The sequence below is a fragment of the Eleutherodactylus coqui genome, chromosome 8 (assembly GCF_035609145.1).
Source record: "Eleutherodactylus coqui strain aEleCoq1 chromosome 8, aEleCoq1.hap1, whole genome shotgun sequence".
In the NCBI taxonomy this organism is placed as follows: Eukaryota; Metazoa; Chordata; class Amphibia; order Anura; family Eleutherodactylidae; genus Eleutherodactylus; species Eleutherodactylus coqui.
Genome location: NC_089844.1, coordinates 116878777 through 116944365, shown reverse-complemented (window position 1 = coordinate 116944365; position 65589 = coordinate 116878777). Strand labels below are relative to the sequence as shown.

The following is a 65589-nucleotide window of genomic DNA, read 5'->3' as shown; positions in this document are numbered from 1 at the left end:
TTCTAGTAGGAGGGACAGAAGGTAAATGGGTGGCAGGTGTCCACGACCATGTGGAGGCGGCCAAATTATCTTTTTTCATCCGCATACAGTGCGATTCTTTCCTCATTAGTTTCCCTTTTGAGTCGCACTATATCTGAGTTTAACCTTATTTTCCTTGCAAGGGAAACAGAGAAATAGGGTATCCTTGTTGTGTTCCTCTACGTAATGCGAATGTACAGAAGCTGTACCCATCTCATAAACGTGGGATCAAATCCCATCTTCTTCATCACCTCCCACAATATATTCTTTAACATTTCTTGGATAAGATGTATATTTGTCCAATGGTTGTGCTACAGCTACTAAAGTTTTATTAGGTGAAATAACTGTATGTAGACTAACAGTATCACAGGAAATCCATCTGTACTGTTCTCACCATTATAAGCCATTCATAATTCTAAGAACTTCATTAGTGTCTTTAATATAGTTCAGTTATTGCTGAACCATGGGCTATAAGAGTGTATCCAGCCATTTACCAAATTTCTCTGTTAATGACCCTATCCCCGAAATCAGGGGTGTAACTATAGGGGATGCAGGAGAAGCGGCTGCACCCGCGCCCAGGAGCCTTGGGGGGTCAATAAGGCCTCTCTTCTCCATATAGGAAGCCCAGTACTATGAGTAAAGCATTATAGTTGTGGGCTCCGTTACAGATTTGGCATTGGGGCCCCGAAGCTTCAAGTTACACCTCTGCATGCAATGATAGGTCTAAGGGGCAGTGGAGACACATTTTTATGTGTTTTTGGTAACCCATATAATATTGGAGACACTGGATGCTTCACATCAAAATACCTAATTTGTTTATGAGTAAGGGCTCCAAGCGTTAAACTATTCTGTAAAACTTGTCAGAAGGACCTCTGAAACTCGATTATGAGGCCAGACTTAAAGGGGAATTCCGGGGACTAGAAAAAAAATTCCTAACATTTCCACTTACTGACATTATTCCATATGTCTATCTAAATGGTCAAACTGAACTCAATTATCTCTTTTTGCCATCCTGCACCACCACTGCTTTTCAACCAGCTTCAGATTTCCACATTGTTATTTAAAATGCTTTCTGGGAACTGCAAAAACTACATCTCCCATAATGCCCCATTGCCAGTTACTGACCATTCATGACTGTATAAACTGTCTTCATTACATAAATTGAAGAGCCAACCGGTCATAACCATTGGATAGCAATGGAGAACTAAGCAGGGGAGGAGACTGCAGGTAAAGTGATATCTCTGCAGATTTGTAACATTATATTGCAAAATTACACGTTATTGCCTTGTGAAGCATGTAACCTTCAGGGTGCATTCCCACGAACGTATATCGGCTCGGTTTTCATGCCGAGCCGATATACGTTGTCCTCATCTGCAGGGGGAGGAAGGATGGAAGAGCCAGGAGCAGGAACTGAGCTCCCGCCCCCTCTCTGCCTCCTCTTCCCCTCTGCACTATTTGCAATGGGGAGAGGCGGGGCGGGGGCGGGGCTAATTCTTGCAGCTTAGCCCCACCCCCTGTCCGCCTCTCCCCATTGCAAATAGTGCAGAGGGGTGGAGAGGAGGCAGAGAGGGGGCGGGAGCTCAGTTCCTGCTCCTGGCTCTTCCATCCTCCCCCCTTCCTGCACACGAGGACAACGTATATCGGCTCGGCGTGAAAACCGAGCCGATATACGTTCGTCTGAATGCAGCCTCACTTTGAATCTCTGGAATACCCTTTAAAATTTTCTATAAGTACCATCATTAATAACATTTATTTGAGAGAGAGCTACTCTCTCTCGTATAAACCTTTGTCTAGAATTGTAATGCAACCCCCTTGTCTGATGCCCTGATGATAATATGACTATTGTCTCTGAGATCCTCTCATGCACAGTGTTCTAATTTACTTAAATTGGGTTTCCTGAAAGATTGATCTTCATGTTTTGTTCTTAATCATCCTCCATCAGAGGTTGAAAGTTGTCCATAGGCTCAGATCTCATCTGTTTGGGATGTAAACTTGGAGCAATAACGTACTTATAAAGTTGCAAAGTTGTGACTTGCAAGAAAATCGCATTGCTGAATATGCGATTTTCTTGTGCATTTTTTACTCCGGCAAGTGTGATTTTATTTCTCACCCATTGGAGACAATAGGAGAGATTTCTGCAGAGTCATAGTAAAATAGAACATGCTGCGATTTTGCTCTCTTGCAGCATCGCTGCGAGAGAAAAATAGCACATGGGAATAGACCCATTGAAAACAATGGAGTCTATTTTAGTGGAAGTTTTGTGTGTCTCACAATGCACAAAATTTGCGCGAGAAACACCCACGTGTAAATGCACCTGTAGGCCGAATGCCAACGGCTGGGTCTAGCACTGTTAACCATACTTCATTGCAGTTGCTTAGATTGCTCAATTTTTCCATTGTAGGATGCGTTCACATGTCACCGATTTGATGCAGATTTTGGTGCTGATCTGCAGCAGATTTTACCCCTTCAATTAAATTCAAATTAAAGGGGGGAAATTTTTGGCAGATCTGCAACACAATCTGCAGCAAATCAGTTGTGTGTGAACGCATCGCTAATGTGGATTGACGCTGAAACTGATCCACAGAAAACTTGCTCCCTTGATTTTATGCTGCACTCCGGGGTCACGGGTCTACTTTCCAGTGGCGTAACTATAGAGGATGCAGGGGATGTGGTTGCACCCGGGCCCACGAGCCTTAGAGGGCCCAGAAGGCCTCTCTTCTCCATATAGGGAGCCCAGCACTATGAATAAAGCATTATAGTTGGGCGCCCTGTTATAGGTTTTGCATTGGGGCCCAGGAGCTTTAAGTTACGCCTCTGCTACTTTCCATACAGGGAAGATTTAATCGTGAAAGGGCGAGTGGCCATTCAGTGTACAATGGTCAGAGCCAGGGGCATATCTATAGAGGGTGCAGAGAGTCCAGTTGCAACCGGGCCCTGGACTTTAGGGTGCCCATAAGTGCCCTCTTCCACATAAGAGGATACAGTACAATAAATGAAGCATTATAGTTGGGGGCCCGATTACAGATTTTGCATTGGGGCCGGGGAGCTTCACGTTACACCTCTGGACTGAGCAGTTTTTCTGTTACAGATTTCCAAGTTAACTGTATAGCCATAGAGATAAATGAGACTGGGGGCGGGGGTTACTACATAGTTACCTGCTTAATGTATTTGTGTTCTCTTGTAGGATGCACATAGGACTGAAGCTTTGCTTCTTTGTGATGATTTATAGTCAGAAAAGAATTGTAGCTTCACGGAGTTCTCCATTTTCAGGTACGAAAATGAATTTTCTACAGTATTAGGGGTCTACTTTACCAGATCTATAACTGATAGCTTAGTTATTGACATTGTAAGGTACTGTGGTCCCATATGATTAGCATATCTATGGTACCAAGGAATGACAATGTATCAGACATGATAACTGCAGATAATTCTTATTGTTGTTCATTATGTATAATGGTTATTAGGTTATTAACCCATAACCATCACATTAAAATGTCACTCTTATTTTTGTAGATTTTGAATTTATGTCTCATGTAAATATATTTGGCACAGAACTCAGTCACTTTGAGTCAATTTTTAACCCCTTAGTAACATAACTAATTTTAGCCTTAATAACCAGTAAATTGTTTTCCCTTTTGTGTTCCAGCGGACACAAGTTTTTAATTTTTTCATCATTATAGCTTTATGACACCTTGTATTTTGGGGGACGAGATCTAGTTTTTATAGGAACCAATTTCAGGTACATATAAGGCATTAAATAACTTTTATTAATTCTATGCTGCGGGACAATGGTTAAAAAAAGATTTTCACAATTGTTTTTGGGATTTATTTTTAAGGCATTCCCCATGTGGTATAAATACTGTATTTTCTTTCTTCTACTAGACATTACGATTCTGACAACACCAAATTTAAATGATTTTTATATCCCTAACTACTTTTGCACAGTATAACCACTTTTTGTTTCATAAATAAACTTTTTGTGTCCTCACATTCCAGGATCAGAGCATTTTTATTTTTCTATTGACAGAGCTGGATGATTTGTAGTTTTTGCTATTTTGAAGTTTATATGACTTTTTGATTACTTTTTATTCCTGTTTTGCGGAAGCAAGGTGACCAAAAAGGGCTATGTTGTCTTTTTCCTTTTTATTTAACTTTTTTATTTATTTATTTTTAACAAAATTTACCATGCTAGATAAATAATTCTACATTTTATACTGCAGGATTTTACAGATGCGGTGATACTGACTTTGTGTAGTTTTTTCTATTCTTATTATTTTTTTCAATAGTTAGGCCGTCTGTCCACTGGCACGACGGAATATCGCTAGCAATATTTCCACCGTGGGGGAGGAGTGGGGAGTACTAAAAGGTCTCCGCAATGAGCCTATATGAATGATAGGCTCACTGTGGAGAATTGCAGCATGCCATAAATTTTAATCACGTGAGCGGAAAATCGCTATGATTTTCCGCTCGTGTGCAGTAGGCTGCGCTTTCCATAGCTATCCTATTGCTTTCAATGGAATCGGCGCTGCTGCTGGTCCCATTGAAAGTAGTGGTTTTTGGTAAACCTCGCAGTATGATTTTTAAGGGAAGGGCTTGAAATATAAGCCCTTCCCTGAAAATCATCATTAGCTGGTTAAAAAAAGTTTTAAAAAGATTTACTCACCTCTTGGCTGCTTAGATGCGTCCTCCGGCTGGCTCCCTGACACTGCTGTCCAGCACTTTCAGCAGGCTGGGATTTAAAAAGCAATGGGATAGTATGCTGCACTTCTGCCACAGCTCTCCCTGTGGTCCCCGCAGGCATGAAGGAAACTCCTGCCACAGCTGTCACAGCTGTGACAGCTGTAGCAGAAGTCTGCGGTGTTGTCCCTATCTTTTCAATGGGGCTAGCATTGCTACCGCTGACCCCATTGAAAACACTGGTGATATCCCGGTGTCATCCCAGAGTCTTTCTTGTGCTGCTGGATCGAGTGTTTTCACAGCACAAGAGAGAAAAAAACGCCAGTGGGTGCCAGCCTTCAAAGTGTTGTGTAAGGTGATAAAAGGGGAAAAATTATTTTTAGGTGTAAACATTTAAATGATACAGTGACTGGGGCATCTGCGAGGTTAAACAGCGTAGAGGGGGGATTAGAAGAGGAAGTACCCAACTCCATTTCTAGGATAAAAAAGAGCCCCATATGTGACAACTAGAGAGTAAATATTTTTTTTATTGATAAGGGGGTGATTATATAAACAAAACTCCATGGTACCCCTCAATTATGACAGGGAGGCAGACAGGAGAATCACAGATCTTTTTTGCTGCGTGCTTGTCTACTGCTGTCCCCCTATTTAATACACAGGCTGAAATGACAATTCAGTACTCCTAAGCCCACTTCAAACAGTTGTAGCTCCAGTGCTATGGGTGCTATGGACAAGCTTTTAGTTCTTGAATCTTAGCTTTAAAATGGCACCAAAAGCATGCCGGTAGCACAGCCATTTGAAGTTGAACGAGCTCTGTTCCTCCCAAACTGTAATGTTCTTTCCCTGTAGAATGAACAAAGCTTATCCTAAACTGTAGGGGGTTCAAATAATGTTGATTCATATCTCAGTCATATATAGTTTTAATAGCAAGTCTTTCAAAAAAGACTTTGAAGAGCTGGTAGATAAGGGACTGTCATACATTGTCAATTCTACTCCTGTCATAAAAAATGTTTTTTTCTTTTCTCCTTTATAGATTTACCTGAACAACTAATTAGAGGTTTGGTCAGTATGAATTATTTCATCACTCGCATTATTTTAATAGACATTTGCTGGTATAATGTCACTTAGATTTGTGAATTTATTCCTTTATTTACTTTGCAGAATGATTTAATATCTGGAAAGTACTTAAACGGTAATGTGATTCTTGTATTATACATGTCTTTTCTCACTTGTATCAACAATTCTTCTTACTTTATCCCAATTACAAACCTTTCCTCCTATCCCCTCGCCAAACAACCACATCTCAAACACAAGTGCACAGAAGTCTGGGAGTACAGAAACAATGGAGGATTGATTCTGGCAGGTAGTCCCAGATGAAATGATTCAAATACGTACAATATTAGGTTCCAAGAAAGTTATTAGGTACAAGAATTAGGAAATTCATTATGAGACTTTACTGGTCTCTTCATCAGGATATTACACCATGAGAATAAATGAGACTGAGTGGGTATGTATGCCAAAAAGCCAAAGCCAAGCGAATGGGGTCAGTGGATTAAAGTGGGCATGGCCAAGTTCCACAGTCCATGTTTTACTTTTGCATAGCCAAGCAAATTGCTATAATTTACATAAAACAACTGCAAAGTACTACTGTCCAAAAAATACGCAAAATCAAAAAGATACACAAGCACAGCCCACTACCAATATACCCCAACAATGTCTTGCATAGGATAATCTCAATGAAGACAATATAAGATCACATGACTTTAGGAAGAATTGGAGTCCCCCTCCAATTTCCTCCATGCAATGTACAGATGCAACAAATGTTACCTTGATTATGACAGCATAGTGCAGAACCCATTAATAAAGGCCGCCTGCACACGAGCGGGTCGGATCCGGCAGCGAGAATTCTCGCCACGGGACCCGACCCGAGAGCCTGCAGGGACGAACGCGTACTCTCCCGCGCCTGGCGGCCCCAGCTCTTTCATGTGCCGGCTGCGGCGCAGCCGGCGCATGTGCAGACCGGAGTCGGCGGCTGGGTGAGTGCGTGCCCCGCACAAAAATAGGACATGTCGCGGTTTGTTTGCCGCGCGAGATTTCGCGCGGCCAAACCCCGGCCGTCTGCATAGGAGTGCGTATTGTAATGCACTCCTATGCAAACTTTCAGTGGCGGAAATCCCACGGGAAATCCCGCGGCGGGATTTCCGCCCGTGTGCAGGCGGCCAAACTCTTGTTCTCTTACATTAATATAACAAAACCCATTGTAAAGTAAATAAACAACCTTGATAGCATGGCTCAGCGTGATATCACGTCATGTTAAGAATCAAGAAAAACACACCGGTATATAAGAGTAACCACTGCTACTAAATCTGTCTCCATGTCCAGCAGGCTCTAAGAAAACACTAGTGGACTTTCCTATCCTAACAGGGCACAAGAAAAGCATCACCAGTCAATCCTCCAACTATTGTAGTCAACACTAAAGCAAGTCCAGAAAGTTTGGACCTATTTTGGGTGGCAGCCAACCCAACCCAAGCCACATGCTCGATAAGGGGCAGAGCAAAAATGATCAACCCATCGCATTGTTCTTTACCAAAGAGGGCACAACAAACAAACAATGAAGCGGGAGACAGGAAGGTAAAAGGGGGAGTTTTAAAAAACTGTAACCAGGGAAATAAAAACTATTGCCTCTACAAAATATTTAACCAGACTGCAAACCAAAGCCACATTTACACGCAACAATTATCGCTCTAAATTCATTCAAATGATGGCATATGAGTGATAATTGTTGGGTGTAGATGCTACTATTGTTTACTTTTCGGTGAACAATGATTTTAACGGCCTATTTACATGCAAAGATAATCGTTCAAAGGTTTTGAGCAATTCTTTTGCATAGACTGTTAATGGACACTAATGTCCATTTGCAGCTTATCACCTTCATTTGCATGTAAATGAGTCTCCAGGACCTGTATGCAGAGAACAGCAGGTGGTCTGTTCTATGCACTCAGCCCCTTTGTTCCGCCTTGGGCTTTCTGCTGAATACAATGTAATCAGCAGTTCCCATGAAGAATAAAGCACCATGGACAGCAAACACAGCATGTGGTCTGTGTTATCTTCTCTCCAGCTGAACAATGCACACATCTTCCCAATCATTTTTTGTTTTTTGTTTTTCTCATAAAAATTCAGAAATTGATTGTAAGAATGTTTCCATCCAATAGGTGGTGCTGTTGAAGTAGTATTTCTATTTTCTTCTATCTTCTTATGTGTGCATTAGAGATAACAGACATCATAAAACTGTTGCATTCCTCAGCTCAGTGGACTGATTTAGTGTTTATCTCTCTGCTCAGACTGTCTTGAGGTTTTTTAACTCTCAAATTTCGGTGTGGGAACATTTATTTAGATCAAGAGGGGTCCTCTCCCCCCTGCATCTGTATATTATAATTATGTGCCATCCAAACTAGTTTCATTCATCAGCCTGACGAAGGGGGCAATATTCTGAAAGCTTGCTGTAACATCATGTATTTTTGTTAGCCATTAAAAGGTATCCTATCTACAAGATTACTTGGTTTCTCTTACTGAGAACAATCACACGGAAACAAATAGAGCATGTTGTAGATTTGAAAATCGGCTGCATGACTATTTTGCGCTGTGATTGGAGTTTGTTAAAACCCCGATCGTTTACCTTGTACTTTACATCGCTGTGGAATTTCATCTTACATTTTACCATCAAAATTCCTCAGCAATTCTGTTGTGTGAACTCACCCATGATTGTTCACGTATCACTCTTGAGCAACAAAACTTCTGCAACTTTTACATGACAACCATTCTATTTGCATGCAAATGCATCAGGACATTTCCAAGCTGAACCACATTACTAGCCAAATACATCTTCAACATGACCAATTTTCAATGTAAATAACCCTGTTATAACCTAAAAGTTTTGAGATGAAGCCTCATTTGGCTCATTTTTGGGGTTTTCACATAAATAGAAGCTTAGAAGTTTGATGAATGAGAAAGACCACATGGGCCATCTATCTGCCCTTATATTCCCTTCTATTTCTGTCTTAGGATAGATATATACTTATCTCAGGCTTGCTTACATTCACTTACTGTTGTTTTTCCAACCACATCTGCTAGAAGTTTGTTTCAAGCATCTACTACTCTTTCTGGAAAAATAATATTTTCTTATATTACTAAATAGAGATACTGTTTTTTCCAGGTCTTTTAGAGATACTTCAGTTTCAAAGGTAATTAAAACATATTCTTAAAGTCCTTTTATAGTAAAAGATGAAACGCCTATCACAAGCACCAATCACAAGCGTTTATCTACTGGGCCTTCAGACGATCTGATTCAGACTGTGTTAGGGGATGAATGATTGCTCATATGATTTTTCTTCCCCCATAAAGTTTCATCATTGTCGGTAGTACGTCCCCCTTTCACAAAAGGAGATGTGCCGCTGAGAATGATAATTTTTTGTGCTGCATAAAAGATTTGATCACCTGACCAATGAGTGTTTACTTGTTTGTCAGGTGATTCGTAGCTCCTTCACATGGCCCAATGTTTGGCAAAACGAACGTTCCTGGAAATATTCATGTCTGATGATCGGACCACGTAAAAGGTCCTTTAACTTAAAGGCTATAGAAACCTTTGTGCATTAAAAATCCATACTAAATCTTACTAAGTCCTTGCAGAAAAAAAATGATGCACTTATCTCTTTTTTTTGCATTGAGCTTTTTCTTCTCATGCATTTAGAAAGACTCATACTTGGTTTGCAGGCTCACCTACATTCAAGTTTCTGTCTCAGGGATGTTCCCAGCACTGATCAGCTGGTCTCTCTCATGAAGCTAGATAACCTCAGCTGCCCCTCTCCTCTTTCATAGGCTGTGTTACATAACTATGCTCATTCAATACTACGCAGCTATCTCTCCACCTATCTCATCATCTCTCTGAGTAGCTGCTGGTCTGTTAACCCTCACTGCTGATAAGAGCAGAGAATTCACAAGGAGTGAATAACAGCCCTCTGTAATAGTAGCTTTCTCTCCTCTGCTCTCTGTCACCATGATCATCTCCACTATTCCCTGGCACTGTCATGCAGCCCTCGATAATAGTCAGTGAAAATGATGTGAATGCATGTTCACAACAGGGGGCAAGCTAGGGGAGGAGATGTCAGTTTACTCTTACAGAATTTCATAGGATTTTAGTCATCCAGTCTGCAGTACCTTGGAATACAAAAAAGCATAAAAATAAAACAATCAGAAAATTTGAATGAAAAAACCCATTAAAAAATGTTTTCATTTCCAAAAACACATTGATTGATAAAAAAAAGAATACAAATGTGTACATAGCCTTTAAAACTAGGAAGGACTAACACATGTGATGATACCTGGTGGTGGTGGGGGGGGGGGGGGGGGTGGATTTCAAATTAAGTTGTGATTCTAGACAGTACTGAGGCAATGTCAACCAATTTTAAATAATTTAATTTTGTAGCTTGAATAAATGGACTCCAGATTTAGAAGAGAAGATCCTGCATTATCTCTCCACCCCAAATCCTTCTTATATATTCAGCCTTCAGGTAATATATGAAGAGCCTAAATTTAGGACTTAGGTATATATGCTACCTCCCTTCTACCTCATGTTTTGCCTAAGCGTAACATAATATACCAATGATTATGATGAAATTCCCATTGGTTTTACTATAGCCATTCTATACATGGTCTCTGTTGCATGGAAATGCTTATCCTGCACTCTCTTTTTAAGATATCAGTAAAGAGGTACCTGGCAAATCTTAGTGATGACCCAGAGCTTGTGCTGTTTGAATTAGAACAACTTGATCATCACTTATTTGCGAGAGCTATGGGATATCTTTTCAGTGGAAAGAAGGAAAACTTTGTAAGTATAACTTCCTGGCCAAATGGTTATGAATACAGAAAGTCATGTCATCGGTAGATCATTGCAGTCTGCAGTGCCCCAACAGGAAAAATTAAGTATTAAAGGGAACTTGTCACATCTCCACAGCTCTGTCTCTCTCTCCCTCCCGATCCCCTCTGCAACCCCCCCTCACCCCCGTACCCCCCCCCCCCAATCTTCAGGGACGAGCCAGCAGGTACTCAAAAAAGGCGATGCTCTCTCTCGAGTATATCGCTTTACCGAGTATGCTCGCTCATCTCTAGCTATTATAGCACTCTGTACTGTCTGTGAAATATATGGATAGTACATGGCCTGGAAATACAGCCATGCGAATGGGCTCTGAGTCAGAATTTCTTAAAATTGGGTATTTGAAATAGTATTTTATAAATCATTCAACTCCTTCAAGGTATCCTGTCAGATAAAGGAATTGTAGAGGATTTTAGACTAGTTGACTGATTCTTTTTTTTTATCACAAATCACATTTTTAATCATTTCCTATGCTAAGGGGATGACCAGTATTGACGTGGACTTTGAGAGCATGCAGGACGAAATCTTCCAGTCACCAGTAGGAAATCGTAGTTTATTCAACACTACCCTCCAGAAGTGCCTTCCAGCACTATATTCGGCTGAGTGTGTGAAAATACTGGGTCTGGTCACACGTATGTTTGGTGGGACTTACCTACAAACTGATGTGATTGCAAAATTGCCAACTGAGATACCAGATGACCCATTCAGAAACCTGTAAGTATAATAATTGTGATAACCAGACATAATTTGCATTATATACTGCAATGTATCCAGAGGATATCTGGCATATATACCGAAAGGGGTTGTCCAGTTGTAAACTATTGATGGCCTATCCTCAGGATAGGTCATCAATAGTAGATTGGAGGAGATCTAACCCTCAGAGACACCCTCCAATCAGCTGTTCCCTAGGCCAGTGTGCTCGTGCACTGTGCTGTTTTCTGCAGGAAGTAAGCAGCTCCGTTCTCACTGCAGTGGCCAGACCTGCTATTACAGGCAAAGTTCCCATTGAAGTGAAAGGGAACTTTGCCTGCAATACCAAGCCTCACCACTGCACTGGGAAAAGAGCTATCTACTTCCTCCAGAAATCAGCTCAGTGCATGAGCACAATGACCTGAACAGGGATCCCTGGCAATGGACCCCCTCCATTCTACTATTAATGAGCTATCCTGAGAATAGGCCATCAAAAGTGTACAACTGGACAACCCCTTTAAGATAGCCAAACACAATATTGTTCATCCAACAGTTATTTATCCCAACTCTCCTACAAACAAGCATGCGGGGCTTGGCTGAGCATTCATGTTTTTCCAAAGGGGCAATCACCCCCTCCCGATATACCTGATTATCTGTGCAATGAAAAACAGCTCCATAAACATAGCAGCCCAGAGAAATAAAGGGGGTCATGGGCGGCGGACCTCCAAGAATCTACTATTGATGACATTTCCTGAGGATAAGTCATCAATAGCTAGAAATGGGAGAACCCCTTTAAGCAGTGTAATGGGTGACAAGTGAAGAATATAATGCCATAAATAGAAAGGCTTTACCCAGGTTTTCAAAGTAAACAATATGTTACTGAAAATCAGATACCGAAATTACTTTAAGGACAATTAGTATCAAACAGCTTTAAACATGTTATATGCTTTACTAATGAAGGGGAAAATATACTGTATATATAGGGCAAAGAGTTTCTTTACCTACTGGTATCAGAACTAGTAGGTGCACACCATATGGTAATCACAAGCCGTTGTACAGTCCACCCTGGCCAGGGATAGTGGGCCAATAAATGCTGAATAAAGATGAAGAGCTCCTAAAAGACAAGTATCAATATACTCCCAAGCCCTGGTACACACTCCACCCTCTGTCTACTGTATTGGGGTCTTATTAGGGTGTAACGTATCACTGAGGTTCTTGTTCAGATGATAGTAACATAATAAAAAGAGAATTAACCTCTCTGTAATTATCTCTATAGTTCATCTGTATTTAGGGATCTGTATGATAAGCTAAAAGCCAATGACCGGAGAGCCCTATATGAATGGATGACTCAAGTTCTGCAAAAATCCTATGCAGTCAATGGTAGGTATTTACTGTGTTGTCCTATTGTGTGATCAGTGTCACGGAGAAGAACATGTGTATTCTACATCCACTAGCCTGCATGGGCAACAATAGCTTGGTAATTGGATAGTCTGTGACTAGGAAGCCAAAATCAATGGAGCAAACTATTCTTGTCTAGCAAGAAAGAGCATCTCAGGACAAGTGTATGCGCCTCAAAATGTCCAATACATAACCTGGAGGATGCAATTACACAAGATGGGAATAGGTGATCTCCACTTCCTACTTCTGGAACTAACAAAATGGGACTGTCTTATTGAAAACAACTGGAAGACCTGTTTAACAAGTAGATTATTAAAATTCAAAAAAAAATCTGCTCCTTATAGGCAAAATTCACATTATAGTTTTGTGTCAACAAATGCAGCTTTATCTGGTGGGTATTACAATAATCCAGACTACATTAGGGAGTAGCTTGGTAAGTGGTGACAGAACATTTATAATATAACTAAGCAGTGAATACTTTGGCAAGTTGGGGTCACTTGCCTACAGGATCACCATCCTTTACATTCAGAATGGGCAACACACGTATAGAAACAGCTCAGGAAACTTGGATTCTCTTTAAACACTCTGGCCCCTGCCAATATTTATTTCATACACAGCAAAATTCATTACATCACCAAAGTCCATCCATACCCCACCAGGGTGAGAGTCTGGGGTCGTCCTCCCTGTCAGACTCAAGGCCTCCACTGGTCCATACTGGACCTCAGGCTTGCAGCCCTTTCAGCTCTGCTGCGCTGTCAACTTCCCCCTCAGGGTGGCAGGAACTCATACTTTTAATGTTACTTCCTGCCACACCCACAGGTGTTCTCTATAATCTCTACAGTTTGAATGCCTGTCTACAGGTCTCTGCAAGCTATTCTGTGTACTGCAGCACCACAATACAAACAGGAACAAATAGTCTTCATTTGATGTAGACATCGGGTCATGGTGCTCACTACTTCAAGTAATCTACAAAAGAACACACACAGTGCACCATAGAGTACTATTTTCTGCAGCTTCTAGGCCAAGTAAAAATTGGATTTTATAATTGTTTGACACTCTATAGCCATAACCTGAAATGATAAATTTAAGTTAAATTATTTCTCCAATCTATAACTAGACTTCCTGTCTGGTAATCGGCTCTTATCACTGAGGATTTTTTAGATATTTACCAAAATAGCATTTTTTTTAAAATCAGACTTCAATTGTTAAAAACTGGTTCGGATCTCAGGAAAATTAGATGTAGGCCATTGAGTTGAATATATCTGCCCATTGACTTCATTGAAAATATATAGTGAAGTTTTGTATAGCATTGAGTAGTGTTGATACCCTATATTTTAGGCATAACTGTTAGATTGTCAGAATTTGCAGTCACACTCAGGCCTTGAAGTCGGAGGGAGTACAAATGGTTCTTCTAACTCAGGGGTTTCCAACCCACGAGCTGCATGCAAACTAGGATGGCTATGAATGCAGCCAAACATAAAGGGAAGGGTGAATCTGAAGGAGGTGAGGCCGCAGGCAGTACCTGGCAGCAGCAGGCTGTGAGCTTTCTCTCCCAGGCAGGCTCATATAGATGACGAGGCAGCGGGCGGCACTTGCAGCCCAGTGACTGTATGACTCACTAAGTCACAGGCAGCAATTCTTCTTCCTGACCGTTTCCATCCAGTGTCAAGGTGAGGATGAGCGACTGTGGTCTCATCGTGGTCAGCCGATGCTGTGTGTCCCTCCCTTAGTGTCAGGAAAGGGCCCTTGGCCGCGCACTGCATCTGAGCCTGGACTGGTTTCTGTGTCCAGATTTGCATGCAGAAGCAGGCACTGACTGCAGTCTGGAGTCCATATGGCCAAATGGCGGGGATTAAAGAAGACAGACAGCACCCTGGGACCAATTAAATAGTTGTAGGATGTTAAGCTAGATGGAAAGTCTCCATGTGTTCAGGTGATGACCCCATGAAAGGGGCTCACCATAACACCAGAGGATGCTTGTATGCCTTAGGGCTTCTACCCACTAGCGTTTTGTTTAACGCTGCGATATTGCAACGTTTATTTCAATGGGACTTTCTAATATTAAAATCGCAACACACAAAAATCGCAAAAACACAAACTTGCTATTTTTGTGCGATGTGATTGTAACATTAGAAAGTCCCATTGAAAAAAATGCAGCGATATCACAGTGTTAAAAGAAATGCTAGTGGGTAAAAGCCCTTACAAATAAAAAAAACATCACAAGCTAATGCCCAACATGGACATCCATCCAGAGGGGGCGCTAGCAACTCTCACACAACTTTGACAGCCTTGGTATATAGTACAACATACAAACTAAAAACGCAGCGCTTAGGAGTCTGGGACCATATAGGTAGAAGTAATTGTAACATATACCTAAAGATGACACTTACTTCGTGGGAAGGGTAGTAGTCACACCAACACTCCCCCAGGTCTGTCCAAAACAGAACATGATCCGTATTCAGTGGTCTTCAACCGCTACAGTAGATTATGAAAATGGTTTATTGGCAACACTCGACAATATACAGTGCAATGCATTTCAAAGGGATATTAGCACTTCCTTTATCAATTATTACTGATCTGACTATTACTCAATTACTCGTTTTAACAATTTTGCATTTAATCATGTGCAGTCGATAAATCTAAATTACTTGTACACAGAGGCCAATGCTTCCATATCATGGGTGACTGCTGAGAGCCTGTGGATTTTAGGACGTTTCATGGTACATCTACCACTGGACGAAATCAGGAAAATTAGTATCAATGAAGTAAGTCATATTTTTTTCATCACTTTGGTTATTATTGAACACCTAATTGGGGTTTGCAAATCAGCTCACTCTTGTTTTGTTGCAACGGGCTTTTTTGCAAAAGTCATACAAAGAAGTAAAGTCCAATTGTTTGTCACCTTTGTTTAAAAGGAGTCATTTACTTTGGACTATCCTTTATTTCATGAGACTTTCCAGAGCTAAAACTATTCATGATCTATCCTCAGGATAGGTCATCAATAGTTAATCGCCAGGGACCTGCCGCTTGGGATCCCCAGAGATGAACTGATCACAAGACCCGTCAGTGCACAGGGCTTTAAATCGTCATAGGGGACAGCAGTGGATTTGCTATAGCTGGCTTCACTCCCATTAAAATGAATGGAAGTTGAAACCAGCTATTACACTTCCGACACTTTCGCCTCTGAAGTGTAATAGCCGCTTTAGTTCTCATTGATTTTAATGGGAGTTCAGCTATGGTACTTCCTCAGCTGTCCCCCATGATGATGTCCGGTCCCGCTGCACTGACAGCGAGCTGGGCAATCAGTGTATCACTTGGGATCCCGAGTGGCAGGTCCCTGGCCATTAACTATTGATGACCTACTCTGAGGAAAGTTTTGGCTTGGAAAACCCATTTAAGAAGGTCCCCAACAGAAGGCTGATCACAGGGTGTTCCCCAGTGATCGGTTGTAAACTGTGGTGGAACAGACTGTGAGTTTTCACTTTCCATCAATGCCACAGCGCGACCACAGTGGAGATTACATATTACAGATATATGATTGGAATTAATGTGCTGTCTATGTAATGCACTGAGCTGCTCATCCTCCAGAGCGCAACATATTTCCTGTTGTCAATTTTAAAAGGCAGAATTTACTAATTTTTGGCCATCATTTTAACTGCTGTTTTTCTGATATGTGATTGATTGTACTTTTCTGGTGGAAATCCTCTGTCAGTACACTACAGAAATCACTTTTCTAATTTACATATTTTGCTGGATGTTTTTTTTTACCTCTAGATCCGGATTTTTATAAGCTATGACAATGCCACAAAGCAGCTGGATACAGTATATGATATCACACAAGAGCTAGCAAAAGCATTCTTGGAGCTAATAAATTCATCCGGCTTTGATATGAGAAACATATCCACGCTATATAAGTAAGGAAACCTGCTAATATCTATTAATATGTTTATTAATATATGGCACATAGGCAAAAAAAAATCTGGCACATGGTACGTGGGGGCCTGTTACAGATCCGCACTTGCTCTTTCTTTCTTCTTCCCCCTCTCTTCCCTTTCTCTCTTGTACCTCCCTTCCTCTCTCTTATCTCTACTTTCCCAATATCCCCATGTACTATATTTCCCTCATCCCTTACACCCCCTGCACACCTGGGGGTTTGAGTGTCCCCCCAATACCCCTTTCAGCTGCTCCTTCCCTTGTTCCTACCCCTTCGCAAAGATTTTCAGGTGGGAATACCAGCCCACATAGAACAGGCAGGTTCACATATTTCCCGTACGGGCTAACAATGTTTAGCAATATATTCTGTTGTTTCACCAGCCGTTAACTTAGAGCTAACAGTGAGGCCTCAGTCAGACGGGCGTTTTTTCGCGCGTTTTGCGCATCGCATGTCGCATGCGCAAATTGCGTGACCGGAGGCGAAAAATCGCGGGAAAAATCTGCACCTAGCCGCGTTAATCGTCGCAGAAAAACGCCCGTCTGACCGGAGAAAAATCGCCGTGCGCATCAAAATGCGCATGAAACTTCGTCTGACCGGCGAAAAAAATGATTTTGGTGCGCACATTAATCGCAAAATGCCGATAGGCGCGATTTGCGAATCGCCTTGTCCTATAATTTTTCGCAAAAGCGGACATGTGACCTATGCCATAGCGAACCATTGGTTCCATATATGCGCGAAACGCATGCGCATGCGCAAAACGCGCGAAAAAACGCTCGTCTGACTGAGCCCTCAGTTAGCTGTTAATTAAATAAAACATAGAGACCACAGTAAAATGTTTATTTAGAGTGTAATCCACTTTTGGAAATGGTCTACTTATATTGATGTTGCACAACTTCAGGCTATGTCAGCCTCGTTGTAAGTTCTGTAAAAGTCTCTAATAAAAACACATTTTGACTTAAAATATACGGCAATACTTCGGCATTGTAGTATATTGTATTTCCACAGGTAGACTTTTAAAGGGGTATTCCTGAGATGGGGTGTTTATTCCAGTTTTCACCCATCCACTGGATAAGTGAAAACTGATTGATCGGTGGGAGTCTGACTACTGTAACAAGCACTTGGCTATTTCTGTCAGTCCCACTGAAATGAATGTAGCAATACTGTGCATATGTGGCTAGCACGCCATTCTAAGTAATACCACAGATGATCTAGCAATGATGAGAAGAGGGAAAAATGGGGCCCAACATTCTCAGGACAGGTGGGGTTCCAGTGGTCAGACCTCCACCAATCAATACGTTTTCACCTATCCAATGCATGGTTGGCAATTGCAAAAAAAAAACTCCCTATCTCTAGAATACCACTTTAAACTATGCCACAGGCAGGGTTTAATAGGCAGACATACATGGCCGTTATAGGGCCTTCATGATGCTCCAAGCTTCCATGACATTTAAATCATTGATCACAATCTTATTGTGGGCAAGCCAATCGGGAGCCGACTCCATACTATGGCACCCAACATCTGTCATACATATAAGAAGGATGTTGGTGGAAGGGGGTAAAGGGATGCTGATGTGTACCTATAATGGGAAAACTAGCCTTTTCATTATGCGCACGTGCATAAGTAGTTCACAAGATGCATGGAGCAGTGTCTTTGTGGGCAGATAGTGAGGGAACTGTGAGGAAGGTAAGCATTAGAGAGGTAACCCCAGACGTAGCACTGTATCTCCTCTGAGCTCATTACTATTGGGGCTCGTAAGAGAAGACAGAGTCTCTTTAAAGGTCATAAAGTATTATATAAAGAACGCTCATAACTGGACACTACATATCCTACAACTTGTTCCTTTGTGCATTTTAGACTGGGTTTACTCATCTGCTTTTATGACGATATACAAGATCTTGATCCCATAATGGCAAAAGCTTTATTGCATCAGATGATTAAGTGCAACCAGCTGAGGGGCTTCCGAGCTGATGTACAAAAGGTGGGTGAATCCGAAATAAACCGCCTTCATAAAGTAGATATTAGCTTACTGGTTACCTACATAGTTTGCAGAGATGAAAAAAAAGCGTAGCAATTTCCGATTTACGGTTACTTAAACCTGACTCTTCGGCTTTGTTCACAGGCTTTAAAGAGGACCTTTAAATTCCCACAATTGACTTTTATCACCTATCCAAAGGATAAATGATAAAAGTCTTATCAGTGGGGAAGTCTCAGTGCTGGGACCATCACCAATCCCAATAATGGTTGTCTTGCCTAAATGGAGAGGCAGCTGAGCATACACAACGCCAGTCCATTCATTTTAATTCTACTGCTGTAGATAACCGCGTACAAGAGCTCAGCAGTACTTTAGAGTTTAATGTAGTGGCAGTGTGCATGTTCAGCTTTTGCACCATTCAAGCTCCTCCTCACTGTAGGGGGTGCGGTGAGGAGACAGGGGCATGGAACCCCCATTCTTCGGATTGTGGGTGTTCCAGTGGTGAGGCCCCAACCAATCAGACTTTTATCACCTCTCTTATGGATAGGTGAAAAGTCAATTCTGGTACAACCCCTTTAAAGAGGGCCTGTCATATCCTTTTGTCAGCCCTGCTGACTCTATTGCAGCTTTTCTTTTATTCCTAAGTATCCCTATTCCTCACTACTGGCTTTTCTTAGATTCGGCTCCCAGCACTGTGAATGTGTCAATGCGTCAAGGGGGTGTCATACATTCAGTGAGCAGTGGGACCACCAACTTGACACATTCACAGAACTGGGAGCCAAATCTAAGGAGAATCGCTATGAACAAAAGAAAAAAATTGTTGGAGGCAGTATAGCCTTGGCTGCTAAGCTCAGCTGACCCTGCTGACATGAGGACATGTTTGGTCCTCTTTAGCAAGCTTTTTGCAGCCCCCTTCCACCACCCATCCCATTCACCAGTAATTCTTTATGTGTCTACATTCGCTTTTTTTGACATTGGAGAAAATTTTTAATAGAAACATTTTTTCATATTCATTTACATGGCACCAGGCAGCACAAATTGGAAATCTAGACTACATGTAGCTTGTTCTATTAGAATCTCTGAAAAAGCAAGGCAGTTTTATGATATTGCATGTGAGAAGATAAATTATTGTATGACCCAAGGACATCACTTAGTTTCCAATCTCAAGTCAGAGGTGTTGGCATTTTAATACAATTTACAGAGGTATTTTGTTGTTTGGTAGACACAGCTGAACACATGACATGGTGCCTGGGCAAACCTTGGGCACTGCATTTGTCCTTGTGCCAAGCTTATTATGCATGAATATATCAGTATGAAGTCTACCATACTATCTTAGAGAACCATACTGTACTATATTTCCCCTGGCAAAATATAAGCATTCACATCAAGAGTTCTGGGAATATGAGTTGATGGTAATCAAAGCAAACATACAAAAAAAATTAGAAAACCAGGGCATAATTGAGAACAGAGGTGAAGAGAGTTCGCCTCAGATAATTCATTCAGATTGGGACAATGTTTCTTATAGCTTACAAATAGCGTTGCTCGTCTTGATCGGCAGGTGATAATGCGTCCTATATCTTGCATATGAGCAAAAGTATAAGTGGATGCCTGTAACCAACGACCATTTTACAGCTGAGCATAGTAAGAGAAGCTGCATCATGTTTATATGCCTATATAATACATGGTCTGTTAGGACAAAATACTATACAGAGGACATATTACTGCTGGGTGTAAAAGCTTGTATACCAGCAGAGAACGTAAATGGGGTTGTATTGGAGGGAGCAGAGAAAGAAGCTGCATCACATTTATATGCCTGTACGACACATGGTCTGTACATTGGGAGAGGGTATATTTCTGCTGCTGTCAATGTATATAGCAGCAAAACAGATCAACAAACTTTGCTTTGGAATGAAGAATATTGCAATTCTCTATTTGTGGTCTCAGATATAGTTCAAAGTCGCCAGTCCGGCCAATATGAATTATTTGCAGACCTTATGCAGCTAGCAGTGGGGTTTGGGGAACTCAATTATGCTGCACAAATATACAAGCTGCACTAGCACTGTGGGACCTTCTATTCTCACATATCATGCCTCCCAGGAAATATGGCTTATTTAGTTGTCAGTGATGTTTTTTGGTAATTTAAAGCAAAAAGGTGAAAATTCACTTAAAGGTTATATGAACTAAGAAATTACTCAAGATAGCAATGCTTTAGTGCATTCTCTGTCACGTGTAATAAAAAGGCAATTTCAAGTCAATTTATTAAAAGGCAATTTCAAGTCACGAAGCCATAGGAGAATTTGAGAGTACAAACATAACAACTTTTGACACTTTCAACAGATGGTTAAATTCTTCAAGAGGATTCATGTGTGACTGGGAAGTATGAGAAATCTATAGCACAGATAACACTCTGGCCTGGTGACCCCCTAACACTAATTCAAAGACCATAAAACTGTCACATCTTTATCAGTGACTATTTAAGTGTGTTTTTATTTCTCTACTCATCCTGTTCTGATATTCTTTTAAGTGCAAATGAATCACATCATGTCTGTGCCTTGTCATAAGTATGTGTGTATATACATGCATGCCTCTTCAGATCTATTTTATTATTGCCTGAGGAAGAACACTGAGAGGTTCAAAAGGTCGCTATAACATCATGTATTTCTGGTAGCCTTTAAAAGGTATCATATCTACAAGATTACATGGTTTCTCTTGCCAGGAACAATCACATGTGAAAAAAAGAATTGACATTTGCCCCAACTATAACTGTTTACAGTCTAATTTGTTATTTTCCTTTTAAAATAAGTGGAAATCAAAGTGAACACCAAAATATCACTTTATTTTACAGTTAAAGTCTCAGTTCCTTCAAATAGCTGTCTTAAATCAGACCTTGAATGAAAGCCTGGGCTCTCTCTCAGATGCTGTGGTTGGACTGACCATATCCCAGCTGGAATCATTATCTCCAGAAGCTGTGCAGAGCGCTATCCTCACCCTCCAGCAAATCTCAGGGTGGACTAAGAGCCAGATTATAGTCCTTACAAGGAAGTTTCTCCACTCTGAGAAGGTAATGTGAATATAGAAAGACATAAAAATGGACACCTAATTTTGAAACAACTTGTGCTTATATGATAGCTAGTGCGATAATTAGCAAAACTGCTATTTACCTAAAATAATGCTTTTGTGCTACAAAATCCATTTAAAGTGCCTCTGTCTTACACCTACCCCTTGCTGTCCACTGTCTGCTCTCACACGATTGACTGATCCTGCTCATTGAACTGTATGCACTGAGCAATGAGAGACACACAGATGTGAGTGCTGTAGCTAATGCTGAGATATCAGCTGCTATTTATACATATATAGACTGCTAAATGTCGCTGTACACTCCTACATGATGAGGTTATGTCTGTGTGTGTAACATAGAGTCAGAGACCAGAATCTCTTCAGCTCGCTGTGTACAATCTATAGAACACAGCACATGTAGCACACCAGTTCTGAGAGCGTGGTGAATTAGATATATACCCTGCGGAGGGAAAAATATGGAAAATATAGGATGCAAGTCATATAATGTCCAGAAAGAGTGTTATTTCACATGAATAGACACAGCAGCTTACTCTGAAAAGTCATCTAAAAAGTCAGGTGCACATTAAAGTATGCCTAGAAAGGCTCTCTAGCTGCTTTGGAGTGCCATTTGGAAGCATAAATACATAAAAGACAGATAACTTTTTGATTCACCACCCACACTAATCCCACAAACGCACATTCAGATGTGTAACTGAGGTTACTGGGCTCCAATGCAAAAGCCGTAATAAGGCACCTGACCTGCCATGTGCCATTTGTACTACTGGTATATTATGTAACAGAGGGGCATTTGCCCACCCCCAAGTATATTGGCCTGGGTGTGACTTCTACTTCTATATTCCCTTTAACTACACCCCTGCAGAAGAGAGAAATCTCAATCATTAGAGGATTGGTGGTGGTGGATCTGGAAGCATTCCCTGCATTTTGTGATTTTCATGATAACATTAATGATTTTCCATATGATCTGTTTTCGTTTTCTTTTACCATCCATATCTCATAGGTTTTATCATATTCCAATGTAAGTCAGCTGGGCGAACTGGTGACAGGAGTGAGTGCGGATTCATTTTATGAGATGAATCCCCGGGATCTTTTTATGGCTCTGAAAAGTGGATTGTCCCAGCATGCACCATATTTTACCCCGGCACAACAAGAAAGCATCTTGAGTAAGGTAATCCGAGACTTTTTTACCCCTAAGACAATGGAACTGGCTTAAAGGCTATGGATACCTTTGGGGGACAATTTCTTTTCACTTATATCTTTGTATTTTGGGCTGACAATTATTTCTGCCATGGGGTTTAATTACAGATATTGCACCATTTGTCTTCTGCAGCTTCTACTTATCACTGATACCAGACACTACAGACTGAGGGTGACTTTACAAGGGACACCATATTGTCTAACTAGTCACTTGAAACAGTTGCTAAAGCGTACAAAGGACTGTTGGTTGTTTGCTTTTACACAGAAAGTGATTGTTCTGCACTTGTTGAATTTTGTGATTGTTGAATGAATTGTTGGAAATATTTACACAAGTTGAAACATCGTTCTCTGACTAGTTAGGCGACTTGAGATTCGTCCAGCCTCACAAAAAAAAGATAAAAAGTAAATCTGTGAGGGTTCATCTTTTGGCACCCTTCTCAGTGTCTTAACCCCTTAACGACTGCCCCATCGGGAAACTACGTCCTCAGCAAGTGGGCTTTAATCCTAGAGGACGTAGTTTTATGCATCCTCTTTGGATTAATGCCCACTTGCCTGAGGACGTGACAGCTCCATGCTGTCGGTGCCCGCAGGTAGCCGACAGCATGGAGCTGTCATCTCAGGATGCGGGCAGTCCCCCCCGGCATTGCGATCGGTGCTATCCAATGGATAGCGCTGATCGCAATAAAGTAAATAAAAGTTGTAAAAAAGTCAGATATTCAGCTGCCCTGAAATATCGGATCCATCAGGGCAGCTGAAAATACTCACCCGGCTTGTCTGTGGTGTCCCCGAAGATCGGGTCCTACCGGACCCGCCGCCGGCCTTCCGCGCATGCGCGCCAGATGATGACGTCACGCGCATGCGCAGAAGCCCGGGAGCCCCCGGCAAATTTGAAAACTCCTGGCTCCCGGCTCCTGAAGGTAGCCGGGAACCAGGAGGTGTTACCGGGGACCGCTGTGAGCGGTCCCCGGGCACGCGATCGCCGCTATCCATTGGATAGCGGCGATCGCGAAAAAGTTTTAAAAAGTTTTAAAAAAGTAAAGTTTCACCTCCCCTCATGGATCGGATCCATGAGGGGAGGTGAAAATACTCATCTCGGGTCCTCTGCGATGTCCCGATGTCCCGGGACCCGGGGCGCGTGCACAGAGGGGCCTGAGCCCCGGGAAATTTAAAATCCCTCTGCTCCTGGCTGCCATGTGTAGCCAGGAGCAGAGAGATGTCACCAGGGACATGATCACTGTCATCCAATGGATGACAGTAATCATGTATGGTAAAAAAAAAAGTGTAAAAAGTTAAAAAAAAAAGTTTAAAAAAGTTTAAAAAAGCTTGCGTTTCATCTCCCCCCACGGATCATATCTGTGAGGGAGGATGAAATAACGTACCTAAGGCCTGCGGATTTATCCACGGACCTTACCCCAGATTCTGTGCACGCGCCCGTCGCCACAATGGCAGGCGCATGCGCAAAAGCCGTGATAATTTAAAATTTCCCTGATCCTGGCTACAAAACTTAGCCCCAGAGCCTGGAGATTTCACGGAGATCCGCGGTGAGCGGTTCCTGATCACCTGTTCGCCATTATCCAATGGATAATGGTGATCACGTAAAAGTGAAAAAAAGGTGAAGGTTCATCTCCCCTCACCGATGCGATCGGTGAGAGGAGATGAAACTTTTTACCGGAGGCCTCCGTATTTGCACCCCGACGCGATCTTCCTCCGTGAACTTTCCCGGATTCTGCGCATGCGACCGCCGGTAAAACACCGGACACATGTGCAGGAGTCGGGGAGCCCAGGAAACTTAAAATCTCCTTACTCCCAGCGACCAACGGTCGCCGAGAGCCTGGAGCAGTGACGGGTGGCCTCGTTGAGCGGTCCCCGGTCACGTGATAAAAAGGTAGCGATCTACCTTTGGCCGGTCTCACATGACCGGATAGGAATTATGGATTTCGCATGCGTCTGATCCGCGGTAATACGCAGATCAATCACATTGGATTACACAATTCCGCTCACATTAGTGGGTCAAAATTGCGTAATACACTCGCAGAAAAGAGAACGCAGCAGATTCTATTTTACCGCGGATATCCACAACATAGAGCCCATTGTGCTCCATGGTCGCGGATATACCCGCAGCCCATATGCAACTACGTTGTATACGGGCTGCAGGTACCCGCGTCATCGCTAGGCGACGGTGCGGGAAATGCAAACAAAAAAAAAGTACTGCGCATGACCGCCTGTGTGAGTAGGCAGTTATGCGCAGTACATTACGCGGCAGTACGCAGGGTCACAGCCGGGCTCACAGCCGGGATCCGCTGTGGGCCTCCGCAAGTGGATTCCGCCTACGGCTGCATGAGCCCTGCGTTATTCAGACCGCTACCTGTAATACGCAATTTACAAGAAGCCCCGGGAACGTTCGCCTTCATGCAGTTCCAGGAGCAGCTTGTTGAGCGCCTTCTGTGTGAGACCGTCGCACCTCAGCAAGCTTATGGAGACTCACAGAGCGCCACTTTTTACACCCCATACCTGTCACTGAGGTCACAAAATACCCCCAAAAAGCATGAGAGGAGCCTCCGTAATTACCCCCGTCTTCTGAAATACTACACAGTTCACATTATTACTTTTATCTAAGATTTGGGGAACACCGAAAAGGGTGCGGAGTGTGTGTGGGGGAGGGGGGAGGGGATATTTTTTTAAGGTGTCAATTTTTATTCCGTACAAGTGGGCAATGGGGCCTGGAATTTATTCAGTTGTACCCTGCAATCCAACGGGTGTTCCCTCCATTATAGGCCTTGCCATGGGCCCTGTAAGTAGATTAGGGCCACAATGGGTATGTTTTTAAACACGGGACAAATGGGGATATCCATTTTGGGGTGAATGTCTTCATTCCTATGTACACTGTACAAAAAAAAACAGTTTTTAAATTGACGAAATTGCCAAAAAAATGAAAATCGTAATTTTTTCCTTCTGCTTTGCTTAGATTTATTCAAATACTGTGGGGTCAAAATACGCAGTACACCCCTAGATGAATTTGTTAAGGGGTCTAGTTTTTAAAATGGGGTCCTTTGTGGGGGTTCTTTATCGTTTTGGATGCTCAATGGCTCTATAAGTGGGCGATGGGGCCTGGAATTTATTCTGTTGTACCCTGAAATCCAACAGGCGCTCCTTCTATTATAGGCCTAGCCATGTGTCCTTTAAGTAGATCAGGGTCACAAGGGGTATAGTTCTGAACACGGGACAAACAGGGGTATCCATTTTGGGGTGAAAGTCTTCATCCCCATGTGTGCTGTACAAAAAACCAGTTTTTAAATTGATAAAACTGCCAAAAAAATGAAAATTGTAATTTTTTTCCTACTACTTTGCTTAGATTTATTCAAAAATTGTAGTGTAAAAATACATAGTACACCCCTAGATAAATTCGTTAGGGGGTCTAGTTTTCAAAATGGGATCATTTGTTGGGGTTCTCTGTCGTTTTGGCCGCTCAAGGGCTCTACAAGTGGGCAATGGGGCCTAAATCACCTTCATGCTAAATTTCTGTTCTGAAAGCCACCGACTACTCCTTTCATTTTGGGCCCCGTTGTGCATCCAGACAAAAGATTAGGGCCACAATGGGTATGTCTCTGAACACGGGACAAACAGGGGTATCTATTTTGGGGTGCAAGTCTTCATTCATGTGTGTGCTGTACAAAAAAAGCAGTTTTTAAAATGACAGAATTGCCAAAAAAACGAAAATCACATTTTTTTCCTTTTGCTTTGCTTGAATTCATTCAAAAACTGTGGGGTCAAAATGGGCAGTACACCCCTAGATAAATTCGTTAAGGGGTGTAGTTTTCAAAATGGGGTCATTTGTGGGGGTTCTCTTTGGTTTTGGCCGCTACAAATGTGCCATGGGGCCTAAAACGCCTTTAAGCAAAATTTATGTTCTGAAAGACACCGACTACTCCTTTCATTTTGGGTCCCGTTGTGCATCCAGATATAAGATTAGGGCCACAATGGGTATATTTCTGAACACGGGAGAAACGGGGGTATCCATTTTGTGGTGTAAATCCTCATTTTCGTGGGCACCATAGGAAAAAAATATGTCTTTAAAATGGCATATTTGCAAAAATATGAAATTTTATTTTTTCTCCTCTAAATTTAATTAATTCCTAAAAAAAAACGGTGGGCTCAAAATACTTATGACACCCCTCAGTGGCTACATTAAGGGGTGTAGTTTTTAAAATGGGGTCATTTGTGGGGGTATCTATTATTCTGACACTAATGAGCCTTTGCAAACTTGGCTTGGTGCAGGAAAACAAAGTGTTCCTCAAAATGCTGAAAAGTAATGTTAAATTTGTACGTCCTATAAATGGTTAAAAAAAAATACAAAAGTTTTTCAAGTGTGCATTGAGAATAAAGTAAACAGATGGAAATAGATATCTTATCAAAAAGTTGTACAGTATGTTTGGACATATTTGAGATATTACAGTTGAAAATGTGAAAAAATGACAATTTTTTCAACATTTTCCCAATTTTGGCGCTTTTAATAAATATGCACAAATTATATCGGTCTCTTTTTTCAACCAAAATGAAGTACAACATGTGGCGAAAAAACAATGTCAGAATCACTTGGATATGTAAAGCCTTTACGGAGTTATGCTACGTTGAACGACGCATGTCAGATTTCCAAAATTTGGCTCCGTCACTAAGGCGCAAACAGGCTTCGTCACTAAGGGGTTAATTTAAAGTTCTGCTGTCATAAGAAAGTGGCAATAAAAATGCAGGCCTCTACTTGACACTTATAAGAAGGTAGAATAGTGGGAAAGAGTTCAAATGTGCCATTTACCACTTCCATTTTCAATGTGAAATAGAGGCATAGGTGACACTTGTGCAAGAGTCCTGTCAGCCGGAGGCTCTCCTCCCATTAGTGCTGTGTAAAGGGGATGAGTAAAAAGTTAACCTAGAGTAGTTAGTGAATTGTTCTTACTGCTAGAGTGTATTTATGGTGAAGTGCCAAAGATAATATGAATATACAAAGAGCCTGTGTTAGTACGAAGACATTTGTTGTACAGTAAAGTGGACTATATTTGATTCTGCAAAGACCAGCAAGCCAATACAGCGTTACTAGGATTCCATATAAAGCGGCTATACCATTTATGCTCATGTTGCATACCCAAAGTGATTGCACTGATTGATATATACATTTATAAGAGATTTGTTATGTCTCTTGTCTTTCATAGAAATAAATCTCTGCTCTTTCTGAGCTTAGAGGTACAATGAGCGATCTTATCAGTGATTGACAGCTATTTCTCTATCCACAGTCATACACAGGTAGCTGTCAATCACTGATAGGACTGCCCATTGGACCTCTAAAGCCTGGTTTAGGCAACGAGTTTCGCTCAAAAAATCTTTTGAGCAACTTTTGAGTAATAATTGTTGTGTGCCTTTAAACGCAAGGTGATCGCTCAAACGTTGAGCGATCACTTTGCTCTCTGAGCAGGGGATGCAAAAGACAAGCGGGGCTACTTGTCTTCTGCATCCAGCTGTTCTCGTCTCAGCGCACCTGGCTTTTATACAGCTTAGCGCTCCAAGCGGGGGATGCAGAAGACAGCTGGATCGCTCTCTATCCCCCGCCTGTTTTCAGGGAGCAGGATACAGCTGAAGCAATAGTATCAGTTGTATCCCACTGTGAATTCCTGATAAGGCTGATTGTTCTCCTTCAGTATGCTGAAAGACAACGATCAGCGATTCCTTAAGAAAACTGCACGATGTCAGTGCAGTTAGACGCAACGATTATCACTCAAAAGACGGCTTTGAGCAATTTTTGAGCAGAAATCATTGCATCTAAATCAGCCTTAAGGGTGACTATCCACTACAGTTCTTTTTCACTGCGAAATTCGCAGCGTTTTTTTTTCTCCAGGGGTCTATGGGACTTGTTAGGCCCCCTGTCCACAGACGTGTATTCGCCGGCGGTAAACCACCGGCGAGTCACACTGGCCAACGCTTTCCATAGCATTGCTATGGAAAGCGCCGGCCCCTGTCCACGCATGCTGCGAATTGCCCTGATTCTCCGTGGCCAGCCTATCTATCAGGTTGGGGTGACCGGCAGAGATTCGACGGTGGCTCCTGCTCCTAGGCGGCGGCTCCCGTGGCAGAGATCTGCTGCAGCACTTCGCAATGCCCGTGGACAGCCGGCCAGAATGTTAAAATTGCATCGCGCAAAATCGCGATTTCACGGCAAATTGCGATTTTGCCGCAATGCGTTTTTACATTAGAAAGCCCCATAGACACCTGGAAAAAAACTGCAGCAAATTCGCAAACGCTACTGGGTAGTCACCCTGAGAAGGAGTAGAGATTTCATTCTATGAAAGATAAGCATTATATTGAATCTTTCCCCATAAAACTACCGTATATATCAATCTGCTCAGCTCCTCCTGCAGTTTGGATAGCTTGTTCAAGCTGACATGTTCCCTTTAAGTAGCCATATGGAGCTTAATGGTACAATCATTTTAGGTAGGCACATGGGAATCAAGCCACTTAAACTGCAATCCTGGTAATGCTGTATCAACTTGCTGGTCTTTGAAGAATCAAGTGCAGTCCACTTTACTGCACAGCACATCTCTTATTTTCACATTCTTTTGTATATTCATACTATCTCTAGTACAGGCGACATTCTCAACTTCACCATAAATGCACTCTAGCAGTGATAACCTGCTAAATAAGTCATGCTCTACAACTTTCAATGTGGCAAGTTTCCCATAAAGTGACCGTTCTGCTAAGCTGCTACTACTACAGCAGGTAAGTCAAGGCTGGTCTTATTTATTGCAACATATGCTTCATCTCTTATCTAATCCTACATGGTGGGATGCCCCCTCAGCCGTCCCATGGTGGTGAGACTTTAAACTGACTGTCCACTCTTTTTTAATCGAAGTAGGTTTTATGCTCTGTGCCGATATATATATATATATATATATATATATATGTAGTTTTTCTGTTTTCATGCAACCACCACTAGATGGAGCTTACTGCATACAATATATACTTTCAGTCCAAAAATAACACAGCATGCACTAAGCTACCAAGCCTCCTTGTGGCCACTGCAAGCAGACAAAATGTAATTATTGAACTCTATGACTTTGTAAAGTAAAGCAATGGATGTAGAGTTCTGTATCAGTAAAAAGACCTCCAACTCTGAAGAAGATATATTATGAGATTAATCTGCACAGAGTGTCGGTCCTAAACATGAGATGGTGTTGACATTCATTTTAGGTCTGTGCACTTCAGGTTCTATGCACCAGTTGGATTTTTAGATAAATTGTGAGTCTTTGCACAGCGGACAACACCAGGAATCCCTTAAATTAAGCCAATGTTGAGGATCAAAGGAAAAAGTCACATACCAATTTATACAACTTCAGTAAAATTCAATTTAAGAGGATGGCACGGGAATAGTAACGTTCAGACATGCCAAGAACTGTATTGGGAGCTGACTTACTTTACAAAAACGTTTGAGTTTTCTTTTATCTGATTGGAAAAACTATTAGACGTTGTTTCGCGTACATAACTAGGATGTGTTACAACAAGTGGACAAGTGGAAGAGTGGTCCACACTTGCTATAAGTGAACCCCTAGATCATGCAAACTTGTAGGCTGTTGACGTTGGCATCACAGATCCAATATGTTTTATTACATAATAATACTAACCTTTATTTGTATAGAGCCAACTTATTCCGCAGCGCTTTCGAGGCACACGGGGAACACAAACAATATAAAAATTACAGAAATTACAAAAGTTACATGTGGTATTCTATTATTTGGAAAGAAAGGGGATGGGGGTGATACAGAAGGTACAGGGGCAGGAGGTAGAGCAAGGGGAAACACAGCAATGCAACAATTACATGTGATATACAGTTTTTTGGGACAAAAACGGGGTGGAGGTAGTACAGGAGATCTGGAGTAGGAAGTGTATATGATAGGCAAAAGTGAAAAGCCATAGGGAAAGGCAGGGGGCATATTGTGGGGATGGGGGACTAGTTCAGGAGGCTTGGTATGCTTATATGAAGAGGTGCATCTTTAAGACGCACCTGAAGTTCCACGCTTCAGGGATTATGTTTTGGGGTAGAGCATTCTGAGAAGTCCTGCAGGCGAGCATATGAGGTTCATTTTAGAGGTGTGTTTAGACTGAGTGAGTTAGTAGAGCGGGCGAGATGGGTGATGTATGGCCAGGAGGGAAATTATGTACGGTGCCACGATGCCATGGTGAGCTTTGTGGATGAGGGTGATGAGTTTGAATTGAGTTCTGTAGTGGATGGGCAGCCAGTGCAGTGTCCTTTAGGCCGGTAGAGCGAAGCATAGCAAGGAGGAGGTCATGGTCGACAGTGTCGAACGCAGAGGAAAGGTCAAGAAGGATTAGCAAATAATTCCATTAATAAATGCATTATTGGCAATAAATCTGGCGACCGGGCAGCTACAGAAGTGTTACAATGTTGTGGGGACATTCCTGTGACAACTTGTTGTGTGCAGTTGAGCATTATCTTGCTGGAAAATGCCTCTTGGAAGCCGCCATGGGAGGAACACATGTGGCTGCAGGATGTCCTGAACATATCGCTGAGCTGTCATTATCCCTTCCTACTACTACTAGGGGGGACCGATTGTTGTATGTGATGGTTTTCCAGACCATCACACCAACAGTGGGGGTAGAGTGCTGCTCCGCAGCAAAGACAGGATTGAGGCATTCAGTACTAAGTCCCCAGACACGAACTTGACTGTCATCAGTGCCCAAACTAAACCTGGATTTGTCACTGAAGAGGCAACTGTGGGTGGGTGTCAAAGACAATACACATAATGACCTTCAGCCAAGCACCTAGAAATGGTTCCATCAGACACAGGGAACAGTTGTAGCTGATTGTGCTTGTCAGATGATCAGACGATCCTCTCTATTGGTGGCCTGCAAGAGTGTCCTGAGCCCATTCGCCTTGTGTGCCCTCACATATCCACTGGTCCCAACACCTCCTAGCAGTCTGGTTAGAACAGGCCAGGTGGCAGAAAATTCATCGATACGACCATCCAGTTTCTCACATCCCAATAATGCGCCCTTCTCAGGCTCTGGTAACGGGGTGAAATCTCTTCTTTGCGTCGTAGAGGCGTCTAGTGGTCAACAAAATCTATACAAGTGGAAAAAGAGGTCACTACACACAAGGAGCCTCCGAGAGCCTCTTATAGGCCAAGGGGGAACCACTTTTAGGTGACAAGACCGTTCATCTAATCACCACAACTAAACATTTGTATATCTGCCTGAGATGTAACCGCATGCTGAGCTTTGCAGCAAAACAGCAACTCCATCTAGAGGCTGGATTTTTTTTGACAATGAGTGTATATTATCGGCATTGTAGTTTTACCAGTGGTTATATCCTGATAAAAAGGCAAATCAAACCATGTATTCAGTTCATCTCATACAATGTAGCCATTACAGTGGTTAGAACATTCATTGTTACGCTACATCTTCAAAAGATATCACCATTGTCTCGCCTGGTTCTACTTTACGACACAAATTAACAGACTGATATCCTACAAAATAGTCATTTTGTTCCTTTTCATGACATTTAGAACAATACCATAAAATAGCAATGACGTTGGAAATCAGGCCAGTCATATGTCCTTACTGTGTTTCTTCTAATTAGCTGATGTCTTCTGGAGAATTTCACACAGTTCTGTCAGAGATGAATGGAGCGTTCTTTAAACAAGTGTCTCTCTCACAACTGCTGGCACAAAGGAACTTGGATATTACAGAACTGAATGACAAAGAGATGAGAAGGAGTCAGGTAATTATATGTTTAACCCAAATGCCCTTCAGCCGTGAGTATCCATTCAAGCTGCACAGAGAATTTGGCATTGCTGAAGTCTCCTGGTAGTTGGGAAGGCACAATGTCTTTTAGTTTGCAGTCATTATTATATTGTTCTCTTCCGGAAAAGAGTTCACAGAGTGTCCATTTAAGGTGCACATTTGGCCAATAGCTATTTCCTTTAACTACCCCATACACATGAATGCTCCAGTGTCCAGTCAAGTGACCATTTATTTTACATGAGGACAAAGGAGAAGGTTGCAACCAGAGAACTCTGCTGGCAGTGTGTCTCTACAGGGGGCAAAAATATTGAGCGTTGAAATTATCTGAAATTCAACATCTCAACATTATCTGTCAGGGGAAATTCAGGAGGCCTCAAAATACTTCCAAGAGTTGTCCAGTCCTGCTAAAATTGATAGTTTTTGATGATTATTGTCTAATATGTATGGGGATCCTTTAAATGGGCAAGAGCGATTGTGCTTACAGTGCCAATCGACAATATAACAAGTCTAGTAGAGTTTATTCAAAAGGAGTTTAAACAGGACAAGGGTCGCCCAAATGGACACCAGCTTGAAGAATCATTTACTACTTGCAACAATTCATGTGGCTGTTTGTCTCCCTGTTTGTCAGCAGCACAGGAAGATGTGTTTCCAACAAAAGGGGATTTTTAGGCCCACAAAAAAGCTATGATCAGCTGGAAAATGAGTGGTTGCTCGTTGGTTGGCCAATTGCGGCCATATTTACATGAAACAATGGTCAGGAACGAACATTTGGCAGAAAAGATGCCCCCTGTCACGTCTTACTGATGCTGGATTGGAGTCGCAGGTGTAGTAGCCGAGCTGGAGAGCAGTCAAAATAGCCGAGAGTTGTTATCGAGAAGTCATGGTATGCAGTACAAATGATTGACACGGAAGCGTAGTCAAGGGAAGCCAGAGGTCAGCAGCAGTAGGTATCGATATGCAGAACAAATGGAATGAGACGGAGGCGTAGTCAATGGAAGCCAAAGGTCAGCAGCAGTAGGTAATGGTATGCTTGTAGAGGAGCCGGAGAAAGAGGAGCTTGATCAAGGTGGTGGAACACAATAATCACGCACTGAAGGAGTGGCAGGGCTAGGCTTATATAGGAAATGCAATCAGGAACAGAGGCGGGGTCAGGACCAGGAGGCAAGAACTAGTTAGCTGAGAAATACAGACCAAGGCTAGGCTTCAGCAAGGGAACTGTCCAAGTCCTCGATAGCCTAGCGGAGAGAGCTGCCAACTGGAACACAAGAGGTTGTGGGTTCCAGCCCTGTTGCCCCCTGTATTTCAGCACTGGAAGCGCAGGCACTCTATGTGTTCTTTGTTAGGCACTCAAAATGAAATTGGAGGTATATGGGGGCAAAGTAAGACCCATGCACCTCTATTAGTTCCCTGCTATGGCTCATTATAATGCAGAGTACATTGGACCTAAGTCTTATATAATTTTATTTCTTAGTGTAACTTTAAAATAGTTTTTTGGGACATTTTCTATAAATGTGTGTGCTTTATGCTTCCATTTATGCATTTTCTGTTGCAGGCCCTTCTTTTATTTGACTTACTGTCACCAACTGTACCATTGGTGAATCTCCTGAGGTAATGTATGCCACAATTCAGTTTAATAGTATGAGGTAGAAGCCAATTTTCCTAATTTAAGGGAAAAAATTACTTCCTGACTTCAAGTCTGCCAATCGGAATAATTCCTGGATCCCCAACCCCTTTGAAGTAATTCATAGACTTTCTATGGAGTCTGCACACCACTCTGAGCAGTGATGGAAGCAGCCAAAGAGGCAGAGCACATAAGATATTCCATGTAAGATTAAGTTATGCTCTCAGGGATGTAATATCTTCAAATGAACAACAAACAAATTACTCACCCCATTCGGATGTTCACCATCCAAAACTTTTCACAGTGAAGTATATTTCATTCCTTATGTTTTCTAGTACAGGGCAGCTGGTGAAAGGAATGACATGTGAATACATAGACAACATGAGCAAGCCAACCTTCCTGAACCACTATAAGCTCATAGAGAAGAATCTGCCGTTACTTTCTCCCCATCAGGTAAATTGTGGTGCATAGAACTATTTATTGAGCTGTTACTTCTTGTGGAGACCAAGTTGGTGTAGGGACACATAAGCAATGCAGTTGTAGAGGGGTAGCCCCTCCACGTGGTCTCTATATTTAGGTCCATTAAAAAGTATCAGTGAGGAGGCCTGCCACCTTGTGGTAGGAGATGTTAAAAGTGTTATTTTATTGTAATATTTTGTATTTAAGTGTTAAATCGTCTGGTTGGGCGAGAGGGATCATGTGACTGTGCAGCCTGATCATGTAGTGCCATGTGTCTCCCTAAGGGACTGAGGTGGTGTAGAGTGAAGAAGAGGGAGTATGCATTGTGTGCTCTCTGAGAAAGGACATTGAACTGCTCTATGGTTATACTGAAGGCGTCACAACTATCCATGTACGGTACCGTGCAGATCATGACAGAGACTGATGGTTCTTGTATTGAGCTGTTCACTCGGTCACTGGATCCTGTTCATCCATTAGCCTGAAAGACCAACATTCACATTTTCATGTGAAAGGGGTTGTCCCGCAAAAGCAAGTGGGGTTAAGCACTTCTGTATGGCCATATTAATGCGCCGGAGAGCTGGTCTGCGCATGCGCAGAAGACCTGTGCGGCGAGAGCACGCCGGAGCGGCCCCATTCAACAGAACAGAAGACCAGACAGCGCAAGCGCATCTAATCAAGGGAGAAGGCAGCTTCGGTCGGCGCCATGGAGATGGGGACGCCAGCACTGGAGGGGGTAAGTGTATAACCTCTGTATGGCCAATATTTAATGCACGATGTACATTACAAAGTACATTAATATGGCCATACAGAAGTGCTTTACCCCACTTGCTTTTGCGGGACAACCCCTTTAAGTAAAATAATACAGTGGTGCCATGGGTTAAGAGTTTAATTTGTTCCGTGACGGAGCACTTAACCCAAAACACTCGGAAGTCAAATCAATTTTCCCCATTGAAATGAATGGAAAAGCCATTAATCCATTCCGGATTGCAAAGCTTTCCCACTGATTTCAATGGGGATGGCGTTGCCCAATTGAAAGCAATAGGACGCCGGCATGCCCGCAGTGATTTTCGGGGAAAGGCTTTAAATATAAAACGTTCCCTGGAAATCATCTCCAGCTGTAATTAAAAAAAGTGTGTATATATATATATATATATATATATATATATATATATATATATATATACATACACACACACACACACTCACCTGTCTGCTGGGGCTCTGCTTGTTCCCCCTGCACTGCTTTGAAGCTTTTCAGCAGGATTAACCCTTCCCAATCCACTGTCTGACGTCTTCAGACATTCTGATTAAAGGCTGTACAGCTCCGATGCGGAAGACATCTGCCAGGGTATTCTTACTGTATATTACTGGCTGCTCTGTTGTTGGTGGCCTCTCCAGCATGTCCCATACCACAGTACTAGTTCTAGCCAGCAGATGGCGCCATTGTATAATGGCAGAAAGAGAAAATCCCCTAGGAAACCCTGAATCCAAAAAGGATTGCAAAGGGATAAAAATGCAGAGAGAACAAGCAGTGGCTAGACACACTTGAGCCCCGGCAACGGCGGACAGGTGAGTATATATTTTTTACTACAGCTAGGGATGATTTTTCAGGAAAGGGCTTATATTTAAAGCCCTTCCCCGAAAATCACTGCAGGAGTTGCTGGCAGACCATTGTATTCAATGGGAGCAGCGGCAGCCCCATTAAAAGCAAGGTTCGTAACCAAGTTTTTGCTCTTAAATCAGAGCAAAGATTCGGGAGAGAGCCTGCTCTTAAGTCAAAAAGCTTGTAAGCTGTGGCACTCTTAACACAAGGTATCACTGTAGTTTGAGCATCATGTCCGCCTCAAGGTACGTGTGGGTGATCAACCTCTGCCTTAGCACAATGAGAGGCTGCTCCAGGCCCCCAGCTGAACCCCAGTTCACAATGCTTCCTGGGAAAAATATATGCAAATGGAAGATTCAGAAAATGCCTCTTTAGTGCCATCTATTGGAAGGTAGCTTTCCTATGAATCAAAATCCGAATTGCTTAGTCTCTCTCAGTAGTCACCACAATAGGAAAACACAAAGGCTAGACTAGAAGAACAAAGTGTTCTGTGTCCCAACCTCCCAGAATTTATTTAACTATGGTCAAACATCAACTCAGTCAGCAGTAGTGCTCTTCTAAGGCCAGCTTCACACAGTGGCATAGGCATATTTAGGCGCACATTTGCACTGTGTATTTGCACAGAGGACATTGTGTTTTTGCATGTGTGCGTATTTTACTGTATTTATTGCACGCGCATATTCTGCATATTTGCATACACAAAAAAAACACGCAAGCATGCTCCCATTGATTTCAATGGGCAATTTATTTTAATTAGTTTAATATGTCCTATTTACGAAAATAAAACATGCTGTATATTTTTTTTGCCCAAATGATATGCGTGATCAAAATACACTCATGTGAATGAGGCCATTGATATCAATACATTGTATTTACTGCGTGTTGCGTGCTCGAATTTTGCATGCATAATACACAGCGCCAATGCATCCGTGCGAATAAGCCCTGAGAGTTCTCTTACACATTGTTTATTCCATCAGTTTACATTATTCATCACAGCTCATCCCATTTACGCCGCCGACAAATGATGTTTCTTATGTTCACATAAAAGCTGCGATGAATAACAAAGAAGTGAATTATAGTTCGCCCTTCGTCATATTTATCCAAGGCAGTGATTGGGAACAAATGTTTGTAGGGATGATTGTTCGGACGATCATTGCCCCCTGTAAGACCCTTAAGTCCTTGTGTTCAAGAGCAAAAGATTAGAATGGCTATGCAAACCCCTTTCCCTCAATAATACAGATGCTTTCTATATATCCTAATAACCCAGTCATTTCTAGCCGCGCACCTGTGTGACCATTATACGGGGGACCATGTGAGCAATGAGATGATCCAGCAAGCAGAGATCTTGCAAATCGTAATAAATTCATACGGAAAGTATATTAGAAAATTGTAAAACTGCCAAATACACAATAAAAAGCTAATTGTCGAAACCGTCACACCAGTTTAACAGTAAGGCCAGCTTCGTAAGGGCGTATTAGTGTGCTATTTTTTTGCACAAAATTTGCGCACACATTACACAGAGAATAGAACCCATTGATTTCCATAGGTTCATTCATATTGCCGTATTTTAAGTTTAAGTCGCCCAAAAGAAAATGGAACATGTTCTATTTTTCTGTGTTATTGTGCACCAAAAGTGTCGATAAAAGTCAACGGGAGGTGCGCAAAAGTGCACACAATAGGAACGAGAGGCGTGAAACACCACGTAATTCTGCTGTAAAAAGATCACATCTGGAACTAATTAGCCATTTCAATCGGTACGTTCGTTTGCCGAACATGCCTTGCCCATAACCGCCGATGGGCTCGCACAAAAGCATTGTTGATTCTGCAAGAACGCAGCGCTCAGGCGCACGCAAATGCGCTTACACTCGTATGAAGCCAGCCTAGGTGTATTAAAAGGAGTGAGTCATGTGTTAATTACAAAGCGTTAACTGCATTTTCGAATACCTTGAATATTTTAATTCCTTACCATTTTTAACTTCAAAAATTACATCTTTGTACATTGGTTAAAAAGAGTATTCCAGGAATTTAACCCCTTGCAGTATTGATGGCCTGTCGTCAGGATAGGTCATCCATAGTTGATTGGTGGGGCTCCGCAGTTCTGGACCCCTGGCGATTAGCTGATCTCAGCTCCCGCATTCACTGCAGCAGGTCGGATGTTCACAGCTCTGTCCGCATTGGGTTTGGAGCCAGAAGTGCAATAGAAGGTATAGCACCCATCAGAGGCATAACTTGAAGCTCCCGGGCCCCAATGCAAAACCTGTAACAGGGCCCCCAATTATAATGCTTTATTCATAGTACTGGGTTTCCTATATGGAGACGAGAGGCCTTATGGCCCCCCTAAGGCTCCTGGGCCCGGGTGCAACCGCATCCCCTGCATCCTCTATAGTTACGCCCCTGGCACCCATTGATTTCTTTGGCATATATTTTATTGATTTTATAACATACAGTAGATTATATGAGACGTGATCATAAAGTTTTCCACATAACAATAATATCATTAGGTTTTAATGTTGACCATATAATTTTTCCCAAAAGGTAATGAACTAGGAGTCGAAGCCAGAAATATAATTGTAATTCAATAGTGTAGCTTCCATTGATGTCAATGGGACCTAAGCCTTCTGTTGCACTGCCAGCTCCGCCCACGCAGACATTCAGCCCTGCTGCAGTAAATTCCGGGGCTGAGATCAGCTGATCATCATGGGTTCTGAATGGTGGACCTCGCCAATTAACTATTGATATTGATCACCTATCCTGAGGATACTGTAGGTCAACAATAATGCATAGAATTAAATGCCTGGAATACCCCTTTAAACCGTATCTACATAAGCCATGAAATGACAACTGATAACCCAGTATAAATGGTCTACAATCCCTTTAAATGCAGCTTGATTACTAGAGAAGTATATTGATGCCCAGATGGAGGCATGGGTTCTATGACCGCCAAAGATGCCAGATCAAGGAAGTGCAGAGAGAATTCTTGGCATCATTAGTGGTTGGTACTGGTTATGTGTGTGCCAACATGTATAACGATCTTTTATCATTAGACTGACATTGCTTGTATTTGTTCATTTTATGGTACCTGTATCTTGTCTGACTTTTCAGATCCATTGTCTGGCATGGAAATATTGGAGGGTTTCCCAAGCAACCATCCCTCCGTTCCTGCTGGCTGTGCTTCCGTAAGTTGAGAACTTCAAAGGATTTGTGGAAAAAATCTCAAATGGTATATACTGCAGCTTATGTAAATGAGGAAGCATCGCTTAGTTCTTCCCTAGGCAAGAAACATCCCGCTTTGATCATTATTGCAGTGATGAGAAATGAATTATGTTATATCACCTGGGTCATTCAATGCCCAGAAGCGATGCCAAGTGGAAAATATGAGTTGATGGGACTTGTTCTGTACTTCTGATATGGTGCATATAAGATGAGAGGGGAATATGAGTTAAGGCTGTGCAATATTACAAGACTTCTGATATTTCAAGCTCTTTTTATGCAAATGAAACCCGCATATATTAACTTCAGCTGCTTGGTACGAGTTATTGTTTGTCTTGTGATCCTCATATGTTTATATTACAGTCAACAGCTAAAGTGTGAGGATAGAAGAGCGAAAAAGATTTAAAAAAACATGTTCAAAAAAGATTGCATATATAAATGCATTTCATCAGTATTACCATTAAAGGGGTTGTACCAGAATCGTAAGTTTTCCCCTATCCACAGCATAGGGAATAAATAGCTGATCCCAGGAATGGGGGTCCTGTGTCCCCCTCTGCCTGTCACTGTGGGGTCACTTCTTCTCCTGCAGTGATGTCAGAATGAATGGAGCACCGGCACCCGCGCCGGCACCCGAACCTTTTGTCTCAAGCGGGCAGGTACTCGCTAAGGGCAATGCTCGCTCGAGCAATTGCCTTTAGCGAGTATGCTCGCTCATCACTATTCAAAATAGTATATTTTATTTCTGTAGGCATCCTACCTCACCGTGCCATTTACACGCGGATGTTAGAATTGCTACCTTAGCAGCAGTTGAAGGGTAAACAGCCATGAATGGAGTAAACTCTACAGTTACATCAGTTATATCAATGTCACAATTACACATGGAAAGTTCCATTCAACTCCTTCTAGGGTATGGATTGTTTTTGACAAGCGTGTAAATACGCAATCAATTGCAAATAGTTTGCCATGCTGGTTAGGCTCCTAAGTACATACATATGGTTTATCCAGTAGCATCAGCCTACAACCCAGTAACACCACCAGCTGTGCTTTGTGTAGCAATTTACATTACAATTTGCTAATCACCTTTTCCCTTCCAGGACAGAATATTTTGCTTCTCACACTCTCTGCAAACAGTTGTTAATTGGCCTAAGGAAGACAGATCTTAACTATCTGCCCTTACATGCAAGCAAGAAGGATTTCGTAATTAACAAAGTGAATCAATGTCTGGTAAGAGTTTCTACGCCGCAGTTCCATGGGGAGCTTAAACAACCCAATGCATAATTAAAAATCATTTCTTGGATTGATGTCTCACAGAGAAGTGACTGGTTTCATTTCAGCCACACTATAAAGGCCACCCACGTAGATAAGCCATATATGCTGTGCGGAACAAGTGGCTGTCATCTGCCCTAGAATGCCATGTCAGAATTATCAGTGCAAACAAGTATAAACAAGGAATCCCTCTGTCTTGCAGAACAATTCTGTTGCTGATGTGTATCAGATTGATATACTTGGGAATCTCATCTGTCACTTGTCTCCAAGCATCATAGAGACCGGGATATCCTCAAATGTAATTGAGGCCGCGCTAAGTCAGATGAAGGCTTGCTCAAATCTCAGCCAAGAACAAAATAAAGCAATAAAATACAGAATTCGGGAACATTATGGGTAAGCAAGGTTCAGTCAGCTTGCCGTTGTTGATAGCAAGCATTGTTTCTCTCTATACTATCAATGTATTTGTGTTCTGTTTAGGAACCCATTAAACTGGACTTTTGAAACAGCACAAGATATGGTGCCTTTCTGGAATCTTCTGTCGAAAGAGGAGATCATTATTATTACAGAGAAGGTATCACTCTTAGCACTTACTTGGCACAATTCAATATTGGGATTCTCCTTGAATTACTGGCAAATTGTCTAACATCGAAACAATCTGCTTTCTTCTGAACATGTCTTTGAGGGTCAGCAGCTCACTTTTGAAGATTTATCTCCTGTTCGTCACCCACAAGGGAAATAGTTATTCTTTCAAAGTATCTTCACTTCCCCTCCTTCATCTTGTGTTCTTATCGTGGTGGATGCACTGACAATCCACCATCAGGGTTGTTAGTTATTTATTTCTTTCATTTCATTTATCTTTTGATTATTTTGGCATCATCTGACATCCTATTTTTTACAGCCTTGAGAGCAATTATCTTGCAAATGCTAGAACACTGAGCTTCTACTTGGGGAAAAAAATTGTACTAGAAGCTCTTGAAAGAGAGAGTGGGCTCTGCTCAGATGGTAAAGGCTGATTTAGACACAACGATTTTCGCTCAAAAATTGCTCAAAGCCGTCTTTTGAGTGATAATTGTTGGGTCTAACTGCACTGATATTGTGCAGTTTTTGTCTTCTGCATACCCCCGCTCGGCGTGCTTGGCTGTATAACAGCCGAGTGCTCTGAATAGAAAACAGTTAGATGCAGAAGACAAGCAGCCCTGCTTGTCTTCTGCATCCCCCGCTCAGAGCACTTAGCTGTATAACAGCCGGGCGCTCCGAGCAGAGAACAGCTGGATGCAGAAGACAAGTGGCCTGGCTTCTCTTCTGCATCCCCCACTCAGAGCGCAAAGTGATCGCTCAACGTTTGAGCGATCACCTTGCATTAAAAGGCACACAATGATTATCACTGAAAAGTCGCTCAAAAGATTTTTTGAGCGATAATCGTTGTGTCTAAACCAGGTTTTAGTCCACTTACCATTTAAGGAATGGGTTCTAATTGATACCACCTTTCCTGATCGTGGGGTAGGATACCCAATTATATCTGGGACATACCACGATCAGGACATTATTCTAACACTGTATGAGGGTATTTAGGTCCCTGAAGGCTTCCACTCCGACCTCTGTGTATCTAAAGCAGAAGTCTCCACGCCAACCTCCCATGTAGTGGCCGGCGTTTGTATCTACAGGCATGGCTCCCATTGATTTCAATGAGAGTCGTGCCTGCAGTTACAAGCGCCGTCCACTACACGGAGGCCGGTGCAGAGGCTTCCGCTCTAACCTTGTGTTATGGCAGCGCTAACAGCTTGCGCCTGCTCAGCTGATCGGTCGGTGTCCTGAGCAACAGACCCCCAGCCGATCAACTATTGATGACCTATCCTGATGATAGGTCATCAATAGTATTTCCCTGGAAAACTCCTTTAAGTACTTTGTACTCGGCTATTTCTGTCAGTCTCATTGAAATGAATGGAGTGGCATCTGTGCATGCACGGCCAGCACTCCATACAATTAGATATCACTATGAAGAGGAGAAGTAACCCCGCAGTGTTGAGAAGAGAGGGACACACCAGAGATCAGTGGGGGTCTCAGCGATGAGACCCCCACTGATCAGACTTTTATCACCTATCCTGTGGATAGGTGATAAAAGTATATCTTGCTGCAATTCCTTTCAAGGGGACAGAATTGTGACAAGCAGACTTTTGTCACAAACAATAAAGTGGTTGTCACAAAATGACTCTACTTAATATTCTTATGACTGATCCCATAAACTTCTCATACAAATCCACAGCACAGGTGAAAGACGAACCAATGAAGTAACCAATTTATGAATGAGGGAATGACAGTTTTTAAAGTGGAGCTATGTTTTCGGCATGATAATTATTGAACATTTTGTTGGTGAAGTCGCCCTGCCCGTCCCTTGTGCATGTTCCGTACTCCTTGGGTTCCCCAGATTCTCAGCACATACTGTACTCAGGAGGTGGTGACAAAATGTTCCAAATTTAACGTGAGATATTTCTAAATGTCATGACTCGGTCAGCAGGATAAATGCAAGTTTCTTTTACTGAGCGGCGGTGTGCATTACATTTCATACGTGTACCCTTTACTCCTAACTTGTGTTTAGTTCCAGAAACTGGTATTGGAGATCGTATCAGGAACAGGCGCTATTGTTCAGAGTGATGAGATGCTATTAGGCTTATTCGATGCCATTCTTTTACACGGTGCCAACATATCTGAGCCTGACCAGACAGCAGGTAAAGCTTATTATCCTGCTTGTTAGTCACTTTTTGCAGACGTCATAAGGATGCCATTTCCCCTCTTCTCCCTGGTGTTCAATAGCTTCATTGTTTGCCAGCAATCACACAAATCTCTTTTCAGGTATTGAATAGCTTGAATTATTAAGATCTAAAAGAAGAGGAATTGTGATGAACTCCTGTTCTGAGATTTGGCAGAAAGATCAAAACCTACTTTTCTTTCTTTACAAGCGAAATGTTCCCATTTTATCTTTTTCTTAGCATTTAGAAGCTTTAATTGGCAACAACAAAAATTAATCATCAAGTTATTCACATACTGTAAAAATGGATTACACCTAGGACTGGTGAAAAACTTTGCGCAAACTGTATCATGTTGTATGCAAACTTAGTCTTATTTTAGGATGTCTCAGATTGGGTATCAGTATGGTGACCATATTTGCACCACTTAAATTGCTCTCCAAATTGTCAATCAAGAAATAGGACCAACTGTGAAGAAAGTTTGTGGGTTCCTTGCTGTCAAAGAGAAATTAGTGATCACCATGGTCTCTAATGATTCCCCAACATACTCTTCACCACTATGTTAAGGCTTTACGATTACTGATGAACGAGCATTTGCTGATTTCTTGGCTAATGATTTGTCCATTTACACAACCTGACAATTGAGAAAACAAATATTTAAGCGAACATTCTTACCCAGTAATTGAGTCATGAAAAAGGCCCTTTAATGTATGAGTGACAGATCCCTTGTAGAGTCTATAGGACCCTGTGCAAGTGGACTTAAAGTCCTTTCTGATAAAGGGTTTGTACAACAATTACAAGTTACCCCCTAGCCACAGGATAAGGGACAACTTGCTGATTGTTGGGGACTCACCACCGAGACTTCTTGTAATCTTGCGAACGGGACTTCTTCCCAAGCAGTGACGTCACTGGCCGAACATGCATAATCGGGGCTCCATTCATTTCAATGGGGCTGATGGATATAGCCGAGCGGGTGCCCCTCAACTATCTTGCAGTCCCATTGAAAGTGAATGGAGCATTAGTGTGATTGTGCGACCAGCACTCCATTCAGCCTACTCCTCACTGCAACCCCACAGTGAGGAGGATGGGGGGGAAACAAGACTCCCATTCTTGAGATCAGCGGAGGTCTAAGCGGTGAGACCTCCATTGGTCAGCAAGTTATCACCTATCAAGTGGATAGGGATAACATATAATTTTGGTAGAACCCCTTTAACTAACAATCAGCCAGGAGTATCCATGGAAACATACAGGATATGTACGTTGACTGTCAGTGACTACCTAAGTAACACGCATACTTATGTTTTCTATATAGATTGTATAGGCATCAGAGCGCCATCTGCTGGTACGGTAATGGTATTGGGTGAAGCGAATGCACTCTGGACTTTGGAGGAGCTGCAGTGCATGACTGGGAAAACCTTTGCCAAATGTGTTCACATCCTTGGGCTTCTAAGAACTTTTAATGAATCTCAGCTATTTGTTCTGAAGGAAAGGGCAAAAATGGTATGGTTACCTATTGCTTGGGATGTTAAAGGGTGTAACGTTTTTTTTTACTTGCATTTTTGAAAATGTTCAAATCTTACTTCAAAGGTTTGGGGGCCATTGTCAGAATGGAAAAGTTACCACATCACAGCATTGGGACGAATAGCCACCACTCTGAGTGTCAGTGAGTTAAATGAGCTCTACCTGGATTCTGCAGATATGGTGTCAGCACTCAGCCAGCAGACACAATGGACGGATCTTCAGGTGAGTGTTGTGTAGGGCTTCTGTGCTGTTTTACAGCTATGGGCACTTAAAAAGAAATCATTTATTTTAAACAGACTGTAATTATTAAGAGGTACACAATTAAGGCCCAATGTTCAGGGGCGGATTTGATTTGAAGAAGATCTGCAATTCAAACCGCCCATAGATAAGCATTGGTGTCCGCACCTGAATTAGAGCATGTGGATTTGTTTTGTGGACCTCTTGATGAGGAAAACAAATAGCAGCATGCTCCATTTCACTGCAGTTCCTGCACAGACGGCTTCCATTGAAGTCAATAGAAACCGTCCGATCCATGGCCCGTCTGCAGTTGACATTGGGGTCAGGCTGTGGGAAGAGCAGCAGATTAAAAAAAAAAATCTGCACTGTGCATGTCCAACAGAGAGCCGTGCGGACCATCCACAGTACAGATGTCCCCAAAGAAGAGAGGTCCGTGCAGATGCCGCCACTTGAAGACAAAGGTTTGCAGGGTCGCCGGCTACAGGCAGGGTCGGATTCTGCTGCGGGCTCCCGTGTGCGGAATCCGACCTGCCCGAAGACATGAGGCCTGAGCAACAGGTGCAGAATATGATGCTGATTATGGAGAGGTTTTACACCAGTTCAATTGAACAAACAATGCTTTGCTGAATAAGCAATACAGAATAAGGCCAGGCTCACACAAGTGTGTCGGTATAGTGTATATGATGGTTTCCATTATGCCTCCCTTTTCTTCCTTCTTCCCGGTTATACAATTTAAGTTCTTTAAGTCTTTCCTGCTAAGTTTTGTTCTTGAGTCCTTCCACCATTTTTGTAGTATCATAGAATGGTAGAGTTGCAAGGGACCACCAGGGTCATCGGGTCCAACCCCCTGCTCAATGCAGGATCACTAAATCATCCCAGACAGATGTCTGTTCAGCCTTTGTTTGAACACTTCCATTGAAGGAGAACTCACCACCTCCTGTGGTAACCTGTTCCACTCATTGATCACCCTCACTCTTAGAAAGTTTTTTCTAATATCTAATTTGTGTCTCCTTCCTTTCAGTTTCATCCCATTGCTTGTAGTCTTTCCTTATACAAATAAGAATAGGGCTGATCCCTCTGCAATGTGACAACCCTTCAGATATTTGTAGACAGCTATTAAGTCTCCTCTCAGCCTTCTTTTTTACAAGTTAAACATTCCCAGACCCTTTAACCGCTCCTTATAGGACATGATTTGCTGACCGCTCACCATCCTGTTAGCTCTTCTCTGAACTCGCTCCAGTTTGTCAATGTCTTTTTTTAAATTGGGTGGCCCAGAACTGGATGCAGTATTCCCCATGAAGTCTGACTAAGGAAGAGTAGAGGGGGATAATGACCTCATGTGATCTAGACTCTAAGCTTCTCTTAATACATCCCAGAATTGTGTTTGCCTTTTTTGCTACTGCATCACATTGTTGACTCATGTTCAATCTGTGATCTATTAGTATACCCAAGTCTTTTTCACATGTGCTGCTTAGCTCAATTCCTCCCATTCTTTATGTGCTTTTTTCATTTTTCTGGCCCAGAAGTAGTTCTTTTCATTTTTTCTTCCTGTTAAATACCACTTTGTTAGTCGCCGCCTTTTGTTCAAGTTTATCTAGATCTTTTTGAATCCTCTTGTTGTAGCCTGTCTTTGGACTTGTTCTATTCTATCAATGGCTTTCTCTAGGTGAGGTCTCCAGGTCTTACCAGAGCTCTATAAAGCAGGATCAAAATCTCCCTTTTTCTACTAGTAACACCTCTTGCTATACAGCTGAGCATCCTATTTGCTTTCTTTGCTGCTTGACCACACTGTGCACTCATTTTGAGGCTATCAGACCTCAGAATCCCTAAATCCCTCTCTTCTGAAGTCCTGGATACTATGCAAATCAAGTGCTTTTAATATTGCGCACGCATTGTAGAATTATCACAATCACTAAATGGTTTCAGGAGCAAATGCCTCCACAGTGCTGATTGTAAATAAGTTTCCTCTGAAGTAACTTAGTTTTGCAAGAACTTTGGTCAACCCAATCCTTGAATCCGTTAGCTGAAATATGCAGTCACTGTCTCCTGAACAAATTATTAGCACCTTTGGGGAGGTTGTGCAGTGTTGAAGTCAAAATAATCCATTGCACTGGTGATGAGCCTGCGGATGGTACTCACAATTACATACCATCGAAACTTGAATATCTGGATACTGGCTGCCAATCTATCTGATCTAATTCTTGGTGAAGTCTCACCACTTGTGGTCAGTAATTATAGCTGAAGATCTCCCTCTGGCATTTGTGCTGCAGCAGGTGCGTAGCACCACTCCAGGAATCCAAGTTGCATGCTCTCTTTCACTGGTACAGGTAAACCCAGCTCTTTAGTAATGTTGGGGCAGCTTATTCCTTTCAAGGCTCTCTGCAAAAAGCCATTCCACCCTGCGTGCAGAATCCAACAAGTCCAGCTGCAGGGCAGCTCTGTTGCAGCTTTCACTAGCAGAGTCTTTCTTCTCTGCAGTTTTTGAAACTGCTGAGTTATACCAGAGCCTGCCCTGCCCTAGTCCATAGGTCAATCAGTAGGCAGCACATGACCTGTTAGTACTCAGCAACAAAGTTAGAGTACAAAAAACAGACATGGGACCATTTGAAAGTCTTGGCAGAAACACAAATAAAGTACAGCAATAATATTCATAGATATATACATGGGCATTTAACTTCTTACGATTACATAGCTAAAAAGTTATTATGCCTCTTCCAATAGTAAATTCTCACTGCTCATATTATTTCACATTTTCCTGCAGGTCACTTTTATTGCTTATAGGATCCAATCTGCTATTACCGTGTTTCCCCAAAAATAAGACACTGTCTTATATTACATTTTTGCCCCATAAGAGGCACGGTGTCTTATTTTTAGGGGGTTTTATACTCACCTGGCTCGCGATATCTTGGTCCCTCGCTCTGGTCTCCCGCGCTGTGGCAGGCTGCAGTGAAATCCTCAGTGTTGACACAGCACTCTTTTTCTGGTTTGAATACCCCGCCTCCAGCAAGCGAGTGCTGTGATTGGATCATGAGCGCCGCTGGCTCAGCCAATCAGCTGGCTCGAGGAACCAATCACAGCCATTTAACGTTATTATTCACTAAATCGCTGTGAATGATCGAGCGCCGGCTCTGATTGGCTGAGCCAGTGTTGCTCGTGATCTAGTCACAGCACGCGCTTGCTGGAGGCGGGGTATTCAAAGCCCTGTCACCAGAAAGACAGTGCTGTGTCAACGCTGAGGACATGGCAGCTTGCCGCAGTGCTGGAGACCAGCACGAGAGACTCAGATGCCGCCAGCTAGGTGAGTAGTGCTGTTTTTTTTTTTTGTCATGTAGTTTAGCTAGGGCTTATTTTCTGGGGGAAGGCTTATAAGAGTATTTCAGGGAAGGACTTATTTTCTGGGAAACACGGTAGCTAGAAACAGTTAATAAATTGCTGTCAGTGTATACAACAGTATTTCACCAATATTTGGTCATGACATAAAAAGTTGGTTTACTAGGAACTAGAGATGAGCGAGCGTACTCGGTTCGGGTGTTTTTGCACTCGAGCACCGCTTTTTCCGAGTAACTGACTACTCGGACTAAAAGATTCGGGGGGCGCCGCGGGTGAGCGGGGAGTTGCAGAGGGGAGGAGCGGGGGGGGGGGGGGGGGAGAGAGAGAGAGCTCCCACCTGTTCCCCACTGCTACCCCCCGCTCCACCATGACCACTGGTTCCCTATGGATTGCACATTGATATTCTGTTTTCCTTTTCCCTTAATCCAGATATCAGATGCGATCCATGACTTTTGCAGGCTATTCTATTCCATTGTATTAAATACGTTGTTCTGTGCCTAACTCTTCAAGATGGCAATGTTTTAATGTAAAACGATCACTGTAAAAATGAATGTGAACTATCTTTGCATATTTTACAGGCAAAGCTCATACTTCAGGGTTTCCTAAATGATTCTGGAAAATCAATGAAAGATCTGAAGAGCTTTGAACTAGCTGGGTTGGGAAACAGTCTTTGTGCTGCTGACTTCGAGCAGATAGATCAGATCCACACACTGGAGTTTCGGTACGTGTTCCCGAAGCATTATGAGTTGAAACCAGTGCCGGTCTTAGGTTAGATGGCACACTGTGCGGAATTTCTTTTGACACTCTGTCATAAGAATAAAACTATGTACTGATAAGCAGTCTGTATTCTACTTGTGCAGAAACAAGCAAGCAGCATACGCAGAACAGCTTAATGAATAAATTTAATGAATAAATACTATACAAGAACCAAGCTCACATAGCATAAAGCACAAACAAACCTCAGTACATAGGTGCAATACCGGAACCAAGCTCATAACACAAATATGAACAATATGCAAAAAATCAGGGTAGCGCTCCCAGAGAATATCGGTGACTCACATCATGGTAATATTAATAAAATAAAGCCTCACTCACCCGGTGCACAGTGAAGATCCTGTTTACTAGGATCCTCACTCACACCCCTTATCCGGATCGTCTTATAAGCACTGTGCCTTTAATTCCGTGGTGTCCTGCTGGGCCAGTCAGCTGGGGAGCAGCGTTCGTCATCCGTCTCTCAATTAGAGAGCCGCTCAGAAAAGTCCGTGTTTAGAAAAAAATGGATCCGCGCTCCGAGAAGTGTGTCACACTTGAAAAAGTCCCCACGGAGGGACGAAACGCGTAGTGTGTTAATAAACTTTAGTAAGTGCCGATTCTCGGAGCGCGGATCCATTTTTTTCTAAACACGGACATAACACAAATATGGTAGGGATCACACCCAAGGAATCCCCTGCTGCATCCTCTCCCATTGCCTTCAATAGGGCAGCACTATATATGCAAATTTTAGGATCGTATGCGAAACGCAAAACGCTGCCCTATTTTTTGCAGGTGCAAACCTTATTTGCATATAAAAAACGGACACGTGACCGCTTTCGTTGGAATGCATTGCTTCTAATAGATGCGAATTGCAAACACACGTACCATGCATGAGAAAAAATGCTTGGCTGACTGAGCCCTGAAGAGGTTTTCCAACTAAAAACATAGATACATTTCTAATCTCTGTGGATTCAACCACTGGAACCATCAGCAATCCAGAGATCTATGCACCCTGAATGTCCCGTGTCAGTGGAGCAGTGGTGCAATAATGTGACTTCTGCTCCATTCACTTCTATGGGACGGATGGAGATCAATGTTCTCTGCAGTGAAGATCATGCATGCACACTGCAGCTCCATTTACATGGGGTATTCAGGGTGTGCACATCTCAAGATTTCTGAGAGTTTCAATGGTTGGACCTCTAGTGTTCGGACATTTATTTGTTATCCTGTAAATGGGGAATAAATGTATTTAATGGGAAAACCCCTCTAAGTGAATGTTGGAATCTGGCTATAATATAGCACCATATGGCTGGTGGCCATAAACATGGTGGCTAAATGTCTGCCTCAATTATGTATGGTCTTCATAACTCCCTAGTGTCATTGCATACATTAAGTAAATATCATATATTGCATTGTGCTGTAAACTGCTAGGTGATCGTTTTCCCTTTTCTTTAGCTCCATTATTTCAAGAATTGGCTCCTTCCCTTGTAGTCCAAGAATCCTTCAAGCTTTTAAAAATAAGACAGAAAAAATTTATGGAAAAACTGAAACGTGGAGCCATTTTGTATTGAATGATGTTGGCTACATAGCAGGTAAACCAAAGGTAGATGATGTTATGCTCTTCTAGGTAATATTCCTTGTTCTTGCTTTCTTTGATATTAGTGTACAGTGAAAGTTCATTAATGTTGTTATCCAGGCAGCGGCCGCTGGGATACACTGGGGTCGGAACTGAAGCATCGCTCCGACCCCGGTGTACCCGAGCAGAATCACTGCTCTGACCCTTGTTTAGTGGCCGACGCTTGTAACTGTAGGTACAGTTCTCACTGAGATCAATGGGACTCCAACCTGTAATTACAAGAGCAGCTCCCACTTGATTTCAAAGAGAGCTTGGCTTGCAATTACAAGTGCTGGCCACCACCCAGGGGTTGAAGCGATGCTTCCATACCCCAGTGTATCCCGATGGGCGCTGCTTGAATTACCCCTTTAATTTAGCAACCAATAATCCATAAATTCTGTCCAACACAGTGTGTTATAGTTTATTCTTTGTGTGTTACAGTACCTGAATATCCATACAGCTTAATTCTATACACTTTTCTATGACTGTCCAATTATACACTGTAGGTCATTTTGACAGATTTCTAAAGCAATTGAAATTGTATTGGTAAACAGTGACCAATGTTCTTGTCATGTGGTCTCACTTTTCAGCTGGTTTCAGTAATGAAGATTTCAAGTCACTTGATCCAAGACGTATGCCCTATATTCATCCTTCTGCCATTAAGCTTATACCTGAGGAGATATTTAAGGTAATTACATGAACAGCAACTTTGTGATGTATAAATGGTCAAAAGGACGTAGACCCCCCTCTAATTATTGAGTTTAGCCATCTCGGCCAAACATGATCATTGGACAGTTGAGCAATGGAAGAACGTTCTATGGAGTGACAAATTACGCTACTCTACCTTCAAATGAAATGGACGTACCTGGGTGTGGAGGATGACTGGGGAACACAGTTTACCTGAGTGTATGCCAACAGTTATATGAGGCAGAGGTTTCGTTATGGCTTGGGGATGTTTAACATGGCATGGTCTCGGTCTGTTGGTTGTAGTGATAAGAACCACAAACACAGAGGTGTATCTTGGCATTCTAGACAATAATGTGCTGTCACCAGTGTGGCAATACTCTGGGAATGGTCAGTGGTACTTCCAACAAGACAATGAGCCTTTTCACACATCCAACAATGTTTTATATTGGTTTGCAGCAGAGGCGTAACTTGAAGCTCCTGGGCCCCAATGCAAAATCTGGAACGGGGCCCCTAACTATAATGTTTTATTCATAGTACTGGGCTCCCTATATGGAAAAGAGAGGCCTAATGGGCCCCCCAGGGCTCCTGGGCCCGGGTGCAACCGCATCCCCTGCATCCTCTATAGTTAGGCCCCTGGTTTGCAGCAATTTCTATTAACCAAATGACAATCCACAAACTGAAATATGCAATCATTGTCCCCTGAACAAATTATTAGCACAGTACCTTTAGGGAAGTTGTACAGTGATGAAGTACAAATGATCTGTATTACTGGTAAAGAGCCCGGGTAATGGTATTCACAATTACACACCACAGCAGAAAAGTTAGAGTAAATAAAGTTATGTGACCTCTCTGGAGGTTCAAGCAGGAACATACATAAGATCCAGTAATAATATGCATATTATATATATATATATATATATATATATATATATATATATATATATATATAAAACTAGATTTATCAGTGAAGCAAAATATGCTAAAACATGCTGATAACTTGCCTTCCTAAGGAGCTGTCACCTGAGCAGATTACGAACCTTGGACCTGAAAATGGAGCAATGGTTACAGAATCCCAGCGTGCACTGCTGAACAACATACAACTGCATAGCCTTAGGCAGGCACTAGAGGGCAGAAGAGCAAGCAGTCAAACGCCAATACTAGTGACAACAAGCACTACAACTATAGAAACTACTCCTCCTGTATCGAAAAGTAAGTAGTCAGCCATGGGGGTATGTATGACGATATCTATTCATAGGTTTGGCACATTCGCAAAATGCTCAAAATCCATCAAATATTTTTTATTACAGTTGGAAAACTTTTTTTTAATAAATTCTTTATTTTTCATTTTCATTTTTCACAGTCAATATTCCAGACAAAAAAACACATGAATTGCATTCAGTAATTGACTGCTGACATAATAGAGAAAACCATAATAACAGTAGTGAAAGCACATTTTCTCTCTTATATTGCATGTACAATCGCAACATTTGGCAGATCGTTGTGTAGGTATCTCTCCTGTAGCCTGAGTTTAATTTGTACTCTTCTATGCCTAACTCTAAACTGAAAAACTGTGGACCTTTCGGCCAAAGATTATATCCTGTAACCTCTTCTATTCCAGACAGGAGACATTAGGGGGATAGACAACAGTAAAACAAGGGGAAAGAAGAAAAGAGAAAAAAATGGGGGGGGGGGGGTGTGTAGTAATGACCGGTACTCCTCAGCGTCCTGAAAGACTACCAGTGGTACCCCGACTTCCTAAACTTCTCCTGTGTACCTCTCAGTGATGCGGTCCGCCATTTCTATGATCCATTTTACCGAGCTAAGTCACATTGCTACCGTGGGCGGGGCCGTCTGTCTTCAGAGTGTGGGAATACAAGATCTCTCCGCGCTCACTATATTGCACACCACTGACTTTTTGTACGATGATAGTGGGATATTGCCATGATATAGAAGGAAGAAAGCTGGAGATTTCGGTAGGGGATAATGCGTGAACTTAGATTGGATCCGCTATACATCCGACCAGAAGCTCGCCAGTGCAGAAAATATGCAGCAGAGTCCCCTGCTCCACCCCACATCTCCAGCATAGGGGGGTAGACCAACGGAAACATCTTATGTAAGCGGGAGGGTACCCTGTACCATCTAGAGAGGATCTTATATCCAGATTCCTGAATTGTACTAGATAGGGTAGAGGAATGTGTGATGGTAGGAGAAGACCTTGGGCAAGATGTCTGTCCTAGCATATACTTTGGTGGCAATTAACATTGTAGGGCCGATTGTGGGGTGTCCTGCCAATTCTGCCGATACCTGTCCCTGTGTCCAGGGGAGAGCCAATAGTGACATGGGTGCAATTGTCTGTTCTATGGCGATCCATTGATTGAGGGCCGAGTGTCTATGTCAGTCTATTATGTGCGCTAAGTGAGCCACCTGATAGTGCCACCGAAAATTTGGAAGCCCCATGCCCCCCTCCCTTTTTGGTCTAACCAGTGTGTTCCACGCTATACAAGATGGCTTATCTGTCCATTCGAATTTAGACATGAGAGCAAGTAGGTGTTGGAAAAATTGCCTCGGAACCTGAATCGGAAGGGCCTGAAACAAGTACACCACTCTAGGAAGGATATTCATTTTCATGATAGCCCCTCTACCAAACTACGAAAACGCGCCTTTGATCTAAGCATTTAAGTCCTGCCTAACCTTATTTAGAAGTGTTGGATAATTAGCTGAGTATAGGTCCTCAACATCTTGCCCATGTGAATGAGAAGGCATCTTTAAGTTCACTTACTAGAGATTGCGGGAAAGATATATTGGGCACCGCAGGCTTAGTTAATCTTAAAGTTAGATAGGGTAGAGTATTGATTGATTTCCGACAGTAGGTGTCAGGACAGTGTCCGGGATATGGGGGTCCCTGAGATATCCCGCAACCCCTGTCCCTGCCTACTTGCCCCCCTGGGCTACCCCCCAGGGCGACAACTGGGCGACGGTCCCTACCCTCACTAGGGAAGCGGGACACGGGAGACAAACAGACACTGAGACAAGCAACGGTAGAATGGTCAGACAATCCGGGTAGGCAACAAGAGGGTACGCAGTACGGAGGGGTCAGGCAAAAACGTAGTCAAGTCCAAAAGCAGGTGTCAGAAAAGCCGAGGTCACAAGAGCAGTCAGGATAAACGCGGGTGCAGCTGGAGAACCAAACTAACACTGGCAAGGCCTGAGAGGAAAACACACCTATTTAAATGCTGTCAGCGCTCCCGCCCCAGAAGCTGATTGGGGCGGGGAGCCTGACAGCAGCAGGGCTAATCAGGGCGGTGCTGGGGGCACGCCCCCAGTCTCACTGCACAGACAGTTACCAGGGAAGCCAGCCTGGTAGTCAAGCGACTAGAAGCACCAGCTGCCTCCCTAGCAACCCGGCGGCGACCAGTCTTACAGCGGCCCGGGGAGATCACAAGAACCGGGGTACCTCTGCGCCGTGCTCCTGTACCCCGGGTGGCCGGACCGGTGGTGCGGGCCCGGCGGCCCCGAGAGTTGCCGGTTCTGACAGTACCCCCCCTTCTACGGGGGGACACCGGACCCCCATGGCCAGGTGCGGGCTTAAGCGGGAAAGCCCTGTGGAATGCCTGGACTAGGCGTGGCGCATGCACGTCCCTGGCAGGGACCCACGTCCTATCCTCAGGGCCAAATCCTCTCCAGTGGACCAGGTACTGCAGCCCACCTCTAACCCGTCGGGCATCCACAAGCCTTTCTACTTCATACTCCAGTTCCCCCTGTACCAGAGAGGGAGGAGGCGGGTTCTGGGTGGGGAGAACTGGAGTCACATACTTCTTAAGCAAGTTCTTGTGAAAAACCTTGTGGACCTTCCAGGGGTCAGGAAGTGCCAACTTATATGACACCGGGTTGATAACCTGAGAAACCGTAAATGGGCCAATGAACCGAGGAGCAAGTTTCAGGGAGGGAACCTTAAGTCTCAGATTCTTAGATGATAATAAAACCTGCTCCCCGACCACAAAAGGTGCAGAGATAGTACGTCTTTTATTTGCGTATTTACGCAGTTTCTCTTGGGAACCCTGAAGGTTCTTACGAACCTGGGCCCAAACTGTGCACAGTTCTTCGGCGGATATGTCGGCGGCCGGATTGTTCGAGACCAAAGGAGTAGAAAGCGAGAACCGGGGATGGAACCCATAGTTACAAAAAAAAGGTGACAGTTGGGTCGACGAGTTACCATGGTTGTTAATAGCAAATTCGGCGAGAGGTAAGTAGTTGGCCCACTGATGCTGGTTATCAGAGACAAACAGTCGCAGATACTGGATAAGTTCTTGGTTCATCCGTTCCGTTTGTCCGTTACTCTCGGGATGGAAAGCGGAGGAAAAGGACAAATTAACGTTTAGATTTTTACAGAAGGCTCGCCAGAAGCGAGCGACGAACTGAACCCCTCTATCAGACACAATATCCTCGGGGATCCCATGTAACCGAACAATCTCCTTGATGAACATCTCAGACAAAAGTTTGGCGTTAGGCAACTTGCCAAGTGGAACAAAATGAGACATTTTGGAGAAACGGTCAACTATTACCCAAATGACCGTATTCCCCAGCGAGGATGGCAGATCAGTAATAAAATCCATGGACAAATGGGACCATGGCCTGGACGGAATGGGCAAGGGCAGAAGAGGCCCCTCAGGACGTCTCCTGAGGTTCTTCCCCCTTGCGCAAACCGGGCACGCGGACACAAATACCCGTACATCCTTGGCCATGTGCGGCCACCAATAGAGTCTGGCCGCTAACTCCAGAGTACCCCTGATACCGGGGTGTCCAGCTAGGACTGAAGCATGTGTCTCCTCTAACACTTTCAATCTCAGTGACAACGGGACAAATAATTTGCCTTCCGGAAGGGCTTCAGGAGCAGATTGTTGAGCGGCGTGAATGAGAGGTGAAAGGTCGGAGGAGACAGCAGCGAGGACCACCCCAGGGGAGAGAATGCTCTCAGGCTCCGGCTCGGAAGGTTCCGGAGAACCAAAACTCCTAGACAGGGCATCAGCCTTGACATTCTTAGAACCGGGTCTATAGGTAACAACAAAATTGAACCGAGAGAAAAACAAGGCCCAGCGGGCTTGCCGAGCATTTAACCTCTTAGCGGAATCTAGATAAGTGAGGTTTTTATGGTCAGTGAGTACCGTAATCTGGTGATGGGCTCCTTCCAAAAAATGCCTCCACTCTTCGAAAGCCCACTTAATCGCCAGCAATTCCCGGTTGCCTATATCATAGTTCCGTTCGGTGGACGAAAACTTCCTAGAAAAATAGGCACACGGTCTAAGGTTGGTGAGAGTGGAGGGACCTTGGGACAGTACCGCTCCCACACCAAACTCAGAGGCATCTACCTCCACCACAAAAGGACTGGACAGATCCGGTTGTACTAGGACAGGTGCAGACGAGAACGCCGCCTTTAGGGTATTGAAGGCCCTCAGAGCCTCAGAAGACCAGGTCCTCACATCTGCCCCCTTTCTGGTGAGGTCCGTTAGAGGTTTAGCCACCACGGAGAAGTCTTTAATGAATTTGCGATAGTAGTTGGCGAAGCCGAGGAAGCGTTGAAGGGCTTTCAACGACCCTGGCTGGGCCCACTCCGTGATGGCCTTCACCTTTTCAGGATCCATCTGGAAGTCGCATGGCGTGATGATATACCCCAAAAATGATATCTTTTGTACCCCGAAAACACATTTCTCGAGTTTAGCAAACAGCTTGTTATGTCTGAGTCGAGCTAGCACAGTCTGAACGTGAGTATGGTGACTCGGCAAGTCGGAGGAAAAAATCAAAATGTCGTCTAGATATACAACCACGAACACCCCCATGATATCCTGAAACACTGAGTTCATGTACCCCTGAAAAATGGCGGGGGCGTTACACAATCCAAAAGGCATAACTAGGTATTCAAAATGCCCGAGGGGCGTATTGAAGGCGGTTTTCCACTCATCCCCCTCCCGAATGCGGATGAGGTTGTATGCTCCCCTGAGATCAAGTTTAGAAAACCATCGGGCACCAGCGACCTGGTTGAGGAGGTCAGGAATGAGTGGAAGAGCATACTGGTTTCGGACTGTGATTTTATTTAGCTCTCTATAGTCAATACAGGGCCGGAGACCCCCATCCTTCTTCTCAACGAAGAAAAACCCGGCACCCACCGGGGATTCTGAGGGCCGGATGTGCCCCTTGGCCAGGCTGTCCTGGATGTAGTCCCTCATGGATTCTCTCTCTGGAACCGTAACGTTATAAATGCGGCCCTTAGGAAGTTTGGCCCCAGGAATCAAGTCTATTTTACAGTCCCATTCCCTATGAGGGGGCAGAGCTTCAGATAATTGTTTGGAGAACACGTCAGAAAACTCGGAGAGGTATTCTGGTAGGGGGCTCCCCTCGCAGGTGGAGATTCCCACCTTCACCGCACAAAGGTGGTTGGCACAGCGGGGACCCCACTTTACCAGTTCCAACGTGTCCCAATTTACTACCGGGTTGTGCTCCCGGAGCCAGGGGAGGCCTAGTACGACGTCCACAGACAAATCTCTCATCACTAGAAAGGTGCAGGTTTCCACGTGTAAGGCTCCTATAGTAAACCTTACTTCAGGGGTCACCAGATTAACCACCCCTGCTTGCAAAGGAGTGGAGTCCACTCCTGAAACCAGAATCGGAGTTTCTAAACGTAACAAAACCCCGGACAGTTGAGCAACGAAATTAAAGTTAACGAAATTAGCCGCAGCCCCCGAATCAACAAAGGCTTGCCCAGTACGGTGGAAAGCATGAAATTCTAGGGTGCAAGGCACTAACATTTTGGACAACACAGGGAGTACCTTGGCTCCTAGACAGTCCCCCCGATAACTGCCTAGGAGCGGGAGTTCTTCCTGCCGTGGCTTCTTAGCGCAGGTAGCAATGCGGTGACCCGGCTCCCCACAGTAGAAGCAGAGGTTCTTCTTCAGGCGGTGTTCCCGTCGTTGCTCGGGGTTCACGGCTCCCAGCTCCATGGCCTCGGTGGTGGGAGGGTAAAAGGTCGGGTCAGTCGAAGAAGTAGACGTGGGGAGTGGGGTGGTCCGAGCGGCGTGTCTGGCCCTCAAACGTCGGTCGGCTCGAATAGCCAGCGACATGGCTTGCTCCAGGGTTTTAGGCTCTGGGTGGGCCACAAGTAGGTCCTTGAGACCCTCAGACAGACCGGTCAAAAATAAGTCTTTTAGGGCGGCATCGTTCCACCGGGATTCCGTACAATGTTGACGGAATTGGGAACAGTAGTCCTCCGCCATCTTACAACCCTGGCGCAGGGCCAGAAGTTTGGAGACTGCGTAGCCCGCCCGGTCGGGTTCGTCATAAATTTGACCCAGGGCGAAAAAAAAGGCGTCAAGGGATAGTCGGGCTGGAGAGCCAGCTGGTAGCGAGAAAGCCCAATTCTGGGGCTCTCCCCTCAGGCGGGTAATTACGATTCCCACTTTCTGGTATTCAGTACCAGAGGAGTGGGGGCGGAGATCAAAGTAGAGCTTGCAGCTCTCTCTAAATGCAAAAAACTGATCTCTCTCTCCGGAGAAGCAATCCGGAAGCGTGGCTCGAGGTTCTGACATCGTTCCTGGAGCGGACGAGGGCTGCATGGGGCCTGCAGCTGCCACTTGTTCCCGTGGCTGCAAGCGGGCTGTTAGGTCCTGGGCAAGGGTCGTAAGGACCTGGACCTGGTTCGCTACAGCCGCCACGGCCTCCATCGAGGGGCTCAAAGTTGCCGGGCGGATGCAAGGGTCTGACCTTAGTTCGGCCAGTGTTACTGTCAGGACAGTGTCCGGGATATGGGGGTCCCTGAGATATCCCGCAACCCCTGTCCCTGCCTACTTGCCCCCCTGGGCTACCCCCCAGGGCGACAACTGGGCGACGGTCCCTACCCTCACTAGGGAAGCGGGACACGGGAGACAAACAGACACTGAGACAAGCAACGGTAGAATGGTCAGACAATCCGGGTAGGCAACAAGAGGGTACGCAGTACGGAGGGGTCAGGCAAAAACGTAGTCAAGTCCAAAAGCAGGTGTCAGAAAAGCCGAGGTCACAAGAGCAGTCAGGATAAACGCGGGTGCAGCTGGAGAACCAAACTAACACTGGCAAGGCCTGAGAGGAAAACACACCTATTTAAATGCTGTCAGCGCTCCCGCCCCAGAAGCTGATTGGGGCGGGGAGCCTGACAGCAGCAGGGCTAATCAGGGCGGTGCTGGGGGCACGCCCCCAGTCTCACTGCACAGACAGTTACCAGGGAAGCCAGCCTGGTAGTCAAGCGACTAGAAGCACCAGCTGCCTCCCTAGCAACCCGGCGGCGACCAGTCTTACAGCGGCCCGGGGAGATCACAAGAACCGGGGTACCTCTGCGCCGTGCTCCTGTACCCCGGGTGGCCGGACCGGTGGTGCGGGCCCGGCGGCCCCGAGAGTTGCCGGTTCTGACAGTAGGTTAGGTAAGGAGATTCGTGGGCTGGAGATGAAGAACAAAAGATCGTTCACATATGCCGTGATCTTATGTTCTGTGTCCCCCAATGTGATCCTTTTAATATTTGGGTTAGAGCAAATATGTCCCAGTAACAGCTCCAAGCACAATATAAAGATTAGAGGTGAGGGGGCAGCCTTGTCTCATGCTGTTTGTGATGGCAAAAGGGGCTGAAACCTGCCTGTTTACCCTGACTGACACAGTAGGGCACGAGTATAGACCCAAGAGCCATTGAAGCATATTAGGACTCACCCCCATATGTGTCACCATGGCAAACAGGCAATTCCACTCCACCCTATCAAAAGCCTTGTCCGCATCTATGGACAGTAACCAGACATGCAAGGATCGTTTATATGCGAGGTTTATCAAATTTATGGCTTTCGTGGTGTTGTCCCTAGCCTTCCTGAGAAGGACAAAGCCAACTTGGTCCTTATGGACCATATGTTGTAGGAAGGGGGAGATCCTGTTTGCCAGTATTTTGGGGAATAATTTCAGGTCCACGTTCAACAGGAAAATAGGGCGGTAGCTCGGACATTGCGATGAGTTCTTACCGTCTTTTGGATTAACCGAGATATGGGCCTTTAGAGTGTCTCTGGTTATTTTGTTTCCGGTTGTTAAGGAATTAAAAGCCTGCGTGAAATAGGGAGAGAGAGTATTTTTTGTAATATGCTAAAGTAAGCCCATCAGGTCCAGGTGCTTTCTCTGTGTGGGACTCCACCAACTCAGTCTGTGTGATTGGAGCCTCCATAACCTCAATGGCCTCCTGCAGAAATCTGCCCAGATTTGAACTCTGGAGGTAGTCACGAATTTTAGTCCTTCGGTGTTCCCTATCCTGTTCTGATTGAGGGGGTGAAAGATTATACGATGCCTGGTAATACCTTGTAATACTCCCTGTTGGGGAATATGCACAGTGTGACCGCTGGAAGTATTTATGTGTGGGACATATGTCCTGGCTCTAGCGGTACGCAGTGCCCAGGTTAGTGTGTGACTAGGCTTATTACCAAATTTGTAACAGTGGCGCCTGCATTTTGCTAACTTCCCTTTTGCCTGGCCCAAGCAGAGCGAGCAGACCTTTTCTCTAAGTTGAATCAACTTTGCCCCCCTTGCACTATACTGAGTAGACTTGTGAACGAGTTCCAAAGTCCGTATCTTTTCTAGTAGCCCCTGGAGGTGTGCACTACGCTCTTTTTTAATGTGGGATCCAAGACTCACAAAAACCCCTGATGACGCATTTATGTGCCTCCCAAATCGTTGACAGATCTACATCTGGGATGTTGTTGTACTCAAAATATTCTTGTAGAGCTTTCTGTATTTCATCTGAGGTTATCTGGTCGTGGATGAGAGACTCGTTGAGACGCCAATGCCACTTAATGCTGTCATTAAATTGCTGCTACGGGATGTTACTGGGTGTTAGTACATAAGTAGGATACAGAGGTGGAAAACCAGTTGTTGATTTTTAGATGAACTTTGATTTTTATATCAACTAAAGTAGACCTAGTAGAGGAAGTTCCTGAGATTAGCTAGTCTCAAAGGTTGCTGGATACCTTTAACAGTATAAATCAAGTTTTTATGTATTTTTTTTATTTTTTCTATTTTGATGTCACAATTCATATCTTGAAATAATCCTACAATCCTGCAGTTTTCACACTGACCACTAGGCCTAATAATAGGCTGACACTTTCTGTTCTGTATTGATCACTTTTCAGCAGTCATCTTATTATACCTATATATGGATAACATAGGATTCACCATTCACAATAAGTAATGGTCACAGTTCACCTCCTCCCCCACATGCACAATATCCTCTGCACAGGTCACTAAGCATGCCCACAACACTTTCACATAGAAGTCAATGGGTTTCCTCCTGTCCATTGTGACTTTAGCCCATGAGACTGCTGTAAAGCATGTCCCTTAATTCTGTTAACTGCAAGATAGCAGCAACGATAGTCATATATAGAAAATATAATAAGAAAAATCTACAATTAGAAAATAATAAATTACTAATTTATTAGTAAACAAAATATAGGTGATACATTCTGTTTTAAATGGTGCTGGCCTGCTTTGTACAGTCCCTTTTTGTTAGAAGGCTATCCCAACATAGCGACCCCCAACATGTCAGGCTGTTTTCACGTCTGCAGAGGGGAATACCCCAGCCAAATGGGTCTGTTTTATGATGGAACCGAACAACACTGAATGGACCCCATTGACTATAAGGAGTCAGTTCGGTTTCTGCTCAGCTGCCCGGCATTTTACCGTAAGAAAAAGCGCCACATGCAGTGCTTTTTCTTCCAGTATTTTGCACCGGATCTGCGATGGAGCCTCCGAACTGAGGGCAACCTGACTCAATGAAAGTTTACAGTATCTTCTGCCATAGTAATTACTTTTTAATCTTTTTTTTCAGGTGTCACAATGACCACTGACTATTGCGTTGTGTTTGCTGTAGTTTGTCAGTTGCTGTACCCATGACTTGGAGGTCCGCGGTGTGTTCCTGTTCTTCATGGCTATATTGTGGTAACGCTGCTCTCCATGCTTGTCACATTCTTCCTTCACCTAAGTGTCTTAATTCACCCATATTGGGTGGGCCAAAAATCCCCAAATCTGCCAGTTATATTGTTAACCAGACCTATTTGTTTCATTGTCTGATACATTGCTTTGATTTTTACATGTGATACAAGCATTTCTGCACGCAAAATAAAATATTTTATGTGACCAAGTAGATGTGAGACTCCTGAATCAGAAAACTTTGAACAATGTAAAGATTGAGTCACACGTATGCACCAGACAGCCTATAATGGACAAGATATATGTTGAAAAGGTGTCCTTAGAAAGCTGGGGGTGTAACACAACTGTAGCGAGGGGTGTGGGGGGGGGGGGGTGCTTAGTATTTCACCCACTGAAGATATTACTACTCTTCAACAGGTGACACAGCTTCATTGCAGTTGTGTACACCCCCAGCTTTCTGAAGAAGAGGCAGTTTGTTGAAACCCATCAATTGACTTTGAGTACATATTTCTTCATGTCTTATAAGGTCACGCCATACCCCAGTATTTAATTTTTAGAACTCTATTACATGCTCTCGATGCTCAGTAAACATTGCTGTGTAGCATTCCTGGGTCAGCGGCACCTTCATCACATATCAGCTAACCATTACATTGTTTCCTTTCAAGCACAGGTTAAAGGGCTACTCCAGCGAAAACACATTTTTCCATCCCTGTCCCCCTCATTTCATTGTCTGTCACACTCTAGATGTCTCATGTATATTGAAGTCACTTCCATACAATGCAGCATCCTGTTTGATACTTATCAGGCACCATCCTGATGCTGAGCTGTCTCCCTATTGACTTTCTCTATTCTCTGATAACACTTCCATGATGCATCAGCATTCTATATTCACCTAACTTAACCACAGACCATAATTATATAGTCAGGAGGATGAGCTTTGATCTCCTCTATTATAACTATGTGCAGGAACTTCTAGTTCTCAGCTGTAACTGTGATAGCAGATTTGCTCCCCTCTTATGAAGAGATTGTGCGGTAGAGTGTCACGGTGTCGGTTGTGCCGTAACTTTTGTATTCATATTGTCTCTATTGGCACTAATATGTTTCCCCCTGTCTGGGCAGGTAAGGATTAAGTACCCTTTCTGCTGTTTAGCTGCTAGGCTGGCTGAGATGATTGATAGCTCAGCCAGTCAGTCATTTTTTTTTTACTAGTGTGGTTTTCTCCAATTGGACTGGCTGAGATGATTGATAGCCCAGCCAGCCATTCAGTTCCTTTCTAGGTGTTAGGTATAGCAGACAGGTCTGCTGCTCTGCCCTGTCTGTTATCGGAGTTTGTATTTATTTTGTTCCAGCAGCTCTGGAGTTAATGGCTCCCGACTCCTGCACCCAGCTGGAGGCTGTTTGCCAATCACTCCACTATATAGTACCCCTTAGATCTGGTATCCAGTGCTTTCAGGTTGTTGTTCTTCTATGACGGTTTGTGGTTGCTGCTCCTGCAGTATCTGTCACAACTGATCTCATGTCTGCTGTAGGTGTAAGCTACTTGTGCTTTTCCCAGATCTTCGCTCCTGTTTCTGCTTGGTACATTGTGTTCCGGCCTTGACAGGGTTATTCAGTGCCCAGGTTCCAGCTCGGGGCCGTCCTTATCAGAACGATTACTCTGCTCTGTTAGGCAGGGTCTTCATTACCCTATTTCAGCTCAGGGCTAGCTCAGTCCCAGTCTCTGCCTCGTACCAAGCTACGCGCAGAGGATTGAGCATCTGGTCTCTGGTTAAGCTGTCAGTCCTTCCAGGTGGTTTCCCCTGCCCAGAGGGACGACACAGTGGTCCCACATCCAAATACGTAACATTTGGGCTATTTAGTCTAGCTAACAGGGACACACCCTGCTGGTTATACTGTTTGTGTACTAGTCATTTGCTACACCAGTGAATCCTGTGTTGTAGTACTCTATATTGAAAGTATTGTTGCACACAGTGTTTATTAGTTCGGTTATTCAGTTCCAGGGATTTAGTGTTACCTTGATAGTTGTCATATAGGTCAAATCGGTTCCAGTCTCTCTTCCATAGTGGGGTCATCCTTTTCGGGACAGATACTCTACTTGAGGGTCCAGTCCAGTTCGAGTGATTCTGGCATTCTGGTCCCTTTAGTCCTCCACTTCTAGTTATATCCAGTTCTATTATTTTTCGTCACTTTCTGTTCTGTAACTCGTTGCACTAGATGTGACATTATAACCATCCCAATAAAGAAAAATACTGTCTGCCGATGGATCTGATTGAAGCAGACGCTGTCATTTGAGGTAACGGATATCAAACAGCAGGCTCAGTCTCAAAAAATCTTGTTGTCTGCACTGTCTGGGTCAACCAGTTCCGTAGTTAAGGATCATTTTTCAGGGAAGTGTCTGGATTTTGTACATGACGAGCCTGATCGATTAGCATTAGCTGAGAGCAAGATTTGAACTCTCTGGACAGGGAAAAGGTCCTGTAGATTGTGAAGAGTTTAGGTGCTAGTCACATGACATCCAGTGGAATGACCCAGCACCTAAGAGTTAATTTTGTTTTGGATCATCTGGTCAAGGAAAAGATACTGTGATTCAGTCTTTTTCACCTCATTCTGTAGAAGAGGCTATGGCTTCAGCCAGGAAAATTAACAGACGAATTTGTGATAGAGCTTGAGTGTAAGCAGGGTATGACTCTATTACATGCTAGCCCTCGTGCTCTCCTGGGGTTTCTGAGGAACCTATGCAGATAGGAGCTATGGGGAGGGAAGGAGTGTCGTGAACAACTACTAGAGGTTTATGCTTGTACTGTGGACAAAATGGACATTTTGTATTTCATTGTCAAGTGGTCAAAACTAAAACGTAATTAAAAAGGGTTTAA

The 65589-nt window shown here is 43.5% G+C and overlaps 1 protein-coding gene across 1 annotated transcript; it reads left to right on the top strand.

Annotated features, from left to right (window-relative positions):
- Positions 1-10531: 10531 nt before the first annotated feature.
- OTOA (otoancorin) lies at positions 10532-62850 on the top strand. The gene is made up of 23 exons (XM_066577497.1): positions 10532-10579; positions 11103-11338; positions 12591-12694; positions 15371-15477; positions 16487-16626; positions 18502-18625; positions 21465-21680; positions 22695-22862; positions 32532-32672; positions 34248-34303; positions 34652-34769; positions 39481-39554; positions 40683-40812; positions 41057-41247; positions 41332-41425; positions 43451-43580; positions 44911-45098; positions 45186-45341; positions 49265-49407; positions 50895-51031; positions 51645-51742; positions 52752-52950; positions 62616-62850. Exons 1-23 carry the CDS (start codon positions 10544-10546, stop codon positions 62678-62680), a joined length of 3051 nt encoding a protein of 1016 aa, XP_066433594.1. The 5' UTR covers positions 10532-10543; the 3' UTR covers positions 62681-62850.
- The last annotated feature ends 2739 nt before the right edge of the window (positions 62851-65589 follow it).

Coding starts and splice junctions, on each gene's coding strand:
- OTOA (XM_066577497.1), top strand. CDS start 10,544: ATGGGATATCTTTTCAGTGGAAAGAAGGAAAACTTT. Junction 39,555..40,682: donor TTCCTGCTGGCTGTGCTTCC/GTAAGTTGAGAA, acceptor TTTCCCTTCCAG/GACAGAATATTTTGCTTCTC. Junction 41,248..41,331: donor AGAATTCGGGAACATTATGG/GTAAGCAAGGTT, acceptor TGTTCTGTTTAG/GAACCCATTAAACTGGACTT.